Source organism: Sciurus carolinensis, chromosome 4 (assembly GCF_902686445.1).
Source record: "Sciurus carolinensis chromosome 4, mSciCar1.2, whole genome shotgun sequence".
NCBI lineage: Eukaryota > Metazoa > Chordata > Mammalia > Rodentia > Sciuridae > Sciurus > Sciurus carolinensis.
Window position 1 is genome coordinate 118,274,402 of NC_062216.1, and position 72,089 is coordinate 118,346,490.

The 72,089-nt window shown below is 39.0% G+C and overlaps 1 pseudogene; it reads right to left on the bottom strand.

Annotated features, from left to right (window-relative positions):
- Nucleotides 1-890: 890 nt before the first annotated feature.
- On the bottom strand, nt 891-58,832 carry LOC124982926 (AP-3 complex subunit sigma-1-like; annotated as a pseudogene).
- Nucleotides 58,833-72,089: the final 13,257 nt, after the last annotated feature.

Here is a 72,089-nt window from a genome sequence, read left to right on the forward strand (position 1 = left end):
TGAGACAGGGTCTTCTTACTAAGTTGCTTAGGGTCTCACTAAATTGCTAAGGCTGACCTCCAACTTGTGATCCTTCTGCCTCAGTCTCCTGAGAGGGTGCCATGGCAGAAGTAGACTACTTCTTAAAATGGATGGTTTCCATGAATCAGTAATATTTAAACTTTTTCTTCAGTGAGGAATAAGATATGTATGGTAAAAATGCACAGATCTTAAGCTCTGTCACTTTTGACAGATATATGTACCCACCCATTTGGCATTATTCAGATTGAGGTGCAAAACACTTTTTTTAGCCTCAAAAATTTAGTTAAATCCTTCAACCAAAGACAATCACTGTAGGTAAGAATTATATCTATGCGTACATATTTTTTGCCTGTTTTTCAACTTCATTTAAATAAATATGGTATTTACATTTTTTTAGAAGTCCAGTTACCTTGGAATTTATTTAAACTAAGAGAAAAAGGTCATAATGTTTTCATGCAATACACATTTGGTTCTTTAAATAACAATTGTGACAAATAGCAGAAAGAATTAAGGAATGCTGCACTGATGATCCATACAAAACACCAACATCTTAGGTTGTACATAATTAAAGAAATATCTTACTTTTCAAAATACTGTAATAGCCAATACACAGAGGCATGCCTTAGGTGGGCATAGGAATGCAATTTAAAAAAGGAAAAAAAAATCACACTGGAGCTACTTAATTTCGTTAAAAACACTGAGCAAGAAAAGCAACATTGAACTTCCATACTGATTTTACACAATTTCTATACAGTACCTTGACTTAAATTCAAGAGCAAAAGTTAAGACTCTCCTCATTTTTGATAAACAACTGCATGGTAAACTTAGATGACTTTTCCCCCTGGATTTTACCGGGGGAGTGGTCTTTTTAATATTTTATTTAAAAGAGGGCAGGTTTGGCACTTTCATACTGATGTCACCAATGTTAATATTTCTTGGGCTCTCAGGAAGATTCATATTCCTTACAGCTGATACAGCACAGGCTGGAGCTCCTGCTAAGCCAGCCTCAGATTTCTCCAGTTTATTTTGTGCATCAATTTGTGTAACAATCTCATTCATGTTGGTCTCCAATATCATTCCCCTCATCACCATTTCTGCAAGAATGTTGTGAACCTTGTCTACATGGAAAATTAAATCCAGTTCACAGACATTTTCAAAACATTTGTCTAAGGTTTCCACGAATACTTGAATTAGATCTAAAATGCCAAGTTCACTTTCTGAAGAATCCACACAGAAGACAAAAAAAAATATAGGGTTGCAAAATGTCTATAAATCAGTTTGTTGTCAGATTAATTAATAATCCTCCTTCTAGGAAATTAAAAACATTTTCATCTCTCTTAGATACCACATGGACAGTGTCTCTCATGATTTGCTGTTGTTTATCTTCACTACAGGGTTGGTAGAACTTGGAGAACCACGGCTTCCCGTGGTTGTTGAAGATGAGGATCGCTGGTATTTACATTTTATTTATTTATTTATTTATTTTTATTTTTTTATTTTTTAAATTTTTTTATTTTTTATTTTTATTGTATACAAATGGGATACATGTTGTTTCTCTATTTGTACATGGAGTCAAGGCATACCATCTGTGTAATCATACGTTTACATAGGGCAATGATGTTTGATTCATTATTTTTTGTCCCTTGCCCCCCACCCCTCCCACCCCTCTTTCCCTCTATACAGTCCTTTTTTCCTTCATTCTTACCACACTCCCTATCCCTAACTCTAAACCTAACCCTAAACCTAATGCTAACCCCTCCCACCCCGCAATATATGTCCTCATCCACTTATCAGCGAGATCATTCGTCCTTTAGTTTTTTGAGATTGGCTTATCTCACTTAAAATGATATTCTCCAATTTCATCCATTTGCCTGCAAATGCCATAATTTTATCATTCTTCATTGCGGAGTAATATTCCATTGTATATATATGCCAGTTTCTTTATCCATTCATCAATTGAATGGCATCTAGATTGGTTCCACAATCTGGCTATGGTGAATTGAGCAGCTATGAACATTGATGTGGCTGTGTCTCTGTAGTATGCTGATTTTAAGTCCTTTGGGTATAGGCCAAGGAGTGGGATAGCTGGGTCAAATGGTGTTTCCATTCCAAGCTTTCTGAGGAATCTCCATACTGCTTTCCAGAGTGGCTGCACTAATTTGCAGCCACACCAGCAATGTATGAGTGTTCCTTTTTCACCACATCCTTGCCAACACCTATGGTTGCTTGCGTTCTTGATAATCGCCATTCTAATTGGGGTGAGATGAAATCTTAGGGTAGTTTTGATTTGCATTTCCCTTATTACTAGAGATGTTGAACATTTTTTCATATATCTGTTGATTGCTTGTACATCTTCTTCTGTGAAGTGTCTGTTCATTTCCTTAGCCCATTTGTTGATTGGATTATTTGTATTCTTGGTGTAGAGTTTTTTGAGTTCTTTATAGATTCTGGAAATTAGTGCTCTATCTGAAGTATGGTTGGCAAAGATATTCTCCCACTCTGTAGGCTCTCTCTTCACATTGCTGATAGTTTCCTTTGCTGAGAGAAAGCTATTTAGTTTGAATCTATCCCAGTTGTTGATTCTTGCTTTTATTTCTTGTGCTATGGGAGTCCTGTTAAGGAAGTCTGATCCTAAGCCAACAAGTTGAAGATTTGGACCTACTTTTTCTTCTATAAGATGCAGGGTCTCTGGTCTGATTCTGAGGTTCTTGATCCATTTTGAGTTGAGTTTTGTGTAGGGTGAGAGATAGGGGTTTAATTTCATTCTGTTGCATATGGTTTTCCAGTTTTCCCAGCACCATTTGTTGAAGAGGCTATCTTTTCTCCATTGCATATTTTTGGCCCCTTTGTCTAGTATGAGAAAATTGTATGTATTTATTTGGGTTTGTGTCCATGTCCTCTATTCTGTACCATTAATCTACCTGTCTATTTTGGTACCAATACCATGCCGTTTTTGTTACTATTGCTTTGTAGTAGAGTTGAACTTCTGGTCTTGCAATACCCCCTGCTTCGCTCTTGCTACTGAGGATTGCTTTAGCTATTCTAGGTTTTTTATTCTTCCGGATGAATTTCATAATTCCTTGCTCTATTTCTGCAAGGTACATCATTGGGATTTTAATTGGAATTGCATTGAATCTGTATAGCACTTTTGGTAGTATGGCCATTTTGACGATATTAATTCTCCCTATCCAGGAACTTGGGAGATCTTTCCATCTTCTAAGGTTTTCTTTAATTTCTTTCTGTAGTGTTCTGTAGTTCTCATTGTAGAGGTCTTTCACCTCTTTTGTGAGATTGATTCCAAGTATTTTATTTTTTTCGATGCTATTGTGAATGGGGTAGTTTTCCTAATTTCTCTTTCTGAAGCTTCATCACTTATGTACAAAAATGTATTGGATTTATGAGGATTGATCTTGTAACCTGCTACTTTACTGAATTCACTTATGAGTTCTAAATGTTTTCTGGTGGAATTTCCAGGTTCCTCTAAATATATAATCATGTCATCAGCAAACAGGGATAGTTTGAGTTCTTCTTTTCCTATTCGTATCCCTTTAATTTCTTTGGTTTGTCTAATTGCTCTGGCTAGAGTCTCAAGGACGATGTTGAATAGAAGTGGTGAAAGAGGGCATCCCTGCCTTGTTCCAGTTTTTAGGGGGAACGCTTTCAGTTTTTCACCATTTAGAATGATATTGGCCATGGGCTTAGCGTAGATTGCCTTTATAATGTTTAGGAATGTTCCCACTACCCCAATTTTTTCTAGTGTTTTGAGCATGAAGGGGTGCTGTATTTTATCAAATGCTTTTCCTGCATCTATTGAAATAATCATGTGATTCTTAACTTTAAGTCTATTGATATAGTGAATGACATTTATTGATTTCCGAATGTTGAACCAACCTTGCATCCCTGGGATAAAACCCACTTGATCATGGTGCACTATCTTTTTAATATATATTTGTATGCGATTTGCTAAAATTTTGTTGAGAATTTTTGCGTCGATGTTCATTAAGGATATTGGTCTGAAATTTTTTTCCTTGATGTGTCTCTGTCTGGTTTAGGTATCAGGGTGATATTGGCTTCATAGAATGAGTTTGGGAGGGTTCCCTCCTCTTCTATTTCATGGAATACTTTGAGGAGTATTGGAATGAGCTCTTCTTTAAAGGTTTTGTAGAACTCGGCTGAGAACCCATCTGGTCCTGGACTTTTCTTTGTTGGTAGTCTTTTGATGACCTCTTCTATTTCATTGCTTGAAATTGGTTTATTTAAGTTGTGTATGTCCTCCCCGTTCAGTTTAGGTAATTCATATGTCTTTAGAAATTTGTTGATGTCTTCGAGGTTTTCTGTTTTGTTGGAGTATAGATTTTCAAAATAGCTTCTAATTATATTTTGTATTTCACTCATGTCTGTTGTGATGTTTCCTTGTTCATTCCGAATTTTAGTAATTTGAGTTTTCTCCCTCTTTCTCTTTGTTAGTGTGGCTAAGGGTTTATCAATTTTGTTTATTTTTTCAAAGAACCAACTGTTTATTTTGTTAATTTTTCTGATTGTTTCTTTTGTTTCAATTTCGTTGATTTCGGCTCTGATTTTAACTATTTCCTGTCTTCTACTACTTTTGGTGTTGGTCTGCTCTTCTTTTTCTAGGGCTTTGAGCTGTAGTGTTAAGACATTTATTTGTTGATTTCTACTTCTTTTTTTGAATGCATCCCATGAAATAAATCTTCCTCTAAGTGCTGCTTTCATAGTGTCCCAGAGATTTTGATATGATGTGTCTTTGTTCTCGTTTAGTTCTAAGAATTTTTTTATTTCCCTCCTGATGTCTTCTGTTATCCATTCATCATATAATAGTGTATTATTTAATCTCCAGGTATTGGAGAAATTTCCGTTTTGTATTCTGTCATTTATTTCTAATTTCAATCCATTATGATCTGATAGAGTACAAGGTAGTGTCTCTATCTTCTTGTATTTGCCAACAGTAGCTTTGTGGCATAAAATACAGTCTATTTTAGAGAAGGATCCATGTGCTGCTGAGAAGAAAGTGTATTCGTTCTTTGTTGGATGGTATATTCTATATATGTTGGTTAAGTCTAAATTGTTGATTGTGTTATTGAGATCTATGGTTTCTTTATTCAATTTTTGTTTGGAGGATCTATCCAGTGGTGAGAGAGGTGTGTTAAAATCACCTAGTATTATTGTGTTGTGGTCTATTTGATTTCTGGAATTGAGAAGGATTTGTTTGATGTACGTGGATGAGCCAATGTTCGGGGCATAGATATTTATGATTGTTATGTCTTGCTGATTTATGCTTCCCTTAAGCAGCATGTAATGTCCTTCTTTATCCCTTCTGACTAGTTTTGGTTTGAAGTCCACATTATCTGAAATGAGGATGGATACTCCAGCTTTTTTGCTGTATCCGTGTGCATGGTATGTTTTTCCCCATCCTTTCACCTTTAGTCTATGGGTATCTCTTTCTATGAGATGAGTCTCTTACAGGCAGCATATTGTTGGATTTTTCTTTTTAATCCAACCTGCCAGTCTATGACTTTTGATTGATGAGTTCAGGCCATTAACATTCAGGGTTATTATTGTGATATGATTTGTATTCCCAGTTATTTGACTCATATTTGTTTTTTGACATGATTTGGTTTCTCCTTTATTTGGCTATTCCTTTAGGCTAGCGCCTCCTGTTGCTGATTTCCATCGTTGTTTTTCATCTCTTCCTCATGGAATATTTTGCTGAGAATGTTCTGTAATGTTGACTTTCTTTTTGTAAATTCCTTTAGCTTTTGTTTATCATGGAAGGATCTTATTTCATCGTCAAATTTGAAAGTAAGTTTTGCTGGGTATAAGATTCTTGGTTGGCATCCATTTTCTTTCAGGATTTGGTAAATGTTGTTCCAGGCCCTTCTAGCTTTTAGGGTCTGGATTGAAAATCTGCTGATATTCTTATTGGTTTCCCTCTGAATGTAATTTGATTCTTTTCTCTCGCGGCCTTTAAAATTCTGTCTTTATTTTGTATGTTAGGTATCTTCATAATAATGTGCCTTGGTGTGGGTCTGTTGTAATTTTGTATATTTGGAGTTCTATAAGCCTCTTGTACTTGGTTTTCCATTTCATTCTTCAGATTTGGGAAATTTTCTGATATTATTTCATTGAATAGATTGTTCATTCCTTTGGTTTGTTTCTCTAAGCCTTCCTCAATCCCAATAATTCTTAAATTTGGCCTTTTCATGATATCCCATAATTCTTGGAGATTCTGTTCATGATTTCTTACCATCTTCTCTGTTTGGTCAGCTTTGTTTTCGAGATTAAATATTTTGTCTTCAATGTCTGAGGTTCTGTCTTCCAGGTGTTCTATCCTATTGGTTATGCTTTCTATGGAGTTTTTAACTTGGTTTATTGTTTCCTTCATTTCAAGTATTTCAGTTTGTTTTTTTTCTCAGTATCTCTAACTTTTTATTGAAATGATCTCTTGCTTCCTGTATTTGCTCTTTTAACTGTTGTTTGTGCGATCATTTAATGCCTGCATTTGCTCTTTCATCTCCTCCTTCAATGCCTGCATTTGCTCTTTCATCTCCTCGTTTGCTTTCCTGATTGTTTCAATTATGTACATTCTGAACTCCCTTTCTGACATTTCTTCTGCTGTGCTGTCATTGGGTTTTATTGATGTAGTATCTAGGTTTGTTTGGGACATTTTCTTCCCTTGTTTTCTCATATTGGTCAGCTGTCAGTGGGAATCTGAGATACTGCAGATTTCCTCTATTGGCTTATAGTGTCCCAGTAGATTTCCAGTGTATCACCTCCCAGCCTTCAGTAGTCTGAAGTCTTGGAGGAACTTGATAATGCAGTGCTTCCGAAGAAAGCTGCCCCTAACCCCTACTGGTTCCAGGGCTTGGAGCTGGCTCTGTGCGGAAAGGCTCTCACTGGGGGCCTGCACCGTGCAGCTGGCCATATGGGTGGAGCCCACTGCCGGAGTGTGGAAGGCTACCTGGGGAAGACTCTAGCTGCCCTGCCCTGCTTTGATAAGCCACCCCTATCTGTGCCTGCCGCCCAGGCCAAGTTTCACCCAGTGGGGGAGACTCACCCCGTGACTCTATTTTTGTCCAAGTCTCTCAATGCCTCCACTTCTTGAGTCCTGGGTTCTGGAGCGACTGGAGATGCAGTCACCCTCTAGGCTGCCATCTTGGATCGCCCCATGGAAAGAGCCTGTGGCCGGAGTGGGCAGAGCCGCCTGGAGAAGTCTCTGGCTGCCCTGCCCTGATCCCAGAGGCTGCTTGCAGATCAAAGCTCTCTGTTGACTCGAGGACTTGTGGCTGTCTCTATGTAGAAAGTCTCTTACTGTGCGGTCTGTTCCGAGAAGTTAGCCTTGAAAGGTGCCTCCCACTGCAGGGGGCCGGGCTGCTTGGGGAAGTCTCTGGCTACCCTGCCCTGGTCCCTGAAGCCACTTGTGGGCCGGAGCGCGCTGTGCTGGCTCCAGGACTTGGAGCTTGTTCTGATCAGAAAGGCTCTCAGTAGGGGGCCTGCTCCGCGAACCTGGAGAAGCTGGCTGTGTGGGAGGGGCCCAGCGCCAGAGTGCGCAGGGCTGCCTGTGGAAGACTCTAGCTGTCCTGCCCTGCTCCGATAAGCCACCCCTATCTGGGCCTGCCACCCGGGCCGAGCTTTACCCAGTGGGCGGACTCACCCATGGCTCTATTTTGGTCTGAGTCTCTCAATGCTTCCCCTTCTTAACTCCTGGGTTCTGGAGCAACTGGGGATGCAGTCACCCTCTTGTCCGCCATCTTGGTTCGCCCTGGTATTTACATTTTTGACTGGCTTTTTTCAGTCACATACTCTTTTCATGATGTTGCATGTATTTCTAGCTTTTTTTTTCTTTCTTTTTTTTTTCTTTACCAGATAACATTCAATTCTATGTATGAATATACCACATTTTGTTATTCACTTACCTGTTGGTGGATATTTGGGTAGTTTCTGGGTTTTTATTCTCATGAATAAAAAGTACTATGAATATTCACTTACAAATGTTCCTTTCTCTGGGGTAGAAACCCAGAAGTTAAATTGCTGCGTCACAGTGGGGATGTGTTTGACAATTCTCAACTTTTTCATTCTGATCCTACCTATAAAAAAATGACTTTGGGCATCAGTTTGAAAGATTTAAGAAATAATGTCTGAAGAGAGACTCCTCCTTATTTATTTCCTAGGATGAACATTCTACAGCCCGGAACAAAACCAGGGAACCCCAGGCAGGCCAATGAGGTATGAATGGTGCTGACCTGTTCTCCATCTTTACTGATTGCTCCATAAGGGGAAGTGGTTCAAATTACAATAAACAAATAACAACAGTTAGCAGCGTACATGGTCATGTAACCACCTACCCAAGAGTCAGGTCAACCCTGAGCTTACCAATATGTTTGAGTATTTAGAGCAGAACATTTATTTATTCATCAAATATTTTCTGTGATTTTGTTGTATGTCAGGTGTTTTTCTAAAAGCTAGGGAAACAGAAATCAGTACTATTTGATTCTTGCCCTCATACAGCTCTCAGTTTAGTTGGAGACATACATGGGACACATCACATGGTGTTGATTTATTAGAGTCATGTATAGAGAAGCAGCAGATAGAGCACATAATCATCTGAAAGGGTGAGGCAAGGTCACCCAGAGGAGTTGATGCTGAGCCCTTGAGGGTAGGCAGGAGTTCAGTAGGTGGGCTTTTGGGTAAAAAATCTGTGTTTCTTCTCCTGTCCTAGACACATATGTGAGCACTGAGGCTCGGGAAGGAGAGGTGCCTTTAAAGGTGGGGAAAATGGAAGAAGACATCATTTTCCCATTTTACGCTATACCTAATATTAGTCCAGAGAGAATAAGTAGGCTACCTATGTGTGGGCAAGAGTAGCAGATTTGTTTTTTTCAAAGTAAAGGTCATAAGGAGGCAGGATATCTATGGTGCCAACTTCTGGTGAGAAGTTCAGGACCCCTGAGGCCTGAGGAGGCCCTGCCATGTGAGGACCATTGCAGTTGCATGTTGGAGGGTAATTGTATATTGTTGCATGGAATCACTGACTGTTGCTTTGGAAGAGATTTTCTAGCTCTCCAATTTTAAAGTTGAAGGAATTGCATGACTTGCTTAATGTCACACTGATCTGGGATTGGTGTGCATGCCAACTGGACTGGCAGTGATATGATAAAGGGTAAATGATCAGTAATTTGGACTGTGGTTCCTCTGGAGAGTGAGGGAGGGCAGCAAGGGGGCTGGATTCCATCAATACTTAGAAGATGCTAAAATTCTGCAAGGTATACACATGGACATCAGCAACACATTGCTACCAATTTCATTTTCACAGACAGTGCTCAGTGTGAGCAGACTTAGTTCTTTGAGATCTCAACCACTCTTTTTGTTTGGATTATAATATTTTTCTCCAAAGAGCAAACCCATTTCTGGAGCACTTCCCCAACCTGATGAAGCTTATTTTAGCTCTTTCTATATTTTTGCTTGATCACATGCGACTGTGACCTCATGGCCCAAGATGGTGGCCTTGTATTCTAGGTCATAGGAGAAAAGGACAAATAAGAGGCAAAGGGTGCACTCACATGTTTTCTCTTAAGGTTGGTGAATGAAAGCTACCACTTGATTGCCATATACTCATATGCCAACACTTCACTGAAACAAAGTCTGGGAAATGTAGTATTTATCCCAGATAGCCAAGCACATAACTAAAAATCAGGAGCCCTTGGGCTGGAGTTGTGGCTCAGTGGTAGAGCGCTTGCCTAGCATGTGTGACACACTGGGTTCGATTCTCAGCACCACATATAAATAATTAAAATAAAGGTCCATAGGCAACTAAAAACAAAACTTAAAAAAAAATCAGGAGTCCTTTCAGTACTGTCTGCCATGTGTACTCAATCTTACTTGATTTTTAGAGTGACTCAGTCAGATGAGCATTGTTGATCCCTTTTTACAAATAAAGGAGGTAAATATAAAACACACACACACACACACACAGAGGTAATACAACCTTACCCTAGGTTTTCTTATTATTAATACTACATCTGTCCCAATGTGTTACATAGGCCCTTATGGGGTTTAGATATTAGGCAACCCCCAAAAGCTCATGTGTGAGACAATGGAAGAAAGTTACAGATGAAATGATTGGGTTATAAGAGATTTAATATAATCAGTGCATTAATTTCTTGCTAGGGATTAACTTGGTGGTAACTGTAGGTATCTAGGGTGTGGCTGGGGGAGGTGGGTCCCTGGGGTTGTGCCTTTGGGGATATATATTTTGTCCTGGTTGAGTAGAACAATCTCTCTCTGCTTCTTGGTGGCCATGTGCCAAGCTGCTTTCCTCTGTCACACTCTTCCACCATAATGTTCTGCTTCACCTAGGGCCCTGAAGAATGGAATCTGTAATTTATGGACTGAGACCTCATGAAAACATGAACCCTAGAATAAACTTTCCCTCTTAAAATTGTTCTTGGCAGGTCTTTTGGTCATAGCAGCAAAAGAGATAACTAAAACATCCCCTAATACTTAGCAGGTGTTTAATATCTAGTAAATACTTGGTAAATGATAGTTATTTTTATTTCTGTAAACATGCATAGTATAAAATAGAACTCTTATTTCTTTGGATTATCTTAGGGTTCCTTTTTGTTCCTGAGGTCCCCATTTCTTGTCCTGTACATCCTTTCTCATACTGCGGGATGATGTCAGCCCTGTGACAAGACCATTTCTCTCCTGGGTAGAAGAGTCTACTTAACTATTTGGATTGCTTGGATATGCATTGCTGTCCAAAGCAAATTAAGCCAATGGTGTATGAAGGCCAATGGATACATCCGATTCTTAATAATTGGATGGGTTTTCTCATTTTGGCCTTGTTAGTCAATTCAGTGCAGTGCAATTAAATCAGGGGAGAAGGGACATTCAGTTAAATGGCTTCTTTTTCCAGTCCCAGTCCTCTCTTCTGCACTAGAACATTGAGAGATTCTCTTTTTGGGTCTGCCTGAGGTACTCAAATGTGCAGAAGATTAATAGGTTTATCTGAGTTCCAGTTCTGTGGGACCAAAGTTATGAGATGATAATAGGAAAAGGGTTAACATAGGTGGTCAAATTATTGAATTAATTGACTGATTAACTTATGTAAATCTGGCCCTAGAGAAGGCTCACAGCAACTAAGTGCTATGTGAACTATACTATCTTTATCTTACTTTTTAAAAAATCACCTTCTCTTGTGCCCAAGAGTGTACCATGGACACCGAATTAAATATTAATTCTCAGCAATCAAATGCATTGTTTCATACTTGTTAATCTTTCTGTAGTCATCGAGAGATTATCTGACTAGAAGAAAGGACTTGCATTCATATATATTTAAAAAGTCATTTTATATGGTCATCACATTTTCTTCACCATAAAATTTTCTTTCCTCTTTATTTTTCATGTATGTCTTGCTAAAAGAAATATAAGTGCAGAGCATTTTGAACAAAAAAAGAGCATGGGTGTACAAACAGAGTATCTGTTATGGTTAGGTATGAGATGTCCTCCAAACGCTTATGTGTGAGACAATGCAACAAAGTTTAGAAGTGAAATGATTGGGGTACAAGAGCCTTGATGTAATCAGAGCATTATTCCACTTGAATGGATTAGCTAGGTGGTAACTGTAGGCAGGTTGGGTGTGGCAGAGGATGTAGGTTATTGTGGGTGTGCTTTGGGGGTATATATTTTGTACCTGATGAGCAGAGCTCTCTCTCTGCTTCCTGACTCTCATGTTCTGAACTCCTTTCCTCTGTCATGCCCTTTTGCCCTGATGTTCTGCCTCAACTTGGGCCCAGAGTGATGGAGTCCACCATCTGTGGACTGAGACCTCTGAAATCGTGAGCCCAAGTAAACTTTTGCTCTTCTACATTGTTCTTGTTGGGTCTTTTGGTCATAGCAGCAAAAAAAGATAAATAAAACAGTATCTATTTATTGAATTGAGTCATTTACCTCTACCTTCCCAAACACTTTGCAAAGTAGTGTTTTATTTCCAAACCTCAAATAGTGAAGCTGTACTTCAAAAGCTTTGACTTTTGCTTTACGCAATGGGAACTCTAAGCACGAGAACCCAGTCTCTGTGAAAGATGGTGCCAAGTGCTGGTTGAGACCCTGGAGCTGGCCCCAGTTTGTTGGCATTTGAAGCTCAGCTATGTCACTGTAGGCAATTGACTTAATTTCTCAGTCTCAAATTATTATCTTTAAATTAGAGTTGACAACAATAATACCTAACTTGTAGGGCTTTGAGGATTAAAAATAAACACGTGTTACATTTAGACAGTGCCTGACACATAATAAATGCTACATCAAGGGATTGCTATAATTATTTAGTCTTCTTCTCTAAGGCAAGGTTTTTACTTGACATGAACATTCATGAAAGACATATAACCCTTCTCCCCCACTGCCACCCCAAGATGACCTGAAAAATACATAGTCCCCCCTCCAAACAGTCTGATCCAGTTGCTGGCTGAGTCATTATTTTTCTTTTAGAAGGGCTCATGTGAGTGGAGATCATATTGAAATTGCCTTGAGCAAGGGCTTTGAAGTCAAACAGTGCAGGGCTTAAATTTGGCTCAGTCACTTATAAATTGTGTGACCTTGGGTAGATACCCACTCTGAGCCATGGTTTCTTTTTCTAAGGAAGAACCATTGTGGGGATTAAATGTACTGGTTTTGTGGTTAAGTTTTTTTTTTCTAAAAAATATTTACATAAAAATAAATATTATAAAATATATAAATATTATAAAAATAAAACATTAAAAATATTTATCATGAAAAATTAGAAAATATAAACGTATTCATTAACAATTCCCTGAAAAGGACTTTGTTTTATATCTAGGCCACAGTAAGTGTTCAATAAAAGGTAGCTCTTTATTGCTGTGGTTAAACCCTGAAGGGAGATCATGCAATAGCTTGGAGTGAAGAAAGGAGGAATGCTTTTTCCCTTTATGTCTGTAGGTGCATAGTTAAAAAAGCAAAACAAAGAAAAGACCAAAAAAAACAAAAACAAAAACAAAAACAAAAAACCAAAAAAACCTAAGCAAATTCTTTGCTGAATAATGTCTCATAAAGCTACTAATGTTAATTGCACATTAACTAGTCAAACTAATTATTTAGAGTACATGGGAAACCTTTTGACAGATTAGACCAAATTACTGCTAACACATAAGAACATGAACGTTCCAATTCACAGCATGTGCAGAAATTGTACTATAGGACTGTGTCTATGTATACACAATTAAAAAAAAATCTACATTCTTCTAAATCAAGTTTGATGGAATAAATATTACTTTTCAAACTGTTGGTTTTCTACCATGTTACTCACAAACCAAGGTATAAATTAAACTATGCACACATTTAAATGCAAAAATCACTCTTGTTGATAATTTGTCTTGAATTTTGTACAACATACTTATAACTATTGTGAGATGAAAACATAATTACATGTGTAGGGTGCCATAGGCTTTAGCATCGACGGTATTTTGCATAATATACCACATCAACAAATATGCAAAGTAGCATGTGAAACTCACAAAGAAACTTACAGCAATGCCTTAAAATAAATAGGAGGCTTTTAATTTTAACTCAGTTAAAATGATTACCCAATAGTGAAAGTAACTCTCTCTGATAGGATATGATGTGAAAAGAGATGGGGAAAGAACTGAACTCTAACAAAGCTCTAGCACTCTCTTCTGCCCTTTGCTTCCCTGAGTACAAACAAGATCCTGGGGCTCTGTCATTCCTGCCCCTAAAGGAATATTACCTTTGTGATGAAACCACCTGGTTACTCTCCATACACAGCCAGTTCATTTAGGTTGTTCACAAAGTTTAATGATAAGAATAATTTGTTAAAGAATTTCTGGTTTTAGTACTGGTTTTGTGGTTAAGTTTTTTTTTCTAAAAAATATTTACATGAAAGTAAATATTATAAAATATATAAATATTATAAAAATAAAACATTAAAAATATTTATCATGAAAAATTAGAAAATATAAACGTATTCATTAACAATTCCCTGCTGGGGGAGACAATTCTCTGGAGGCAGGTGACTCTGGCCACAGGTGAGGAGGAGGGGGAGGTGTCCTGAAGGTATTAACATTCCACTCTCTTTTAATCAGCTTCCATCTTCCTGATCCGACCAGGTCACCAGTCTACACTGACTGCCTGTCCTTTGTTCTTGATTCAGCAAGGTTTCCAATTCATCACTTCTTGGATTCCAGGATCTGAGCACATGTTTAGGCATGGACATCAGATCCTGTGGCCCAGGCCTTGGCTTTCAAGTGAGTGACTAAAAGATAAAAGGACAGCTAGACCTTATTCTGGGCAGAAGGAAGCAATGTCTTATGTTAATGATGGCAGTATTCTGCCTCAGGGGTGGGAGTATCTGAGCTGACCATATTTGCTCCAAGCTATTGTTCCTCCCCCTTTTGGTTATCTAGACCTTTCTAGGTTACTGTGGCAGAGTCTGTCAGATTCTCTGATATCCTTTTCTCCTTTTTAGAGAGAGATCTTAAACACCCCAAATATTAGCTTGGCATTTAGCTACATAGCTAGACTAAATTTTTCTGTCTTCCTTTGCATCTAGGAGTGAACCTATGACTAGTATTAGTTTTTAACCAATATCACCCAAACTGGTGATGATGTGCTTAACTTTCAGGTCACATCATTAAAAGGAAGGTGTTTCCTTTTTAGTTCCTCTTTCTCCTTCCATGGACTGAAGTCTGGGTGTGGTGCTGGTGATAGATCCATGCACATGAGGGTCTTAGAGAATGGAAATACAGGGAGAAGGAACCCAGGTAAGACATAACAACATTTGGTACTCCCCCTTATCCTCACATGAGAAACAAATCTTCTATCTTGTTTGAATCACTGTCCTTCAGTTTGTTAACAAGGCAGAAATCATATACAAATTAATATGGTATTTATTAATTTTCCAAGTCTAGACCTTAACCTTTTGTTATTTCATGGGCCTTGAGGAACTATCCAACAAATTCCCTTTTTATTTAGAATTGTCAGAAAGCATTTCTGTTGTTTACAATTGTTAATAAGAGTATTTCAAGTAAATACACCAAAAAAAAAAAGTGAAATTGATGAAACTCAGAAAGTTGGATGAACAGCAATAGGATCTCATTATTATTTTTCTTTTAATGTTGCAATGTTCCTTTTATTTATTTATTTATTTTTTAATTATTTTATTGTAAACAAATGGGATACATGTTGCTTCTCTGTACATGGCATAAAGGCATACCATTCGTGTAATCATAAATTTACATAGAGTAATGCTGTTTGATTCATTGTTATTTTTTCCCTTCCCCCCACCCCTCCCACCCCTCTTTTCCCTCTATACAGTCCTTCCTTCCTCCATTCTTGCCCCCCTCCCTAACCCTAACTCTAACCCTAACACTAACTCCTCCCACCCCCCATTATGTGTCATCATCCACTTATTAGTGATATCATTCGTCCTTTGTTTTTTTGAGATTGGCTTATCTCACTTAGCATGGTATTCTCCAATTTCATCCATTTGCCTGCAAATGCCATAATTTTAAGGATCTCATTATTTAGGAAACTTATCTTTTCTTACTGCCAATAGTGGAACAGCTGATGGGACTTTAGGTTTGCTATAGTTTCGTACTTAGATCTTTTGCCTACAAAAGTAGCAACATTATGTAACTTGGTAGAAAAACCTAAAGATGTTGGAGTATTTTGACAAGCTTGAAAGTTCTAGTAAAGTCTTACTAAAGAGGCCTGCTTAGCCTGAAATTGGAAAGAGATAAAGGAAAAAAGAATTCCCACAACTTTGTGAAGAGAGGCTTTTTCTGTAGTAGTCTATTTTCCAAAGTGATTTCAGGTCTAGCCATCTGGAGCCTAGCATGGTTGAATAATATTTTCGCAAGCTAAAGTTAGTGCAAGCAACAGCAAGGAAGAAAACGACTCAGTGTAAGATAAGGGTGGAGTTCAGGGGAGTCTGGTTCTTCCAGACTCCTCTCAGGCACCTCCTACTATGCAGTTCTTGCTGAGAGCAGAAGCAGTAACTTCTCTCATGAAGATGCATCTGAAATGGAACCTTTAGGGAGGAAGTCTGTTAGTGGTGCCTTCCCAGGAAACAGGTCCAAGGTGAAGACCATTGAGTCAAGGGCTATAGAAGATTGCCAGAAGAGAAAATTTCCTAGCCTTTTCACTTAAAGTCTATAACTTGATAAGATCTTTGCCTTGGTTACTAGTCACATTGGTTGGTTTTGGGGATAGGTACAGGATTCACACCAATGAGATGTTTCTGAAATCTTCTGGAAAGGGCGTGTGCCTGATGTTTGTGGGTGGTACCTAGAAATCTGCTCTTTGCCCTAGAGCTTGAACAAAGAAGCCCATTGCTCTGAAAGTTCCTTGTGATGATGAGGGAGCTAGGGCTTTCATAAAGTGGATGTTGGGAAAGGCAAAGAAGAGAGATGAGCAGAAATTGGGTGCTTTGTAAAATAGCTGAACTGAGATACCAAGTCAGTCCTAAAGACCTCTTTGGACTTTCTAGTTAAGGGAGCTAATAAATTTGCTTTGCTACTTAATCCACGTCTCATGAATGTTCTGTTACTTGCAGCAGAAAGTATTTCAAGTCATACATGTTTTTCTCAATCACCTAACTTAGAAGCTTGGCTTTTAACATTTGAGATTCTGCAAGATCTATCCCCATATCACACAAACTGGTTATGACAAATCGCCCATGAGGCATTCTCAAAGTGCTGAATGGTTGTCACTATGTTCAACCTTTTCCTAATAAACCATTATCATCCTAAAGATCTGAGTGGTTCTTATAGATAACTCCAAAATTTCAAGCACCTTCTCTTCTACCTGTAGTCATCTCAGTCAATACTGTCAACCTGATTTTAATTCAGGGTGCTTCCTGGGGCAGAGTACTTCCCAAAGATTTGCCTCCAAACTTTCTACATGCAACCAGAACTTCTGTTTCCATTTGTTCCAGGAGCCCTTAGTAAAGTTGCCATATAAATCACCACATTTAATGTTTCTCTCACTTGTTCTTGGGAAAATTTTGAAGCTAATAAATTATTCTTTTACAAATATCACCAAAACTGTATGCACCTTTCTCAGAGGACAAAGTTTATGTTATTGCCTCAAACATCCTTTGTTATTCTTGCAAAATTACTGTGAAAAAATCTTGTTTCAAATACGGTGCTGGATTTGTCTTTAACATGGTTAGTTGAGTGAGAAGCCTGATTCATTCAGTAGTTGTTGATGGGGACACCGAGTTATGGTGAGTTCATCGTGGCCCACAATTTCTGTCCAAGGAGATTGCAATGGGCATTGTTGGATCAGTTCCTCAAGCAGGTATCTGTCTGAGGGCTAAACTCTCTATGTCTGCTTGCTAGGGTGGGACATCCAAATCTGCTTGTTCATATTTACAAAAGAACCAATTCACAGAGGGTTAAACCAAGAGTGGTAACATCTGAATGTTGTTTAAGTTGTTTTGAGTAGAGAATTATAGAGAGAATGACTTTGGATTCATTTCCAGTTCTTTTGATTATTCCTGAAATTTCTATTTCATTGCTTATTTAAACAATTTTTTTTTGTAGTTGTAGATAGACAGAATGCCTTTATTTTATTTGTTTATTTTTAATGTGGTGCTAAGGATCGAACCCACTGCCTCACACATGCTAGGCATGTGCTCTGCCACTGAGCTACAACCTTAGCCCCCTCGTTGCTTATTTTTAAACAATCTAAAATTAGGTCTACCCTAAAGAGGAACAGCCTAAATTATAGTAAATGTCTATTACAGCAGTGAAGATTCTCTGGCAGTGGAGGTGATGTGTCTTCCTAATCTCTAAGAAATGAAGGATGCACCACCAATGCTGTTTACTCTCCTGTGGAGCTCAACAAAGTTAGTGTTTACCCAGTGATTTTAAAATGACTTGATGAGAATACGCTTTGGAGTGAGTCATCCTGTATGCAGAAAGGAAATGCATTTTGCTTTGACACCTCTTCTTCTGCTCAGAAATTATGATCTGTGCCCTAGGCTATCAAACATCAGTGCACAAAATTATTCACAAAGGGTTTATGGTTCAAGTGGTAAATCTAGGCATTTGCAAAATGTTGACCCAAGTGAGTCAGCACAGAAAGCTTGATCTTTCAGTTTGATGAAAATGTAATTTTATGGATGTCAAGTTGAAGTTCAAAAGTGACATATCGTGTCATACAGATAAATAGTTTTGCCAAAAGCAATGCCATAATTCATAAGCACTTGTCAGGCCAATAGTAACTATCAGGCTGATTAAGCGAAGTGCTTACTAATAAATGCGGTCTTTATCCAATATTACACATTAGTCTTTTCTGAATAATAAAGATGACCCTATTAAGAACTGAAATTAGTACCACAAGCCAATATCCCGCATAAAAATACATATGTGCTTCTTTTGCCCTCATGAAGATTAATTTTAGAACAATACCAAACAGTAAAATATGAATATCTGATATTATTTTCCTCCTTGGATCTCTGCAGACCAAATGGATAACAATTCTTGGAGTAAAAACAAAAATGAATAAATGCAATAATAATAATGATAATAATCATAATAAATAAAATAGCTATTTTTGAAATATATTAATGTTAAGGAAGAAACAGATATGAAAATAAATAAACTTCTTCTCATTCCAGTCAGATTGACTTCTCTGCAGATCTTCTGCAGTCCCCAGAACCCTACAGAGACTTCTCCTGGCTCTCTCTGCTCTTGGGCCTAGGCAGCCAGCTCCAATCCCACAGAACTCCTTGCTGCTCTCTCAAAGCCCAAGATCTTTTCTGCATCAAACTGTGTGGTGGTTCTGCTTCAGTGGCCTTCTCATGCACTCTCCTATGGAACTGCTGTTCCTTTCTCAATGCTAAACTCAGTTTCTGCCTTTTGAAAACAATTCTAACCATCAGGGGAGACCCATTTTTCTTTTGTAACTTGATTACACTGTAACTACCCTCAACATTTTGTTTTTTAAGTTAAAAAATTTTAACTCTTAAGGTATATATTTATGCAATGCCAAATGATATAATTTATGAATACAATGTAAAATAATTAAATCAAGGTAATTAACATATCAATCACTTCAAGTCTTATTTTTTTGTGGTGAGAAAAAGTTTGAAATTTACTGTTAGTGATTTTGAAATGTTCATTATTTTTTACTATGTTCAACATGTAGTGCAATATAACCTCAAAAAAACCAAACTTCTTTCTTCTGTCTGAGGCTTTATCTCCTTTGACCTTCATCTCCCCAATCCCCCACCTCCTAGCTCTGGTAACTACTATTGTACCTTCTGTTTCTATGAGTTTGTTTTAGATTTCACATATATATGAGAACATGCAGTATTTGTTTTACTGTGTCTGGCTTATTTTACTTAACACAATGTTCTCTAGATTAATTTATGTTGTTACAAATGGAAAATTTCTCTTTTTAAAGGCTGAATAGTATTCTGTTGTGTATATGCACACCATGTTTTCTTTGTTCATTCTTCAGTTGATGGATGATTAGGTGCATTCCATTATTTGGCTGTGTGAATAGCGGTGCAATGAACACTGGTATGTAGCTATCTCTTTGTCATACTTATTTCAAATCTTTTAAGTAAATACCCAGAAGTGGGGTTGCTGGATAAGATGGTAACTATTTGGTTAGATTTTTTAAGGAACTTCCATATATTTTTCCATAATGGTCACATAATTTGCATTTCTTCCAAAATGTACAGATGTTCCCTTTTCTTCACATCCTTGATAACACCTGTTGCCATTTGTCTTTTTTATGTAATAACTGTTTTGACAGGTGTGAGGTGATGTCTCATTGCGATTTTACTGTGCGATTCCCTAATAATTAGTGATGTTGACCACTTTTTCATTTGTCTATTGGCTATTTGCATATTTTCTTTTGAGACTTGTCTGTTTCCTTGTCCATTTTTAATTGGATTGTTTTCTTTCTCTGGAGTTGTTTGATTTCCTTATGTATTTTAGATATTAACACCCCCATCAAGTATGGCTTGCCAATATTTGCTGCCAGTTCCAGGTTTTCTCTTTGTTCTGTTGTCTCCTTTTTGTGTAAACTTTGTGGGAAGCTACCCATGACCTGTATGAGAACTAAGCACAGGTGGGCCATTAACCACCATTAATCTGGTCTTGGGAACCAGATTATTAGTTATTAATAAGTAATCGAGACTGCCTGAGCCAAGTGATTATCCTGTCTTAGTACACCACTGAAATTCAGACACAGGCCCTGATGTGGGAGTAATCCGCTAGAGCCAAATGGCTTGCTTAATTTCACCCCTTATCCCGTTTTTCATGGAAGAAGCTCCTACCAGTGCCCTTTTGCTCTGTGTGGCTATAAATAAACCAAATGTGGGCTCCTTCCATTGTTAGAGCCAGTCCCTTGTGGATAGCTCAATGGGTCATGCTCCTGCTTCAAAGATAATTCTGTCTTCTGTTGTTATTTCTGATAAATAAATAAAATTCATTAGCTTTTATTTTGCAGCCAGCCCCTCTCTTCTGCAGGAACCCTTTCCCTTGCCCACACAGGATGCGCAGTGATAAAACTTTATTTATTTTTTCTAATTAGTTATACATGACAGTAGAATGCATTTTGACGCATCAGACATAAATGGAGTATAACTTCTTATTCTTCTGGTTGTACATGATGTAGAATCACAGTGGTCATGTAATCACATATACACATAGGGTAATAAGGTCCAATTCATTCTACTATACTTCCTAACCCTATATTCCCTCCCTTCTCTTCACTCCCCTCTGTCTAATCCAAAGTACCTTTATTCTTCCCTAGCCCCCACCATTGCAAATTAGCATCTGCATATCAGAGAAAACATCCAGCCTTTGTTTTTTTGGGATTGACTTATTTTGCTTAGCATAATATTTTCCAGCTCCATCCACTTAACCTGCAAATGCCATAATTTCTTTAAGGCTGAGTAATATTCCATTGTGTATATATACCACATTTTCTTTATCCATTCATTTGTTGAAGGGCACCTAGGTTGGTTCCACAGTGAATTGAGCTGCTATAAACATTAATGTGGCTGTGTCACTGTAGTATGCTGATTTAAAGACCTTTGGGTATAAACTGAAGGGTGGGATAGCTGGATCAAATGGTGGTTCCATTCCAAGTTTTCTGAGGAATCTCCATACTGCTTTCTATAATGGTAACACCAATTTGCAGTCCCACTCTCATTTCCCTATTTTTACTTTTGTAGGATGGGCTTTTGGGCTCAAATATAAAGAAAAAAAATTATTGCCAGACCAATGTCTTACAGATCAATTCCCTATGTTTCCTCTAATAGTCTTAGAGTTTCAAGTCTTATGTTTAACTTTTTAATACTTTTTGACTTAGCACTTTTTGCTTATGGTGTGAGATAAGGTTTACTTTCATTCTCTAGCGTATGGATATTCAATTTTCCCAATGCTGTTTATTGAGGAGATTGTCCTTTACCCAATGTGTATATCTGACACTTTGGTGAAAATCAACTGACTGTACATGCATGAGTTTATTACTGGAATCTCCATTCTCCAGTTCTCTTTTCCCTCTGTAGAAACTATGGTCCCTGGGGAATCCTCTTTGTGAGGCACTGTGCTGATTTGGGGAGGAAGAGAAGCAGTGTGGTCAGATTGAGACTATTTATAACTCAGGCTTATTTCTATTTGGGTGGGGGGTTTCACCAAGGTGTTATATTCTGTGGATAGTTACTTGTTGAATTTCCAATATGGAGTAGTGAAGCCTGGGCCCACCTATTCCATCATCTTGCTGACGTTACTCCTCTATCTGTATCACTGAATTTAGGAGATGATCTACTTTTCTACATTCTTTGGGGAATAAAATTCAGGTTTTTTTTTTTTTTTTTTTTTTTTTACTGGGGATTAAACTCAGGGGCACTTGACCACTGAACCCACCCCCAGTCCTATTTTGTATTTTCTTTAGAGACAGGGTCTCACTGAGTTGCTTAGCACCTCACTTTTACTGAGGTTGAATTTGAACTCTTGATCTTCCTGCCTCAGCCTCCTGAGCCACTGGGATTACAGGTGTGCACCACTGTGCCTGACCAGAATTCAGGTATTTTACCTTCTGGATTTACAGTGTCCAGCACAGTGACTGGCACATACTAAGTAGTGAAAGAACAATTGAGACTTAAGTAGAGAGACAATTTAGAAAGGTGAGCAGAAGGGCATTATAGAAAAGCAAGGTTCTGATAAGCTACTTCCCTCTGGAGTCAATTTGAAATTTAACTTGTTCAAAAATCTTTCCTAGAACAACAGCCTGTCTGCTCATTAATTCCACAGCAATCATTCCTTTATTTGTCATTCTCCCAGTTGTTAGAGACAATCTTTGTATCAAATGATTTTGCCCTTGTAGACATACTACTTTGCATTTTTAACATCATGTTATTAATAATTTTGCCTTCTTAGGCAAATTCTTAGGACTTCTTTGTAAAAATTTTGCCTCTTCAAGTTGAAGTCTGCATTTAATCTTTTTTCCTCTACCTCTCCTTTCATGTTATATACAGTATCGTGCTCAAAGGAGGATGAGCACATACTTCTTGAAGAGATGAAATTCAAGAGATTGTCAAGTATATTGAAATTGTATTTTTTAATCTTCTGCTCTTATCTGATTGTTTAACTGGAAATAAAATGGTAGTAAGTACATCTTTAATTTAAAAAGTTGACTTACATTAAAAAAGTATGGTCTTTATCTTGAATTTAAGAAAAGCTGATTTTTGAATTTCTGTGAAAAGTAAAGGTCAAACAATAATTAATTAGCTATATTAATATTGGTTCTTCCTGTCAATCATGAGGCAGGATGGAAATGTACATATTTTCTATGGAAAGAGCTTTTGGTCACAAATATTTTTAGACATCCTTAGCAAGAACAGTTTTTTGAAAAATGTACTTTCTGATGTTTTCATTATGGACTTCATTTGTTGTACTTCTTGAAATGATACAGGTAAATTTCTTAATTCCTAAGTGATAGGACCTTTGAAGATATGCATCAGCTGGTTAGTAAAGGAGAGGGCAATTGTAAAGACATCATCAGGGAAATTCTTTGAATTTAGGCAATTCCTTATTATTGTATTTCTCTGACACATTGAAAAGTCATCTCTTGTATACTAATAGATTTGGTGCCAATCTGAGTCTTTCTTACAAACAACATAGAGATACCTCTGCAATACCGGACCCACATGGGAGAGGTGCTCCTCACTGAGAACACAAGGAGAGGCTACCCAGGGACTGCACAGAGTTCCTACTTGCTATTTCCTGTCTGCTAGGTAGACACTGACAGCAGGGTAGGCTTTCCCTCATTGTCGTAATATATCTCTTGGGCAGTTCTTGTCTATCAACAACTTTTTCAACTTTTGGGAACTCATAAAAAAGACTTTTTTTTTTGTCCCAGTAGATTGTGTAGAGGCATTTCCCACTTTATGAGAATATTTCTATTGTTCTGTTTTTACTAATCAGCTCTGTCATCTTCACTACAAAGAATCTACTGGTTCACTAAGCTCCAGGCCATGTTGTCTTGTGAGAACTGTAAAACATCTATAATTCTGGGTCAGATATAATTTTTGCTAGTTTCATTTGTCTTTCACAAAAGTTTCATTGAACACTTTGTTGTGAGTGTGGACATTCTTAGTGGGTCTTTCATTTTCAAGTGTTTTATCTTATCTATAACCTGGTTTTTGCTTTCAGTGAAACACATGTTAAATGTTGGTTGATAGTATTGCTTCTTCTGTTTCTAAAGGATATTATGAAACAATTTTCACTTTTTCTATGCAAAATTTCTCTTAAAATAACCCTCTGCTATTTGAAAATCTTCGCATGTAAGTTTTATCCAGCCTGACACTTGATGATTTGGAGTGTATGTAGCCTGTGACACAAGTGCAATTGAAATAGCTCAATTCATAATGTTTTATTTTGGGTAGTTTTTAAAAAAAGTGGTTTTAATTCTATCTGTGCCAGAATCATTTTCCCTGGCATGTCCTTTCCTTTCTGTGCTTTGTTAAATTGTTGCTTCTCACAAAATATAAAATCACTCTGCTTCATTTCAGTATCACATATTAGATCATTTATATCATCACATTGATTGGAGTATGAATTCAAGGCCCCCTGGGATGAACCAAGGAGCAATACCTTTTGATCAGATGGGATATAGTGCGCTGCTCTGAAGTCATTCTTTCCTCAAGTATAGGTTTCTCTCAATCATGCCTCTAAATTAAGTCAAGCTCAAGGCTTTAATGACCTGCTGAAGACCCTACCAGCAACAAGACTGTCATAAAGCAAACTGACCCTAGAGGGAATAAAATGATTCTACAGGTCACCCAAATCAGTGGTAAACTATCTTTCCCATCATCCTTCTCCTATTTGAAGATAAGCAAGGTAAATGGGAAAAAGGAAATACCTAACAGGCAACAAAAATCAAGTAAAGCTTTCACTTAGAGAAGACACAGGAGAGTAGAGTGAAACAGAGAATATTACCTCATGTACATATATGACTCCATGACTGATGTGATCCTACAATATGTACAATCAGAAAAATGAGAATTATACTCCTTTATGTATGATATATCAAAATGCATAAATGCACTCTGTTATGTATAACTAATTAGAATAAATAAAAAGATAAAAAAATTAAAAATTGAAAAAAATGAAGGCAAAGGTTTGTTTGTTTGTTAAACTTAGTCCTCATCATAAAGAGGTACCCACTTGCATTTGGCACCTTAGAGAGCAAGTTCAAAGAGCATTTATTTTTAAATTTGGGGATTTTTAAACATGTAAATAGACATGTAAACATTTGCCAAAAGGCAGCAGCTTGGGATGCAGCCCAGTGGTTGTTATGGGTTGGATCTGGAGTGTCTGTCTCCTGAAGGCTCGTGTGTTGAAGGTTTGATCTCCAGCGTAGCGGTGTTCAGAGGTGGGAACGTCGGAAAGATGATTGCATTGGGGCTCCAATCTCATCTGGATTAGTCCATTGATGGATTCATAATTTGATGGTGTTATTGGGAAGGGGTGGAAGTTATAGGAGGTGGGATCTAATTAGAGGAATTAGGTCACTGGAGTCTTACCCCAGAAGGGTGTATCTCATTCCGGGACCCCTCTCTCTCTCTCTCTCTTTCTCTCTCTCTCTCTCTCTCTCTCTCTCTCTCTCTCTGCTTCCCAGTCCACTGTGAGCTGAGCAACTTTGCTTTGCCACATTCTGCCATAATTTTCTTTTTTTTTTTTAATTTATTTTTATTGTAAACAAATGGGATACATGTTGTTTCTGTTTGTACGTGGAGTAACAGCATACCATTTGCATATTCATACATTTACATAGAGTAATGATGTTTGATACATTCTGTTATTTTTTTCCTTCCCCCCCACCCCTCCCATCTCTCTTTTCCCTCTATACAGTCCCTCCTTCCTCCATTCTTGCCCCCTCCCACCCCCCATTATGTGTCATCATCCGCTTATCAGTGAGATCATTCGTCTTTTGGGGATTTTTGAGACTGGCTTATCTCACTTAACATGATATTCTCCAATTTCATCCATTTGCCTGCAAATGCCATAATTTCATTATTCTTTATAGCTGAGTAATATTCCATTGTATATATATACCACAGTTTCTTTATCCATTCATCAATTGAAGGGCATCTAGGTTGGTTCCACAGTCTGGCTATTGTGAATTGAGCAGCTATGAATATTGATGTGGCTGTATCTCTGTAGTATGCTGATTTTAAGTCCTTTGGGTGTAGGCTGAGGAATGGGATAGCAGGGTCAAATGGTGGGTCCATTCCAAGTTTTCTAAGGAATCTTCACACTGCTTTCCAGAGTGGCTACACTAATTTGCAGCCCCACCAGCAATGTATGAGTGTACCTTTTCCCCCACATCTTCTCCAACACCTATTGTTGCTTGTATTTTGATAATCGCCATTCTAATTGGGGTGAGATGGAATCTTAGTGTAGTTTTGATTTGCATTTCTCTTATTACTAAAGATGGTGAACATTTTTTCATATGTTTGTTGATTGCTTGTCGATCTTCTTCTGTGAAGTGTCTATTCATTTCCTTAGCCCATTTGTCGATTGAATTATTTGCATTCTTGGTGTAGAGTTTTTTGAGTTCTTTATAGATTCTGGAAATTAGTGCTCTATCTGAAGTATGAGTGGCAAAGATATTCTCCCACTCTGTAGGCTCTTTATTTGCATTGCTGATAGTTTCCTTTGCTGAGAGAAAGCTATTTAGTTTGAATCTATCCCAGTATTGATTCTTGCTTTTATTTCTTGTGCTATGGGAGTCCTGTTAAGGAAATCTGATCCTAAGCCAACAAGGTGAAGATTTGGACCTACTTTTTATTCTATAAGATGCAGGGTCTCTGGTCTGATTTCAAAGTACTTGATCCATTGTGAGTTGGTTTTTGTGCAGGGTGAGAGATAGAGGTTTAGTTTCAATCTGTTGCATATGGATTTCCAGTTTTCCCAGCACCATTTGTTGAAGAGGTTATCTTTTCTCCATTGCATATTTTTGGCCCCTTTGTCTAGTATGAGAAAATTGTATTTATTTGGGTTTGTGTCCGTGTCCTCTATTCTGTACCATTGATCTACCTGTCTATTTTGGTACCAGTACCATGCTGTTTTTGTTACTATTGCTTTGTAGTATAGTTGAAGTTCTGGTATTGCGATACCCCCTGTTTCATTCTTCCTGCTAAGGATTGCTTTAGCTATTCTGGGTTTCTTATTCTTCCAGATGAATTTCATGATTGCTTGCTCTATTTCTGTAAGGTACGTCATTGGGATTTTAATTGGAATTGCATTGAATCTGTATAGCACTTTACGTAGTATGGCCATTTTGACAATATTAATTCTGCCTATCCAAGAACATGGGAGATCTTTCCATCTTCTAAGGTCTTCCTTAATTTCTTTCTTCAATGTTTTGTAGTTTTCATTGTAGAGATCTCTTACCTCTTTGGTTAGATTGATTCCCAAGTATTTTATTTTTTTTGAGACTATTGCAAATGGGGTTGTTTTCCTCATTTCCCTTTCAGCTGTTTCATCACTTGTATATAAAAATGCTTTAGATTTATGCGTGTTAATTTTATAGCCTGCTATTTTGCTGAATTCATTGATGAGGTCTAGAAGTTTTCTGGGGGAGGTTTTTGGATCCTCTAAATATAGAATCATGTCATCCACAAATAGTAACAGCTTAAGTTCCTCTTTTCCTATTCGTATCCCTTTAATTTCTTTGGTCTGCCTAATTACTCTGGCTAGAGTTTCGAGAACAATGTTGAATAGAAGTGGTGAAAGAGGACATCCCTGACTTGTTCCTGTTTTTAAAGGGAATGGTTTCAGTTTTTCTCCATTAAGAATGATGTTGGCCATGGGCTTAGCATAAATAGCCTTTACAATGTTCAGGTATGTTCCTACTATCCCTATTTTTTCTAGTGTTTTGAGCATGAAGGGGTGTTGTATTTTGTGGAAAGCTTTTTCTGCATCAATTGAAATAACCATATGATTCTTATCTTTAAGGCTATTGACATGATGGATTACGTTTATTGATTTACGAATGTTGAACCATCCTTGCATTCCAGGGATGAACCCCACTTGATCGTGGTGCACAATTTTCTTAATATGTTTTTGGATACGGTTTGCCAATATTTTATTAAGGATCTTTGCATCTATATTCATTAAGGATATTGGTCTACAATTTTCTTTCCTTGATGTGTCTTTTCCTGGAGTGGGTATGAAGGTGATATTAGCTTCATAGAATGATTTCGGTAGGGTACCCTCCTTTTCTATTTCCTGGAATACTTTGAGAAGTATTGGAATGAGTTCTTCTTTGAAGGTCTTGTAGAACTTGGCTGAGAATCCTTCTGGTCCTGGGCTTTTCTTGGATGGTAGATTTTTAATGGCTTCTTCTATTTCATTGCTTGATATTGATCTGTTTAAATTGTGTATGTCCTCCTGGTTCAGTTTGGGAGGAGCATATGTCTCTAGAAATTTGTCAGTGTCTTCGGGAGTTTCTATTTTGTTGGAATACAGATTTTCAAAGTAGCTTCTCATTATGTTCTGTATCTCGGTGGTGTCTGTTGTGATATTTCCTTTTGCATCATGTATTTTAGTAATTTGAGTCTTCTCTCTCCTTCTCTTTGTTAGTGTGGCTAAGGGTTTGTCTATTTTGTTTACTTTCTCAAAGAACCAACTTTTTGTTTTGTCAATTTTTTGAATAGTTTCTTTTGTTTCAATTTCATTGATTTCAGCTCTGATTTTAATTATTTCCTGTCTTCTACTACTTTTGCTGTTATTCTTTTTTTTTATTATTATTGTATACAAATGGGATACATGTTGTTTCTCTATTTGTACATGGAGTCAAGGCATACCATTTGTGTAATCATACGTTTACATAGGGCAATGCTGTTCGATTCATTATTTTTTTTCCTTCCCCCCCACCGCTCCCACCCCTCTTTTCCCTCTATACAGTCCTTCTTTCCTTCATTCTTACCACACTCCTTATCCCTAACCCTAAACCTAACCCTAACCCTAATACTAACCCCTTCCACCCCCCATTATATGTCCTCAAACGCATATCAGCGAGATCATTTGTCCTTTAGTTTTTTGAGATTGGCTTATCTCACTTAGCATGATATTCTCCAATTTCATCCATTTGCCTGCAAATGCCATAGTTTTATCATTCTTCATTGCGGAGTAATATTCCATTGTATATATATGCCACAGTTTCTTTATCCATTCATCAACTGAAGGACATCTAGGTTGGTTCCACAATCTGGCTATGGTGAATTGAGCAGCAATGAACATTGATGTGGCTGTATCTCTGTAGTATGCTGATTTTAAGTCCTTTGGGTATAGGCCAAGGAGTGGGATAGCTGGGTCAAATGGTGGTTCCATTCCAAGCTTTCTGAGGAATCTCCATACTGCTTTTCAGAGTGGCTGCACTAATTTGCAACCCCACCAGCAATGTATGAGTGTTCCTTTTCACCACATCCTCGCCAACACCTATTGTTGCTTGTGTTCTTGATAATCGCCATTCTAATTGGGGTGAGATGAAATCTTAGGGTAGTTTTGATTTGCATTTCCCTTATTACTAGAGATGTTGAACATTTTTTCATATATCTGTTGATTGCTTGTACATTTTCTTCTGTGAAGTGTCTGTTCATTTCCTTAGCCCATTTGTTGATTGGATTATTTGTATTCTTGGTGTAGAGTTTTTTGAGTTCTTTATAGATTCTGGAAATTAGCGCTCTATCTGAGGTATGGTTGGCAAAGATATTCTCCCACTCTGCAGGCTCTCTCTTCACATTACTGATAGTTTTCTTTGCTGAGAGAAAACTTTTTAGTTTGAATCTATCCCAGTTGTTGATTCTTGCTTTTATTTCTTGTGCTATGGGAGTTCTGTTAAGGAAGTCTGATCCTAAGCCAACAAGTTGAAGATTTGGACCTACTTTTTCTTCTATAAGATGCAGGGTCTCTGGTCTGATTCTGAGGTTCTTGATCCATTTTGAGTTGAGTTTTGTGTAGGGAGAGAGATAGGGGTTTAATTTCATTCTGTTGCATATGGATTTCCAGTTTTCCCAGCACCATTTGTTGAAGAGGCTATCTTTTCTCCATTGCATATTTTTGGCCCCTTTGTCTAGTATGAGAAAATTTTATTTATTTGGGTTTGTGTCCATGTCCTCTATTCTGTACCATTGATCTACCTGTCTATTTTGGTACCAATACCATGCCGTTTTTGTTACTTTTGCTTTGTAGTAGAGTTGAACTTCTGGTATTGCTATACCCCCTGCTTCGCTCTTGCTACTGAGGATTGCTTTAGCTATTCTAGGTTTTTTATTCTTCCAGATGAATTTCATAATTCCTTGCTCTATTTCTGCAAGGTACATCATTGGGATTTTAATTGGAATTGCATTGAATCTGTATAGCACTTTAGGTAGTATGGCCATTTTGACAATATTAATTCTGCCTATCCAAGAACTTGGGAGATCTTTCCATCTTCTAAAGTTTTCTTTAATTTCTTTCTTTAGTGTTCTGTAGTTCTCATTGTAGAGGTCTTTCACCTCTTTTGTGAGATTGATTCCCAAGTATTTTATTTTTTTCGATGCTATTGTGAATGGGGTAGTTTTCCTAATTTCTCTTTCTGAAGATTCATCACTTATGTATAAAAATGCATTGGATTTATGAGCATTGATCTTGTAACCTGCTACTTTACTGAATTCACTTATGAGTTCTAAAAGTTTTCTGGTGGAATTTCCAGGTTCCTCTGAATATATAATCATGTCATCAGCAAATAGGGATAGTTTGAGTTCTTCTTTTCCAATTCATATCCCTTTAATTTCTTTGGTTTGTCTAATTGCTCTGGCTAGAGTCTCAAGGACGATGTTGAATAGAAGCGGTGAAAGAGGGCATCCCTGCCTTGTTCCAGTTTTTAGGGGGAACGCTTTCAGTTTTTCACCATTTAGAATGATATTGGCCATGGGCTTAGCGTAGATGGCCTTTACAATGTTAAGGAATGTTCCCACTACCCCAATTTTTTCTAGTGTTTTGAGCATGAAGGGATGCTGTGTTTTATTGAATGCTTTTTCTACGTCTATTGAAATAATCATGTGATTCTTAACTTTAAGTCTATTGATATGGTGAATGACATTTATTGATTTCCGAATGTTGAACCAACCTTGCGTCCCTGGGATAAAACCCACTTGATCGTGGTGCAGTATCTTTTTAATATATATTTGTATGCAATTTGCTAAAATTTTGTTTAGAATTTTTGCGTCGATGTTCATTAAGGATATTGGTCTGAAATTTTTTTTCCTCGATGTGTCTCTGTCTGGTTTAGGTATCAGGGTGATATTGGCTTCATAGAACGAGTTTGGGAGGGTTCCCTCCTCTTCTATTTCATGGAATACTTTGAGGACTATTGGAATGAGCTCTTCATTAAAGGTTTTGTAGAACTCGGCTGAGAACCCGTCTGGTCCCGGCCTTTTCTTTGTTGGTAGGCTTTTGATGACCCCTTCTATTTCATTGCTTGAAATTGATTTATTTAAGTTGTGTATGTCCTCCTCGTTCAGTTTAGGTAATTCATATGTCTCTAGAAATTTGTTGATGTCTTCGAGGTTTTCTGTTTTGTTGGAGTATAGATTTTCGAAATAGCTTCTAATTATGTTTTGTATTTCACTCGTGTCAGTTTTGATGTTTTCTTGTTCATTCCGAATTTTAGTTAATTTGAGTTTTCTCCCTCTTTCTCTTTGTTAGTGTGGCTAAGGGTTTATCAATTTTGTTTATTTTTTCAAAGAACCAACTATTTATTTTGTTAATTTTTCCAATTGTTTCTTTTGTTTCAATTTCGTTGATTTCGGCTCTGATTTTAACTATTTCCTGTCTTCTACTACTTTTGGTATTGGTCTGCTCTTCTTTTTCTAGGGCTTTGAGCTGTAGTGTTAAGACATTTATTTGTTGATTTTTACTTCTTTTGTTGAATGCGCCCCATGAAATAAATCTTCCTCTAAGTACTGCTTTCATAGTGTCCCAGAGATTTTTATATGATGTCTTTGTTCTCGTTTACTTCTAAGAATTTTTTTATTTCCCTCCTGATGTCTTCTGTTATCCATAGTGTATTATTTAATCTCCAGGTATTGTAGAAGTTTTTGTTTTTTATTCTGTCATTTATTTCTAATTTCAATCTGATAGAGTACAAGGTAGTATCTCTGTCTTCTTGTATTTGCTAACAGTAGCTTTGTGGCATAAAATACGGTCTATTTTAGAGTAGGATCCATGTGCTGCTGAGAAGAAAGTGTATTCGTTCTTTGTTGGATGGTATATTCTATATATGTTGGTTAAGTCTAAATTGTTGATTGTGTTATTGAGATCTATGGTTTCTTTATTCAATTTTTGTTTGGAGGATCTATCCAGTGGTGAGAGAGGTGTGTTAAAATCACCTAGTATTATTGTGTTGTGGTCTATTTGATTTCTGGAATTGAGAAGGATTTGTTTGATGTACGTGGATGAGCCAATGTTCGGGGCATAGATATTTATGATTGTTATGTCTTGCTGATTTATGCTTCCCTTAAGCAGTATGTAATGTCCTTCTTTATCCCTTCTGACTAGTTTTGGCTTGAGGTCCACATTATCTGAAATGAGGATGAATACTCCAGCTTTTTTGCTGTGTCCATGTGCATGGTATATTTTTTCCCATCTTTTCACCTTTAGTCTATGGGTATCTCTTTCTATGAGATGAGTCTCTTGCAGGCAGCATATTGTTGGACTTTTCTTTTTAATCCAACCTGCCAGTCTATGTCTTTTGATTGATGAGTTCAGGCCATTGACATTCAGGGTTATTATTGTGATATGATTTGTATTCCCAGTTATTTGACTCATATTTGTTTTTTGACATGATTTGGTTTCTCCTTTATTTGGCTATTCCTTTAGGCTAGGGCCTCCTGTTGCTGATTTGCATCATTGTTTTTCATCTCTTCCTCATGGAATATTTTGCTGAGAATGTTCTGTAATGCTGGCTTTCTTTTTGTAAATTCCTTTAGCTTTTGTTTATCATGGAAGGATCTTATTTCATCGTCAAATTTGAAGGCAAGTTTTGCTGGGTATAAGATTCTTGGTTGGCATCCGTTTTCTTTCAGGGCTTGGTAAATGTTGTTCCAGGCCCTTCTAGCTTTTAGGGTCTGGATTGAAAAATCTGCTGATATTTTTATTGGTTTCCCTCTGAATGTAATTTGATTCTTTTCTCTCGCGGCCTTTAAAATTCTGTCTTTATTTTGTATGTTAGGTATCTTCATAATAATGTGCCTTGGTGTGGGTCTGTTGTAATTTTGTATATTTGGAGTCCTATAAGCCTCTTGTACTTGGTTTTCCATTTCATTCTTCAGATTTGGGAAATTTTCTGATATTATTTCTTTGAATAGATTGTTCATTCCTTTGGTTTGTTTCTCTAAGCCTTCCTCAATCCCAATAATTCTTAAATTTGGCCTTTCATGATATCCCATAATTCTTGTAGATTCTGTTCATGATTTCTTACCATCTTCTCTGTTTGGCCAACTTTGTTTTCAAGATTAAATATTTTGTCTTCAATGTGTGAGGTTCTGTCTTCCAGGTATTCTATTCTATTGGTTATGCTGTCTATGGAGTTTTTAACTTGGTTTATTGTTTCCTTCATTTCAAGGATTTCAGTTTGTTTTTTTTTTCAGTATCTCTAACTCTTTATTGAAATGATCTCTTGCTTCCCATATTTGCTGTTTTAACTGTTGTTTGTGCGATCATTTAATGCCTGCATTTGCTCTTTCATCTCCTCCTTCAATGCCTGCATTTGCTCTTTCATCTCCTCATTTGCTTCTCTGATTGTTTTAATTATGTACATTCTGAACTCCCTTTCTGACATTTCTTCTCCTGTGCTGTCATTGGGTTGTATTGATATAGTATCTAGGTTTGTTTGGGACATTTTCTTCCCTTGTTTTCTCATATTGGTCAGCTGTCAGTGGGAATCTGAGATATTGCAGATTTCCTCTATTGGCTTATAGTGTCCCGGTAGATTTCCAGTGCATCACCTCCCAGCCTTCAGTAGCCTGAAGTCTTGGAGGAACTTGATAATGCAGTGCTTCCGAAGAAAGCTGCCCCTAACCCCTACTGGTTCCAGGGCTTGGAGCTGGCTCTGTGCGGAAAGGCTCTCACTGGGGGCCTGCACTGTGCAGCTGGCCGTGTGGGAGGAGCCCACCGCCGGAGTGTGGAAGGCTACCTGGGGAAGACTCTAGCTGCCCTGCCCTGCTTTGATAAGCCACCCCTATCTGTGCCTGCCGCCCAGACCAAGTTTCACCCAGTGGGGGAGACTCACCCCATGACTCTATTTTTGTCCAAGTCTCTCAATGCCTCCCCTTCTTGAGTCCTGGGTTCTGGAGCGACTGGAGATGCAGTCACCCTCTAGGCTGCCATCTTGGATCACCCCATGGAAAGAGCTTGCGGCCGGAGTGATCAGAGCCGCCTGGAGAAGTCTCTGGCTGCCCTGTCCTGATCCCAGAGGCTGCTTGCGGATCGAAGCTCTCCGTTGGCTCGGGGACTTGTGGCTGGCTCTGTGTAGAAAGGCTCTCACTCGGCGGTCTGCTCCGAGAAGCTAGCCTTAAAAGGCGCCTCCCACCGTAGGTGGCTTAGCTTCTTGGGGAAGTCTCTGGCTACCCTGTCCTGGTCCCTGAAGCCACTTGTGGGCCGGAGCACGCTGTGCTGCCTCCGGGACTTGGAGCTTGTTCTGATCAGAAAGGCTCTCAGTAGGGGGCCTGCTCCGGGAACCTGGAGAAGCTGGCTGTGTGGGAGGGGCCCAGCGCCAGAGTGCGCAGGGCTGCCTGTGGAAGACTCTTGCTGCCCTGCCGTGCTCCGATAAGCCACCTCTATCTGGGCCTGCCACCTGGGCCGACCTTTACCCAGTTGGCAGACTCGCCTGTGGCTCTATTTTAGTCTGAGTCTCTCAATGCCTCCCCTTCTTGACTCCTGGGTTCTGGAGCGACTGGGGATGCAGTCACCCTCTAGTGTGCCATCTTGGATCGCCCTTTTGCTGTTATTCTGTCCTTCTTTTTCTAGGGCTTTAAGCTGTAATGTTAGGTCATTTAGTTGTTGACTTTTCATTCTTTTCTGGAATGCGCTCCATGCAATGAATTTTCCTCTTAGTACCACTTTCATAGTGTCCCAGAGATTTTGATATGTTGTATCGTTATTCTCATTGACCTCTAAGAATTATTTGATCTCCTCCCTGATGTTTTTTGTTATCCATGTTTCATTCAATAGCATATTATTTAGTTTCCAGGTTTTGGAGTAATTTCTCTTTTTTATTTTGTCTTTGATTTCTACTCTCAGTCCATTATGATCTGATAGAACACAAGGCAGTATCTCTATTTTTCTGCATTTCCTAAGGGCTGCTTTGTGGCATAACATATGGTCTATTTTCGAGAAGGTTCCATGTGCTGCCGAGAAGAAAGTGAATTCGCTCGTTGATGGATGGAATATTCTATATATGTCTATTAAGTCTAGGTTATTGATTGTGTTTTTGAGTTCTATGGTTTCTTTGGTTGGTTTTTGTTTGGAAGATCTATCTAGTGGTGACAGCGGTGCATTAAAGTCACCCAGAATTATTATGTTCTGTCTATGTGATTCCTGAAATTGAGAAGGATTTGTTTGATGTACAGGATGCACCATTGTTTGGGGCATAAATATTTACTATCGTTATGTCTTCCTTCTGCCATGATTTTCTGTCTTATCTCAGACCCAGAAGCCATGGAACCAGCTGACCATGAAGTGAAACCTCTGACGCTAGGCACCAAAATAAGTCTTTCTTCTCTAAGTTGATTTTCCAAGGTGTTTTGTCAGTGATGAAAAGCTGACTAACACAGTGGTAGAGCACTTGCCTAGCATGTGTGAGGCCCTGGGTTTGATCTTTTAGTGAAGGTTATGAAAAATTAAATAATGAACAATAAAGAAATGAATATTTATATTTATAGGTAATGACTAATGATGGACTAATATCATTAACATAGGAAGCATTAAAAGTGCTGTTAGAATATTTTTTCTTGAGTTTTGTTTTAGAATTATTTATTGACATTCACTGGATTATGATTATAAATTCATCATTCCAACTGTCTTATGGGGCTTACATCTGGCTTTGTACTTGAGATATGCTTATGTAATATATGTCATGTACTTATCACTATTCTGAGCTTGATATAAGTGGTTACTCATTTAATCCTGATAACAATTCTAGAGGTAGGTATAGTTATTATTTCTCTTTCCCTACATAGGGAAACTGAGACACGAAGCAGTTAAATAACTTGCCCTGGTCACTTATCTAGTAAGGGTCAGAACCAAGATTAAGCCCAGACATTCTGGGGCTCAAGAGGTCAATACTTAACCACTGCACTTTTCCTCCCGTGAAAGTTTCAGAAACATTTCTGAAATGCTGATGCATAGCTGATGTGCACAATGTCAATGACATTGTATGTGACTACTACAAAAAAAATCACACTGATCCTGCTCTTTTCCTGTCATTGGAAAAGCTATTTTATACCTATCTCTTTTATACCTATATATAGTTCATAGTTGAATTCAGTTTATTATATGAATTATTTAAGATATTGATAACTTACCATGGTAAATGAAAAGCTGAGAGATAAGAAAAGGCTAGATCATGGACCTTGTGTGTCAAGTCAAGGAGCTTAGACCTTATTCTGACAGTGGCTGGAAATCATTTAAGAGTGATATGTGTTTATGTGTGTGTGTGTGTGTGTGTGTGTGTGTGTGTATTTATGTTTATAAATACATGTGGGGGGACTTCTAAATGTACATGATAGCAAAAGACTATGCATCAGGTTTGATAATATTAAAAAACTGATTTTCAAATTAATATTTGTACATAGATAACTTTCTTTTTATTCTCTGAAACTCATGTCTTCATACAGTTTTCTGCTTTTGGATATTGTTTTCTCTCCCTGGAAATTTTTTCCCACTTTTTTTTTTTCCTGAGCAAATTTGTATCTTAAGGTTCAATTACTTTCTTTGGGAAAAATTCTTTGACTCTACCCTCCTTCTCTGATCCTGTAGAGAATGAATCAGGAACCTTGCCTCTGTGTGTCCTTTTTATTATATCTGTCACATTCTGTGGCAATCGCTGGCTTTCTTGCTTGTCTTTTTCACAGGAATGAGATCTGAAGACAGAGTGAATATTTCAGCCATGTCTCTCTGGTGACTCAAAGTCACCAGATGACTTTAAGGGATGGTCACTCCTTGATACATGTTAGTTGAATAGATGAACCAATGAAATAGGAAGCTTCTATGTATTTTTATAGGCTTTGATTAGATATGAAGATGAACTTTCTCTGACTTTAGTTCAGGAAGTATTGTGGTTTTATGGTAGAAGCTGAAATTCTAGAATGGAGTCAATGGATTGGGGGGGAGGGAAAGAGAGAGAGATTGAGAAAGACTTGGATGTAGCTTACTGGTAAAGCATTCCTGGGCTGAATACTCAGTATCACAGAGAGAGAGAGAGAGAGAGAGAGAGAGAGAGAGAGAGAGAGAGAGAGAGAGAGAGAGAGAGAGAGAGAGAGGCAGAAGGAGATGGAGAGGGAGAGGGGAGTGTGGGGAAGAGAGAGAGAGAGAGAGAAGTGGTGGTAATGGAGTTGAGAACTTTTATGCTTCATAGAATGAATATAATGTAAAAGAAAACTGAGGAGCTGAAGGCACAACTAGCAACTTTTGTTGATTGAAAATTCTTGTTTAGACCAGGTTTGCTGAGGATACTGACCAAGACAAACACATAGTTGTATTCCTTCAGAAGCCCTCGAATGTGAGAAAACAATAATTTTAGGTTGAAGCACAGGAATTTTGGCAGTTTCATCTACTTCAGCCTGTTCAGAGAAGAATAAGAGGATGAGCACAAAAAATGCTTGACCATGAAGGTTCATTCAAGGGGAAATGGATTCTTATTCAGGTGGAGGAACCAGAAAGGTCTTGTGGGAGGCAGCCTTTGAGATGAGGCTAAATGGAGCCCAGGATACCATTGGCAGAGATAGCATTAAGAGGTGCAGCTAGAGCTAGTGCTTCCAAAGAGAGGACCCTCAGGAAATGTCCTAAAAAGAATGATAATCCATGCTGTCTGGATTCTAGTGGAGAGAGGAGTTGTTGATGAAGGCTTTGAGTACCAGACCAATGGTAGGCAGATTGAAGCCCTGAATATTTCTCATTAGAGGAAAGGTTTGAATGGAACTTCCTGTAGTAAGAATCTGCAACACTTAGAATGGATTAGTATGCCCTACTTTATTTCTGATGCCTCTGCTTTCTCCATTTCTCTCAGCTGGGCTCATGAATATGACATATGGTTACTGAGTCTCTGCCACATGGGTACTCTGCTAGGTTGTAAAATATAAAGAACAGAGAGATATAATCCCTGTGTGCAAGGGGCTTATACTGATGCTTACCAAGTCTGCTTCCCAAGCTGGCGGCGTCTTCTGGTTTTCCCCCAATTCATTTAGGTGGGTTTTTATGTGGTAATCTATGGAGGTGTGCTTTGGAGAGTGTATTACTTAGGGTTCTCTTATGGAAACAGAACCAAAAGCAGATGTCTATGTTTATATTTATATCTATATATCTATATTTAGTTAGTTCTATATCACCTGCATTTGTATTTTCTTATTTAAATTTTTATCTATGTACCCAGAAAAAGAGTCATTCTAAGGTGTTGGTTCACATAATTATGGAGGCTAAGAAATCTCATGGCCTGCTGTCTTCAGGCTGAAGACCTGGGAAAGCAGATGGTATAGTTTGAAGACCTGAGAGCTGGAAAGCTGATGGTATAGATTCAAGTCTGAAGGCTTGAGAACCAGGTGCCCTAAGAGCAGAAGATTGGTGTCACAGCTCAAGCATTCAGACAGAGAGCAAATTCAATCTTCCTCCATCGTTTTGTTCTGTTTAAACCCTTGGTGAATTGGGTGATGCCTACCCACATTGGGGAGAGTCATCTGGTTTACTCAGTCCGTGAATTCAAATGTTAATCTTCTTTAGAAACACTCACAGAAACACTCAAATAATCGTTAGCCAGATATCTGGGTATCCTATGACCCAGTCAGGTAGACGTATGAAACTAACCATATTAGGTACTAATATAGTGTCCCCTGGCATTGTGCAATGTACTGCTAAGCTTTGAGAGAGGCAGTCATTACTGGTTCTGAATCCCTCACGTCTGGGTTTGTTTTGACACTGACCTAGATGTAAATGTGATATCATCAAAGAGTCCTACTCTGGGGTTTTGGTAGTTCTCAGCCTGACTTCACCACTTACCAAAACTGTTACTTCGAGTCAGTGCCTTAATGTCTGTGACACCTTCGAATGGGGATAATGCCACAGACTTTGTCTGCCTTGCTGAGCTGTAGTGGGATCAAGTGAAATATGTGTAAGTATTCATGTTTGGACTATTAAAATGCCATATTCTGTTTTATTGGCTCTTGTATATTTACTATCGGAGAAAAACTTACCTGCTCTGTTATTACATAAAGAACACTGCTTAATTTTAAGATTTCAAACATCTCTAGTAAATCACCCAGGAAAGTTTAAATTTGCTTTTAGCGCCAGGCACGCAGATTCAAAACTAGGCTAAAGTTTAGCTCTGTAACTAAGGATAGAAATTTAGTGAGAAGGTCACTATAGCTATTTTTTCTGCACTGAATTTGCTAACAGCAGTTTCCTGTTTTTAACCCAGGTAGACAGTCTTTCCCAGAGGGGTTCATTAGCTTGGTGTTCCACTGCAGTCTTTGTCCTGTTACTTGTTGGTGGCATGAAGACACAACAGCAGATGGGGAGGGCTCAGCCTCACCTTTGTTGTCAACACTTATAATCTTATTAAAGGCTAAAGAAATACATGATCAGCTAACTCCTTGTATTACTAAAAACTGATTTACCAGCATCACATCAAATATTTACCTTGCCCTAAGCTACCAGTAATTATAAGCTGATATTGTTCAGGCTCAAACAAACACAGAGTAATGAATTTCTGCTAATTATTAGGCACTGATGAAAAATGTGATTTGCCCACTCCCAGAGTTATCCTGGGCATCTCATCTTTCTGCATGAGGGAAAACTTCAATTGATATGAATATATTCAGTGCTGCCGGAAAGCACTTCAGTGGTGTCAACCAGAAGTAATTACCAGTGTGTCTGGGAAAGTGATTAAAATGGTTTAAAATTAAGATTTTGGTTTGCCATAGTTATTTCTATGCAAATACACCACATTTTTCAACTGACGTGGGTGTCTTAATTAAAAACAGGCTAAAGTTTTAGAATAACAAGAGATTTTTTAAATCCACCAAACCTCACACAATAAAAAATAATGATTCCAGCCTTAGTTGCAAATGAAAGTAATTTTTCTTCTTGTTGTAGATCTTACTGGGCTTTTTAAAAAGTTACATTGCAGACTGTTATTGAATCATTCATTTCCTGATGGAATATTCTAGCAGATCCAGATACTTTGCTTTAGCTTTGCAGGGCCTCTCTTTGAAGGTAGAGAGGAGAGTGACTGTGAGGTTGGTCTGTCCCTCAGTGAGACGGGGCTGGCGTCTTCTTTTTCCCCTACAGTAGCCATACCAAGGAGTCTCCTGAGATGACTGATGGTTTCGTTCCTAACTTCAAGGGAGGGAGGAAAGGGTTCAGAAACCTACAGTGGACTCAGACCCAAGTTCCGCCTTGAGGCCCTCCTTCTTTCTTTGCAGTAAGTATTTCTGGTTTCTGCTTCCCTTAGTCTTCTAATTTAATCATAGTGGAGTATCCAAAAGACATGTTGGGGAAACTTTTGTACTCTTATAACTCTTTTAGGCCCAACCTGAGTAATAAATTATAAACCAGAGATTTTTAAGGTGGTCACGAACCCAACAGGTAGCACCTGTTTTTCTCATTACCTGTTTGGTGGAAGTTATGTGTTCTATGTCTGTCCTCTCAGGGGGTAGCCTGGCTATGTTAACTTGTGCTCTTAAAGTCTACAGACAATAGGTAGCCCCTGCATTATGTCAGGATACCTCTAGTGACTTAATTCAAGACAGGAGTAAGGTGAGAATTCTAGGAGCTATCGTGAGATCAGTGGGGAAGGATATTTACTGATGAGAACTCCAAATGAAAACAGTTGCATCTCAGTTGTCTTCTCTCCTCCTTCTGTACACTCTCCCTGGGTGCACTCAGTTATTCCCATGACCTCAGTTATTCCATATGTATGTTAATACCTTCCAGAACCACCTTTCCAGTCCAGAACTCTTGTGAGATTCAGAGCCTGTTTATATGCTGGATATTGCCATCTCAATGTCAAAACACATCTAAGATTGCATCTACCCCATCTACCCCCATCTTGGCTCCCGGGAGGCAATTACCAAATTGCTTATCATCTTCATCAATTGGTACCACCATTTGGCCAGTTGCTATAGTGCCAGAAACCAGAGTCCTCTCCCTGAGGACCTTCCTTCTCTCATTCCCTGTTTCTCCAAGTTTTCTGGTTTCATTTCTAACTATTTCTAACTACCTCTCCATTCTTCCCCCATACCTCATCTCTGGTTGTTGTTCATATATATCTATGTTTTACCATGTTTTGCTTGGACTCAGTCTCTTAATTCTGCTACCTGAATTTCACCCTTCCAATTCCTCTAGCACTTGTTTCCCCTTATCCATTGCCTTCTTGTCTGTCACCTAAGATTTTTTCTCATGGTTATTCATTGTCTACATATCAAGTTCAGACTCATAACCATGATGTAGTTGGGCCTTCCTTATACCCAGCCTCCATTGGAGCCATAATAGACCCTGGGGCAAAAGGGAAAACTAGTAATATGGACCCTCTCTTTATTTAAAAACTGAAGTTTTGTTTATCACAACCTTCTTTGCATCAATTTTGATATTTAAAAAATTACACTCAAATAATATTTATTTTGATGACTGAGTTTTTGGATATCCCTTTAAGTTCGGGTCCTGAAGTGGCAAGTGCCCCACTTTCCCTATCCTAGTCCAGACCCTGGATGTGATACTGGAATTGATTCTGGAAAGTAACATGTGGAACCTGAGAGTGAAGGAAACCTAGCAGAAGGCTGAGGAAAACTTGGGCCCTGATGGTATCATTTGAACTGTGAACTTGGGTAGGCCTAAAGTCTACTTCTGGATCTTTCAGTTTCATAAAACAGTAACTTTCTGCCTTTCTACTTAGGTGAGTTTTTTTCATTCACAGCAGGAAAATTCTCGAATGATAAATGGGCTGTATGAGACTTCTTATGATATGAACACTTCTCCAGTCTCATCCTTCATTACTTTATAAGAGCATCCCGTGCCTCTCTCATGTTGTGTAACTTGCTGGTTCTTTAACCTGCTGTGCTTTTTTGTGCTGTATGCCTCTGTGCAGGGGGCTCCCTCTTCTGAGAATGTTCTGGGGATATTCTTTACCTGGTCTATCTGGTGAAAACCCACTCATTTTTTAATATGCAGTTTAGATATCATCTCAGGTGTGACTGAGTCACATCCAAGGTTTTTTTTTGTCATTGTTGTTCTAGGTTTAAATTTTTTTTCACATGTATGAAATAATGTTATATAGCTGCTACACTTGCTGCTTAATCTATTCTCTTTTGCAGAGTTAGACTTTTTACTTCCTAAATAATGTCCCACAAAATTATAATGCAACTTAACTCTGGAAATTAAAAACTTGGAGCACCCTGATGGGAAGTAGTGCCAAATTCTGGATGTCTCTTCGAGAGGCCCTGGGTGCCTTTTCTTTCCATCTTTCTCTTAATATACTCTGGCCCAATAATGGAGAAATCCTTATAAAATAAATATGGTAGTTATACCACAGATGATGGATGCTGGGCATTCTATATTTTAGTCTGTCCTAAAAACCTCATCATTAGAAGAAGATGAACAAGGGAAAGAGTTTAGTAAGCCCCAGACTTCTGAGATTTAAGCACGATTTACCATGGTAATTTTGGTGCATGAATTCACAATTACACACAGATCATAAACTCCATAGAGCAGCATTTTTTTTTTCTGGCTTCTATTTTACACTGCATGACTTTGGAATATGTGCTACCTTGGCTGCTACACGTGGAAAAGAGTCATCCCTTTACAAGGCTATAGCCCCATTTTGCCATCCAGGTATAGTGAATCCAGCGTCCTCCTATAGGTCTAATTTTCTCACTGGGATCTGAAACCTGTAGAAGGGTAGTGAAAACATAAAAAGTCAAAAGCAAGGCTGATACTTCAAGATCTGTCCAGGGTCCCCAGGAATTAAAGTTTGAGCATCAGGATTCCTGCTAAATGATGCATATACTCCATCTTTCATGGCCCCAGTTGCCAGATGTGACCCTGCTGGAGTCCTGGGCCTGTTCTGCAGAGGCTCTCTAGCCATTCTTTCCAAGAGAACTTCTGTCATCACCCCAGGCGATGAATGAGAGGAAAGGCAGATTCCACCAAGATCTAACGGCAGAAGAGGGAGATGTTGCTGCCTGCCACACCTTTTCAGGAGCATGGGGCAGGTACAGCAATCAGTGAGGCCTTTCTCTTCTGCTGGGCTGGGAGTCTGTGTGCACCCTATATCTGGTCCCTTGCTGTGTGTGAACCCAAATGCACACGGAACTCTCAAACCCATTTAAAAAAATTTAATGACATTGGAATTGGTTTCTTAAAAAGGGTAAAAGGGGCAAGGTTTACCTTAGGGAATTTTAAAAGTAGATCCCTTCCAAGATCACTTTCTGTGTCCTTGTCTTTGCCACCAAGGGGTCCCCTTGACCCCACCGTGCTGTCTCCTGCATGTAGAAAGCTCCCCATCCCAGAGCTCCCTCATATCTGCTTTCCTCAGAGGTCCATGCTCCAAAATTACCTCCCCTCCCTTCCGGGGCAGCCATGCCTGAGTCCGAAGGAGGCCTGAGGGATTGTCTTGCCAATTCATTGAAGTTTCCCATTTAGGGAAAACTTTTAGGATTTTGATCTCTTGATCAGATTAATAATGTGGTCTTTGATTACAAGTTTATTAGAGTTTTAAAAAATTTGATTAATGTTAAATTTATCAAATAATTTATTAAGATTGTCATATGTAAAACAAAGTTAGTTAATAAATGTTATATATTCATTTATGGATTTTGTAATATGAAATAATCCTTGCATATAGGAAAAAACTGTAATTTGGTAATGGTATATTAGGGGACGTATTGAATATATTGGCCCATTGTCTTGTGTTCAGCATACTCGTTGAAAAATCAGGTGTTGATATTTCTTGTTCTGTTTTTGCTGATTTTGTCTGTAAGATAGCATTTTCTTTTTTGCTTTTTACTTTCTTAAATTACACTAGGAGTGAGGTTTTGCTTGTAACTTCCATTGGCATCCTAAGGTCTATCTTTTCTTTTTTTGATTTGGGGAAATTTATGTCCACTATTGCCTCAAATATTTTTAATGACCTTTAAAAATTTTCATCTTTGAAATCTCAAACATTGACACTCCCATTTTTAGCCTCTCTCTCTCTCTCTCTCTCTATATATATATATATATATATATATATATATTTTTTTTTTTTTTTTGGTCTTCTATTTTCTATTACTTTTTCTTTTCCTTCTTCCTTCTTGGAGGTTGCTACAACCTGTTCTTCCAGTTCTTCCATTTGTGCTTTGGCTGTTTCTATTCTGCTGCTTATTTCTTCTATTGCATTCTTTATTTCACTGTTATGTATTTTTACCTCATACTTCTTTGTCGTGTGTTTTCTCCTCACCCACAAAACAACTCCCCAGGTGAGAATGTCACTCTTTAACCATGCTGTCCCCACTAAAAGCAGACTTAGGTGGACACTCTCTCTCTCCAGGGTTATTTTACCACCTTTGGGACTAGGTGGAGGCCAGAGTGGAAGAGCAACTGCCCAAGACCAGCCATGCCTCACCTATTATCCTCAGCTCCACCTGTGAGCACAGGGTTTCTATTCTGCCTGGATTTTACTGCAAAGGACATCCAGACTGCGTGTAGAGGAAGCTGTTTGTTAAGGGCAGAGGCAAAGAGGGTGGTGGGGAGAGCAGGGACCCACAGGTCTGTTCCATATTGTCCCTCCACAGTTGTGCTAAAGCCACCAACCCCACACAAGCAGCCCTTTTCTCCTCCATCTCTCATCAAAGGATCCTCAGGAGTTTCCTCTATACCCTTGGGAATTATTGCTGCTTTTGGAGTTTGGGTCCACAGACAGGGATTGAATATAACTTTTTTTCTACCCAAATTTTTCTTTAGTCACTGGTAAACCATAGATCCAGATCAAGACTGTTTCCTGATCTTTCTTTTCCCTCTAGTGAGTTCCTTCTGCTTGAGGGACAGTTATGTGGAGAATGCTTCTTGAAGACTGTGTGTCAGAGCCTTGGGACCAGCACAAATCTAGTGTGATGGGTTATTGTCTGAACCAGGAGGCCAAAGAGGCTCATGCTAGTACCTGAGTTGGCCAGACTCAAGGACTTTCCAGGATTTTCAGTGAATACTGAATCTAGGCCAAGGGTCAAGTTCAGAGTGAGTGTATTTGTGTGTGTATGTGTGCGTGCGTGTGTGTGTGTGTGTGTGTGTGTGTGTGTGTGTGTTGGGTGTAGTGAGTGGTGTGATCCTTTCAAAAGCACATAGGAAGCATCTGAGGAACCCTGTTTCACATCTGACACTGAGCATTTCTTTTTCAGCTACTTAACTTTCATGAGAGTGTTAGGTATTTTTTTTAGATATAGAAATAAAGGGGTCAATGATAATGAAACAGCAGTTTTCTGTGAGAATCAGATTAAACAAATATTAATATGACTGTGAGTCATTGTGTACACTTCTGCATTTCTAAATTATCACCATACCACAGAGTAACAAGCTTTTACAAAGCTTGAAAAAAGCTGGTAAGTTAAAAAAAAAAAAAAAGGCAATTATAAATTCAAGATCTGTACAAACTGCCATTTGTGATTTCTGAAATTTGTGCTCTGCACCATTAAGGAAACTGAGGCTAAGATGTTGTGACAGACCTAAAACTAGTATGCTGGAACCTAGATCCTAAAATATTGGGTTTTTTTCAATAAAAGTTTTTCTATGAGCAAAAAAGAGATCACTCAAAAGAATTATGTTAGAAGGCCGATCCAATTTTCCCAAATCGATGAACGAAGTAGAAACAATTACATATTCTTAAAACTGCTGACTGTGGAAATTGTGTCTTATTTATTTGCTGACCAAAAAAACTCAGGAAATTTTCATGGGGAAAAATGTTTTTCCTTAGCATTTTAATATTTCTAAATATTCCAAGCATGAAAATTTAATGAGCAAACAACTTGTACATAATTTGTTTTATATTCCTGCATTTAAACAGTGATTTTTATACCTGTCCTGAGTATTTGTCTTTATACACAGAATTCTAAAAATCTTCTCAAACCATACACCTATGGCTCCAGAACTTACTCTTCATCTTTATCAAAACCCTTCTTACAGGCTGGGGATATAGTTCAGTTGGTAGAGTGCTTGCCTCACAAGCACTAAGGCCCTGGGTTCAATCCCCAGCACTGCCAAAAAAAGAGAAAAAGAAAACCCTATTAATATTTCTAAAAACAGGCATAGAGGCTGTGGTTTCATTATTCATGCATAGTGGCTGTTTTCTCAGGATTTTAAACAATTTGAGGGAACCAAGTGATCCCATTGTGAAAGAGACACTAGAGATCAAAAGATGAATGTGAGTTCAGAGCCTGTCAAAGGAGACACCTATGAAAATATAACTCAGTGCATTTGTAAACATTTGCAGATGACAGGTAAAGACATTACACAGGTGGAGAGTACTTTTGTGGTGCTGGTCATGGGGACAAGCCCTGCTCCTTTTAATGATGATAGCACTTCACAAACTTTACCACATTTAATCCTCAATCACCCTATATGAAATGAATTATTGTATACATTTTATCAATGTGTAAAATAAGGCTTAGGGAAATTGAAACTTGCATAGAATCTTAGGCCATATGAAAGGTAGAACCGATATTTGAATCCAGATCTATGTGACTTTAAAATCTTGTCATCTTCTGTATTACATTCTACTACCTACCCCTATCATCAATACTGGGAGGTCATCAACTCCCAGTGACTGATTTGGACTAATTGAAATGGATATGGGCTGATTTAGGCACCAAGTGTTCAACTTACTAATTTACAATGAAGAAGAACTTCTCAGGAGTTAGAAGAGCTATATGATTAGGTCCATCTGAGCAGATCCCTGTTCCTTACCAAATTAGAAAGTAGGTCAAAATGAAAGGAATTTTGTTAATCTCAGAAAGCAATATCATTCCCCACCTCTAGAGGCAGTCATGACTTGGGCCAGTATTCTCCCAGTGTGCTGGCCCTGCTCCCTGACACTCTCTCTTCTGCACTTGAGATATTCCACAACTTTTTTTTTTTTTTTCACGTTTTTTTTTTTTTTTTTTTGTAAACAAATGGGATACATGTTGTTTCTCTGTCTGTACATGGCGTAAAGGCATACCATTTGTGTAATCATAAATTTACATAGGGTAATGTTGTTTGATTCATTCTGCCATTTTTTCCCTTCCCCCCCTCCCCTCCCACCCTTCCCCTCCATCTATACAATCCTTCCTTCCTCCATTCCTGCCCCCCTCCCTAAACCCAACTCCAACCCCAACACTAACCCTTCCCACCCCCCATTATGTGTCATCATCCACTTATTAGCGATATCATTCTTCCTTTGGTTTTTTGAGATTGGCTTATCTCACTTAGCATGATATTCTCCAGTTTCATCCATTTGCCTGCAAATGCCATAATTTTATCATTCTTTATGGCTGAGTAATATTCCATTGTATATATATACCACATTTTCTTTATCCATTCATCAATTGAAGGACATCTAGGTTGGTTCCACAATCTGGCTATTGTCAACTGAGCAGCTATGAACATTGATGTGGCTGTATCTCTGTAATATGCTGATTTTAAGTCCTTTGGGTATAGGCCAAGGAGTGGGATAGCTGGGTCAAATGGTGGTTCCACTCCAAGTTTTCTAAGGAGTCTCCACACTGCTTTCCAGAGTGGCTGCACTAAATTGCAGCCCCACCAGCAATGTAAGAGTGTACCTTTCTCCCCATATCCTCGCCAACACCTGTTGTTGCTTGTATTCTTGATAATCACCATTCTAATTGGGGTGAGATGGAATCTTAGGGTGGTTTTGATTTGCATTTCTCTTATTACTAGAGATGTTGAACATTTTTCCATATGTTTGTTGATTGCTTGTATATCTTCTGTGAAGTGTCTATTCATTTCCTTAGCCCATTTGTCAGTTGGATTATTTACATTCTTGGTGTAGAGTTTTTGAGTTCTTTATAGATTCTGGAGATTAGCGCTCTATCTGAAGTATGATTGGCAAAGAGTTTCTCCCACTCTAGTAGGCTCTTTCTTCGCATTGCTGATAGTTTCCTTTGCTGAGAGAAAGCTTTTTAGTTTAAATCTATCCCAGTTATTAATTCTTGCTTTTATTTCTTGTGCTATGGGAGTCCTGTTGAGGAAGTCTGGTCCTAAGCCGACATGTTGAAGCTCTGAACCTACTTTTCTTCTATAAGATGCAAGGTCTCTGGTCTGATTCCGAGATCCTTAATCCATTTTGAGTTTAGTTTCATGCATGGTGAGAGATATGGGTTTAGTTTCATTCTGTTGCATATGGATTTCCAATTCTCCCAGCACCATTTGTTGAAGAGGCTATCTTTTCTCCATTGCATATTTTTGGCCCCTTTGTCTAGTATGAGAAAATTGTATTTATTTGGGTTTGTGTCCGTGTCCTCTATTCTGTACCATTGATCCACCTTTCTATTTTGGTACCAATACCATGCCGTTTTTGTTACTATTGCTTTGTAGTAGAGTTGAAGATCTGGTATTGCGATACCCCCTGCTTCACTCTTTCTGCCAAGGATTGCTTTAGCTATTCTGGGTTTTTTATTCTTCCAGATGAATTTCATAATTGCTTGCTCTATTTCTGTAAGGTACATCATTGGGATTTTAATTGGAATTGCATTGAATCTGTATAGCACTTTGGTAGTATGGCCATTTTGACAATATTAATTCTTCCTATCCAAGAACACGGGAGATCTTTCCATCTTCTAAGGTTTTCTTGAATTTCTTTCTTTAGTGTTCTGTAGTTCTCATTGTAGAGGTCTTTCACCTCTTTTGTGAGATTGATTCCCAAATACTTTATTTTTTTCGAAGCTATTGTGAATGGGGTAGTTTTCCTAATTTCTCTTTCTGAAGATTCATCGCTTATATATAAAAATGCCTTAGATTTATGTGCATTGATCTTATATCCTGCTACTTTACTGAATTCACTTATGAGATCTAAAAGTTTTCTGGTGGAATTTCCTGGTTCCTCTAAGTATACCATCATATCATCAGCAAATAGGGATAGTTTGAGTTCTTCTTTTCCTATTCGTATCCCTTTAATTTCTTTGGTCTGTCTAATTGCTCTGGCTAGAGTTTCAAGGACGATATTGAATAGAAGTGGTGAAAGAGGGTTTTTCACCATTTAGAATGATATTAACCATGGGTTTAGTGTAGATGGCCTTTACAATGTTAAGGAATGTTCCCACTATCCCTATTTTTTCTAGTGTTTTGAGCATGAAGGGGTGCTGTATTTTATCAAATGCTTTTTCTGCATCTATCGAAATAATCATGTGATTCTTGACTTTAAGTCTATTGATATGGTGAATGACATTTATTGATTTCCTGATGTTGAACCAACCTTGCATCCCTGGGATGAAACCCACTTGATCATGGTGCACTATCTTTTTAATATGTTTTTGTATGCGATTTGCTAAAATTTTGTTGAGAATTTTTGCGTCGATGTTCATTAAGGATATTGGTCTGAAATTTTCTTTCCTCGATGTGTCTCTGTCTGGTTTAGGAATCAGGGTAATATTGGCTTCATAGAATGAGTTTGGGAGAGTTCCCTCCTCTTCTATTTTCTGGAATACTTTGAGAAGTATTGGAATGAGTTCTTCTTTAAAAGTTTTGTAGAACTCGGCTGAGAACCCATCTGGTCCTGGACTTTTCTTTGTTGGAAGGCTTTTGATGACTTCTTCTATTTCATTACTTGAAATTGGTCTATTTAAATTGTGTATGTCCTCCTCGTTCAGTTTAGGCAATTCATATGTCTCTAGAAACCTGTTGATGTCTTTGAAATTTTCTATTTTGTTGGAGTATAGATTTTCAAAATAGCTTCTAATTATGTTTTTATTTCAGTCGTGTCTGTTGTGATATTTCCTTGTTCATTCCGAATTTTAGTGATTTGGGTTTTCTCTCGTCTTCTCTTTGTTAGTGTGGCTAAAGGTTTATCAATTTTGTTTATTTTTTCGAAGAACCAACTATTTATTTTGTCAATTTTTTGTATTGTTTCTTTCGTTTCAATTTCGTTGATTTCAGCTCTCAGTTTAACTATTTCCTGTCTTCTACTTTTGGTGTTGGTCTGTTCTTCTTTTTCTAGGGCTTTGAGTTGTAGTGTTAGGTCATTTATTTTTTGAGTTTTACTTCTTTTATTAAATGCGCTCCATGAAATAAATCTTCCTCTAAGTACTGCTTTCATAGTGTCCCAGAGATTTTGATAAGATGTTTCTTTGTTCTCGTTTACCTCTAAGAATTTTTTAATTTCCTTCCTAATATCTTCTGTTATCCATTCATCATATAGTAGCATATTGTTTAATCTCCAGGTGTTGGAGTAGTTTCTGTTTTTTACTCTTTCATTAATTTGTAACTTCAATCCATTATGATCTGATAGAATACAAGGTAGTGTCTCTATCTTCTTGTATTTGCTGACATTAGCTTTGTGGCATAATATATGGTCTATTTTAGAGAAGGATCCATGTGCTGCTGAGAAGAAAGTGTATTCGCTCTTGGTTGGATGGTATATTCTATAAATGTCTGTTAAGTCTAAATTATTGATTGTGTTATTGAGATCTATGGTTTCTTTGTTCAATTTTTGTTTGGAAGATCTGTCCAGTGGTGAAAGAGGCGTGTTAAAATCACCTAGTATTATTGTGTTATGGTCTATTTGGTTTCTAAAATTGAGAAGGATTTGTTTAACATATATGGATGAGCCACTGTTTGGGGCATAGATGTTTATGATTGTTATATCTTGCTGATTTATGCTTCCCTTAAGCAGTATGAAATGTCCTTCTTTATCCCTTCTAACTAACATTGGCTTGAAGTCCACTTTATCTGAAATGAGGATGGATACTCCAGCTTTTTTGCTGAGTCCATGTGCATGGTATGTTTTTCCCCATCCTTTCACCTTTAGTCTATGGGTATCTCTTTCTATGAGGTGAGTCTCTTGCAGGCAACATATTGTTGGATCTTTCTTTTAATCCAATCTGCCAGTCTATGTCTTTTGATTGATGAATTCAGGCCATTAACATTCAGGGTTATTATTGAGATATGATTTGTATTCCCAGTCATTTGGTTCATATTTAAAATTTTTGACACATCTTGGTTCCTCCTTTATTTGACAGTTCCTTTAGGATAATTCCTCCCTTTGCTGATTTGCTTCTTTGTTTTTTATCTCTTCCTCATGAATATTTTGCTGAGAATGTTCTGTAATGCTGGCTTTCTTTTTGTAAATTCTTTTAGCTTTTGTTTATCATGGAATGATCTTATTTCATCGTCAAATTTGAAGGTAAGTTTTGCTGGGTATAAGATTCTTGGTTGGCATCCATTTTCTTTCAGAGCTTGAAAAATGTTGTTCCAGGCCCTTCTAGCTTTTAGGGTCTGGATTGAAAAATCTGCTGATATTCCGTATTGGCTTCCCCCTGAATGTAATTTTGTTCTTTTCTCTCACAGCCTTTAAAATTCTGTCTTTATTTTGTATGTTAGGTATCTTCATTATAATGTGCCTTGGTGTGGGTCTGTTGTAATTTTGTGTATTTGGAGTCCTATAAGCCTCTTGGACTTGATTTTCCATTTCATTCTTCAGATTTGGGAAATTTTCTGATATTATTTCTTCAAATAGATTGTTCATTCCTTTGGTTTGTTTCTCTAAGCCTTCCTCAATCCCAATAATTCTCAAATTTGGCCTTTTCATGATATCCCATAGTTCTTGGAGATTCTGTTCATGATTTCTCACCATCTTCTCTGTTTGTTCAACTTTGTTTTCGAGATCAAATATTTTGTCTTCAATATCTGAAGTTTTGTCTTCCAGCTGTTCTATCCTATTGGTTATGCTTTCTATGGAGTTCTTGATTTGGTTTATTGTTTCCTTCATTTCAAGGATTTCTGTTTGGTTTTTTTTCAATATCTCTAACTCTTTATTGAAATGATCTTTTGCTTCCTGAATTTGCTGTGTTAACTGTCGATTGGTGCGATCGTTCAATGCCTGCATTTGCTCTTTCATCTCATCGTTTGCTTCCCTAATCATTTTAATTATGTACATTCTGAACTCCCTTTCTGACATTTCTTCTGCCATGCTGTCGTTGGATTTTATTGATGTAACATCTAGATTTGTTTGGGGCATTTTCTTCCCTTGTTTTCTCATATTGTTCAGGGATCAGTGGGTCATTAAGATATTGCAGATTTCCTCTATCAACTTATAATGTCCCTGAAGATTGCTAGTATATCCCCTCTTATCCTTCAGTAGCCTGAAGTCTTGGAGGAGGTTGATAATGCAGAGCTCCACGAAGAAGCTGCCTCTCTAGGTGTGGTAACCCTCAGGTGGCGTATATTCCCTGCTAGTGGGCAGAGGTGCCTCCACTTGTTGACCAATGGTCATCCAATGGGGAAGTAGACTGCGGGCTGAGGCAAGGCCTGTTTGTGCCTATGTCTCTGGCTTTACCGTCCCTGTGGGAAAACCTCCCCCGGCCGGGAAGAGTCACTCGGTGGGGACGTCTCGCTAGTCAGTTGCCCTCCTATAGGTTCCCCTCAATCTACAACTACCACCTGGGCTGGGCTGTCTTCTTCTGCAACGATCCCAGGGGCCCGGACCTATGTCCTGGGCCTGGGAGCCTCACCCTTCGCAGGCGAGTCTCCTTAGGCTGCCTCTCCCAGAGAATCTGCCCGCCGCCCTGGAAACTTCGCTCTGCCCCTAGGCGTGTCTCTGTGCGGCTCTTCCAGCAAGAAGCCACCTAGCTCCTGGGACCCTGCTCTGCACCAATCGCCTGTCTATGCAGCCCCTCCTCTGAGCCACCACCTGGAGCCCCGTACAATAGCTCCGAGACCCAGAGACCCGCCACACACCTCCTCCTCTAGACAGCCGCCCGGTTTCCGACGCAGTCACTAGGAGTCCAAACAACTCACTTCGGGTCTCCTCCTCCCGCCAACCACCCGTAGCCCTAGGCAGTCACTCCAAGTCCAAGTGACCCGCCCTGTTCCTCCTCCTCCTCCTTGGGGTAGCCCCCCGGGTGTTCAGGAGCGGTGGCTCCGAGACCAGGTGACTCACCATTCTCCTCCTCCAGGCAGGCCACCGGTGTTCAGGAGCGGTCGCTTTTAGTCCAATCAACTCACCACTCGCCTCCTCCTCTGGCAACCGCCTGTGGTTCTGATGCAGTCACTCCCAGACTAAGCGTCCCACCGCTCTCCTCCTCCAGGCAGGCCACCAGTGTTCTGGAGCAGCTGCTCTGAGTTCAAACAGCTCGTCACGCAGCTCCTCCTCCGGCAACCGCCCGCAGCTCTGATGCAGTCACTCCCAGGTCAAGCAACACGCTGCGCTCCTCCTCCTCCTCCGGGCAACCTCCCGGCACTCAGGAGCGCTCACTCTGAGTTCAAACAGTTCACCACGCAGCTCCTCCTCTGGCAACCGCCTGTGGCTCCGATGCAGTCACTCCCAGACCAAGCGTCCCGCCGTGCTCCCCCAATTCCCCCGGGCAGTCCCCCGGCGCTCAGGAGCGCCCACTCTGAGTTCAAACAGCTCACCACACAGCTCCTCCTCTGGCAACCGCCCGTGGCTCTGATGCAGTCACTCCTAGACCAAGCGTCCCGCCGCGCTCCTCCTCTTCCTCCGGGCAACCCCCCGGTGTTCAGAAGCGGTTGTTCTGGGTCCAAACAGCTCGCCACGCAGCTCCTCCCCAGGCAGCCGCCCGGAGCCCCAGCTGCTGCTCTAGTCCAAGCACTATGCTGAGCCGCCTCCTCTACGATGATCCCAGTTGTCCGTGTTTACCGCTCCAGTGGGGGGAGGGGCGTCTCGCCGAGCAACTCCACTTCACAAATTCCCTGCGTTCCGGGGCTACCGCCCCATCCGGGACACCTCCCCAACAGGAGAGACTCACCCGGCAGCTTTGAGTTGGTCCCAAGTCTCTCACTATCTCCTCTTTTGAATCTTGCGTCCTGGAGCAGCGTGAAATGCAGCTGCCCTCTAGTCCGCCATCTTGTCCTGCCATTCCACAACTTTAACATAATAATTAACTTTGCTTTGAGTTACCTCCAGTTACTTTTTTTGAGAAAGTCCTTTAGTTAAAATGGCAGATATCTTCTCCCAGTAAAAGTTGATTTCATAGTGTGAACCTCAGAGGGAGATCTTATTTATCTTTTTTCCAAATTCTTGGAAGATAGTTTTCTATAGTCTTCCAGTATCAGTGATTTTAATGAAAAAGACATAAATACAATTAAATAGTTTAATTTAAAAACCATGTATCTATAATAATGATGTCCCATAAATACTAATTCGACTTTGACAAATTGTATGTGATCAAACTCTTAAGTGAATAAACACTAAATCAATCACTGTTTTTTGAAGAAAAAAATTACGAACTTTTATCGAACTTTTTTTAGCAATAATAATTAAGCCATCATGCTCTGGTGTAGTCCTATAAAAGGTTTATAGCTGGTGTTTGTTCTGATTGTCAGGTGATCATGTTCTACTGATGATGACATTTCAATACCACTCTTGACTTCCACCAGGTTCTGGGCAATGTTGTAAATGTGTTCACATAAGTTAGTCCACTGAATCTTGAAGAGTTAAATTATAATTTTTTCTTGCAGTTCTGATGGCTAAAGTTCTGACATCTATACAAAATCTATCATATTTTGAAGATTAAAAGTCAGACATTGTGATGGTTAATCTTAACTGTCAGCTTGGATGGGCTAAGGGCTGCCCATATAGCTGGTAAAGCATTATTTCTGTACATGTCTGTGAGAGTGTTTCTAGAAGGAATAGCATTTCAATTAATGGACCCAGTAAAGTAGATGGTCCTCCTCAGGGTGGGTGGACACCTTACAAACTGTTGAGGGCCCAAAAAAGTCAGAGGAAGTGTGAATTAACTCTCTGGCCAAGTTGAGACACCCATCATCTTCCAGCCTTGGATGGCAATATTCCTGGTTCTTGGACTTGTGGACTCGGATCAGGATTTATATCTTCAGTATCTGCTGGGCTCCCCCAGTTCTCAGGTCTTCAGATTTGGGGCTGAATCATGCCATTGGTTTCTTTGTTCTCTAGTCTGCAGACAGCACAATGTGGGACTTCTTGGCCTACATAACTGTGTGAGCTAAATCCTATAATAAATCTCCTCTGTATATATCTCTCTATAGTCAATTGATTCTGTTTCTCTGTAGAACCCTGACTAATACAGAGATAAACATGTTTATTCATGTATGATATGCATGTGTGTGTATGTATGTTTATGGGAGCACAAAATTCATGATATATTTACATGAAGCCTAAAGCTTGAGGGAACCTCAAGGGAGATCCATGTTACTTGAGTATACCAAGAAAATGTTTGATACATTTTATTTTATGTGGTGATCTACCTCCGGTTCTGAATACTTGACACCCCACTTGGAGACCCATTAAGAAGCATTTCTTCACTTGTAGACCAACCTCTTTTACTGAACTCTTTTATTCAAAGTGCATTCAAAATATATAGTAGAATTTACATTTTGGGCTCTGAGCTCTGGAAACAAGATTGACATTTGGTTGCAAAAGAATTTTTCCCATCAATTTACAATGCAAAACCTGTCATCTGACTTAAATATAGTATTCAAAACAAAAAATCAGACTTTTAGAAATGGTAGGGATGGGCTATTACAGTGTATTGGAATTGCTGACAGCCTCCCAATTTTCTCTGGAGACAAAACAGCCTTTCTACCAGTAAGTAAGTTCCAGTGGGGATGGTAATAGCCCTGGCTGTATTTCAAATTATAGTTGATAGAGTAATTTTTCTCAAACTGAATCGAGGGGTATACATTTGTTGATTTAAATGATCCTCCTCCCAATATTATTTGAATTAAATGATTAGATTTTCAAAACATGAGGGACAGTTATAGTTTAGGAAGCCAAAATAAGAAATCACAATATGAAGAAAAACAATGCTATTTGAACCATGTAAGTTGTTGGTTTTGGATACCTCTTCTTGAACACAATTTGCTGAGTTGAAGTGGATAGCTAGGGGAAATGATTCCTAGTGTTTTTATCAATATTTTAAATAATTTTTATAATAATTTATAAAGAGAGTACATGAACACTATAGAAAATTAAAACTTGAAGTGAGCATAAAGGAAAAGAAAAAGTGATCACGGCTTCATTTTTATTCCTTTCCTAGTGAAGGTAATCACTATTAAGTTTGATGTATACCACTCCAGTTCAATTTCTATGAACTTAGAAATATATAAGTGTGTTTATGATTATGTGTATGCATGCATATTTTGTACAAAATGAAAATATTATATAAAATGGGTTTGGTACAGACTTATTTATATTAAATATGTTAAAACATATGCAGGATGATTTTTAAGACACTGGACATCAAACAGCAAAGATCAGAGATCTCAGAGAGACAGGAATGTTGGATTTCTAATTGCTCTAGCTTCTTGCCTTTGGTGCCTGTTAAAATCTTTAACTCACCTGCTGTATGACAGATATACATGTAAATATGAAAAGATGCTAGCAGGAAGTATAGGATAACAATTTAAAAACATGGAATAGAGAAGACCTTTCTTAGCATATCACGAAAAGCAGAAAAATTGATTTAAATTTTTATAGAGTACAATTTTTCAAAATGAAAGGAAAAGGATTTCAAGACAACACTTACAAAAGCTATTAGAAATATGAGAAGAGTCATATTGGAATACTTTAATAAATCTCTTTTGGAAATTTGTGGATTAAGTAAATTAAAAAGAAGTGAGCTATAAAAGATTAGGATGACCCTATAATTAACTTTCATAAATTGATATATGTATCCAATAAGTAAAGAAGAAATAGTCTTCTCAATATTCATGAATTTTTGATGTTGTCCATGAAATAATAGTAATAATGACAATAATAATTAAGAGAGAGAGAGAGAGAGAGAGAGAGAGAGAGAGCTGATTGTGGCCAGGTACCGGGTCAAGGCAATTACATGTATTGCCTATTCCTCATAAGTTGAAGTAAATATTGTTATTATTCCTATTTTACAGATAAGGAAAACAAGGATTAAAGGGATTAAGTAACTCCCGAAGTTCCCATAGCATCACAATTTTGTTTTCTGTGAATAAAGCATCAATTAAAGAAAATGCTCCATTTTCATTTTCTTTCACAGGAACTCTATGAAAATCTGGCGTGTGAATGTCTTCCACATTCTTAAGCCAGTGATCATTTCCTTATTGACTACTGCTTTATAGCTCATCCCAGGATTCTGTTCTCAAATTCCTTGATTAGCTTTGGACAGCTGAGATTTTGTTTCTCTTAACTGTTGGCTCCAGTATTTCTTAGCTGATGCCATTCAGTAAATAATCACTATATAGTAGAGGAGATTCACTATCTTCAGGCCTCTGTGGCTCACTTCTAAATGCTTCAGGGCTCAGATCTTCGACCTCTTCTTCTCTTGGTTCCCCAGCCTCTGGTCAGGGTAAGGTTCTTTCATTTTCCAAGTCTCAGCTCAAGCTTTACCTCTTCAGGTGGCTGGCTCTTCCCTGACCATCCTATTTAACATAGGATTATCATTCTCAATTATTCACCTTCAAATCATTTTATTTCCTTTTAACATTTACCCCAATTTGAACTTTTTATGTCTTTTTTTGTTGTTCACTTGATTTTTAAACATAAATTTTAGCAAATATGTATGCATAGTTTATAAAACCAATAGCAGTACAAATTCTTAAAACAAAAACAGTTGTTTCTTTCTCCACTCTTCCTTCTACCTTTCCCCACAGGAAAATCTCCAGATATTTTTCTTGTATTATCTTTCAGAATTCTAAATTATATATCCTGTTACCCTTCTTTGATTTTTTTTTTGATTTTGTTTTAGACATTCTTTATGTTATGGGGTACAACTTAAGAACAGACCAATCACCACTGAGAAGTCCAAATTTGAGAGTCTTTATTAAGCCAGCCACTGACTGTCTCACACAATTCCTCAAAAAATGGCTACTGGGAGAACAACCCCGACCATAGGGTTGCAGGCGTTCTTATAACAGAAATCACATCAATCATAAGTGTGTGTTGTTATGATTCAAAATTACAAACTAACATCGTGAAATCATGAGCAGAGGGGGAAGTGGGTCAAGATGACCCTTTCCTAGGTACACACTAAAGAATGATTACTAACATCCACACAATCATTATTGACATCTCCATTCACATGGTGCATTGTTTAGGAATCAAAAGAGAATAATTTTTCATTACGTAAGAATTTTCATTTTGTATTGCTAAACATGTCATGCTAAGTAACCAATGATGGGTACAGAGGTGGGGTGTTCCCATGGGAGAAGCTAAACAATTGGTGGTTACAGAGGCGGGGCGTTCCTGGGGAAAAGCATTACCTACATAACATGGAGTCTGAGAGCAAAACGGAGTCTGTTTAGTCATTGCCCATATAGCTGACCTATATATAACATTTCCATGGAAACAAATGTCAACCCGTCATACTTATTGTTTTCCTCTTTAAGGAAGATAAAGGATCAGCTTTATTACACTCTGCCTTTATATCTTCTTGGTCTGTATCCTGACAATGTAGTTATAAAAAATTTTGTGTTACTGTTTAAGTCAGTACTCCATATTTACATGACTATGTTGTAAATATTTTTCACAACTGGTCTTTGAAATGTGAAGACTAGACTTCCTTTCTTATGCAACCATGCTCTTTGCTTTTTTCATTTGCTTTGTTTCCAAATTCATTCTACAAATTTCTGAAAGAATTGTAGCTCTCCTTTCAGAATAGGCAGACACATCATTAATGTCTTAACTCTCTCTTTTTTTAAGGTTATAGTTTTCCATTCTGGAGTCTTGTCAATGGTTCTGGGACTCCTTTTCCTGTCATTCTGGAAATTTCACTTACACTTTTCCTGTGCCAGAGTTCTTGTTTTCCAAATTCCATCAACATCTTCCATTTTGGCTATGTACATCTTTTCATATCTTCTCAAAGTCAGTGCATGAAAGGCACTATTTACTTGTTTATTCATTTTGGACATTGCATGTCTAAAAATGCCTATGAACTACACTTGTCCTTGACATGTTAGTTAGGTATAAAATGGAATTCCAGCATTGCTGTTGAAATTCTACTGTTATAGGCATGGTGGTGCATGCCTATAGTTCTAATGATTTGGGAGGCTAAGGCAGGAGGATTGTAAAGTTTGAACTCAGCAACTAAGTGAGGCCCTGATCAATTTAGCAAGAACCTGTCTCAAAATAAAAAAATAAAAAGGACTGGGGATGTGACTCAGTGGTTAAGTGCCACTGGATTCGAAAAAGATATTCTACTATTTGGTTTTCTAACTTTGTAACTCTTCCCTAATGTTTTGAAACTTCATCATAATATACCTCAATGCTGGTCTTTTTAGCTAATTGTGCAGAACATTTGATGAGTCTTTTCAATATGGTAATTTATGTTGCTTAGTTCTTGAAACATTTTTTCATGTAACTTAATTCTCAGATTATTTCCTTTCTGGCATTTTCTGTTTGTTCTGTCTAGAACTGCTACGAGTCCTGGTGTGATGGGCTGACAGATCTGGCTACATGAGAATGTTATAGGCCATACTGTAAGGGAAATTACTGGACAGACTCCATTTTGCTCTGAGACTCCATGTTATGTAGGAAATAAGCTTCTCCCATGGGAACAATCCACTTCTGTGCCCATCATCGGTTGCTTAGCATGACATAGGTAGCAATACAAAATGACAATTCTTATGTAATGAAAAATTGCTCTCTTTGATTCCTATTTCTCCTAAACAATGTACCATGTGAACAGTGATTGTGAGGATGTTAGTTACCATTCTTTAGTTTGTACCTAGATAAGGGTCATTTTGACCCACTTCTCCCTCTGTTGATGATCTCATGATGTTAGTTTGTAATTAAGAATCATAGCAACAGACACTTATGATTGATGTGATTTTTGGTATAAGAACCCCTACAACCCTATGTTCAGGGCTATTCTCCCAATAGCCATTTTTTGGGGCATTGTGTGAGATAGTCAGCTGGCCAGCTTAATAAAGACTCTCAAATTGGGACTTCTCAGTGGTGATCGGTCTGTTCTTTTTTTTTTTTTTTTCTTTTTGGAGTCAAGTCATACCATTTGTATAATCATAAATTTACATAGGGTAATGTTGTTTGATTCATTGTTATTTTTTTTCCTTCCCCCCACCCCTCCCACCCCTCTTTTCCCTCTACACAGTCCTTCCTCCATTCTTGCCACCCTCCTTAACCCTAACCCTAAACCTAATCCTAACCCTAACGCTAACCCGCTCCCACTCCCCATTATATGTCATCATCCGCTTATCAGCGAAATCATTCATCCTTTAGTTTTTTGAGATTGGCTTATCTCACTTAGCATGATATTCTCCAATTTCATCCATTTGCCTGCAAATGCCATAATTTTATCATTCTTTATGGTGGAGTAATATTCCATTGTATATATATGCCACAGTTTCTTTATCCATTCATCAATTGAAGGACATCTAGGTTGGTTCCACAATCTGGCTATGGTGAATTGAGCAGCAATGAACATTGATGTGGCTGTATCTCTGTAGTATGCTGATTTTAAGTCGTTTGGGTATAGGCCAAGGAGTGGGATAGCTGGGTCAAATGGTGGTTCCATTCCAAACTTTCTGAGGAATCTCCACACTGCTTTCCAGAGTGGCTGCACTAATTTGCAGCCCCACCAGCAATGTATGAGTGTACCTATCTCCCCACATCCTCGCCAACACCTATTGTTGTTGTGTTCTTGATAATCGCCGTTCTAATTGGGGTGAGATGAAATCTTAGGGTAGTTTTGATTTGCATTTCTCTTATTACTAGAGATGTTGAACATTTTTCCATATATCTGTTGATGGCTTGTAGATCTTCTTCCTTAGCCCATTTGTTGATTGGATTATTTGTATTCTTGGTGTAGAGTTTTTTGAGTTCTTTATAGATTCTGGAAATTAGTGCTCTATCTGAAGGTATGGTTGGCAAAGATATTCTCCCACTCTGTAGGCTCTCTCTTCACATTGCTGATAGTTTCCTTTGCTGAGAGAAAGCTATTTAGTTTGAATCTATCCCAGTTGTTGATTCTTGCTTTTATTTCCTGTGCTATGGGAGTCTTGTTAAGGAAGTCTGATCCTAAGCCAACATGTTGAAGTTTTGGATCTACTTTTTCTTCTATAAGACGTAGGGTCTCTGGTCTGATTCCGAGGTCCTTGATCCATTTTGAGTTGATTTTTGTGCAGGGCGAGAGATAGGGGTTTATTTCATTCTGTTGCATATGGATTTCCAGTTTTCCCAGCACCATTTGTTGAAGAGGCTATCTTTTCTCCATTGCATATTGTTGGAACCTTTGTCTAGTATGAGAAAATTGTATTTATTTGGGTTTGTGTCCTTGTCCTCTATTCTGTACCATTGATCTACCTGTCTATTTTGGTACCAATACCATGCTGTTTTTGTTACTATTGCTTTGTAGTAGAGTTGAAGATCTGGTATTGCGATACCCCCTGCTTTGCTCCTTCTACTGAGGATTGCTTTAGCTATTCTGGGTTTCTTATTCTTCCAGATGAATTTCATAATTGCTCGCTCTATTTCTGTAAGGTATGTCATTGGGATTTTAATTGTAATTGCATTGAATCTGTATAGCACTTCAGGTAGTATGGCCATTTTGACAATATTAATTCTGCCTATCCAAGAACATGGGAGATCTTTCCATCTTCTAAGGTTTTCTTTAATTTCTTTCTTTAGTGTTCTGTAGTTCTCATTGTAGAGGTCTTTCACCTCTTTTGTGAGATTGATTCCCAAGTATTTTATTTTTTTCGAGACTATTGCGAATGGGGTAGTTTTCCTAACTTCTCTTTCTGAAGAGTCATCACTTATGTATAAAAATGCATTGGATTTATGAGCATTGATCTTGTAACCTGCTACTTTACTGAATTCGCTTATGAGTTCTAAAAGTTTTCTGGTGGAATTTCCACGTTCCTCTAAATATATAATTATGTCATCAGTGAACAGGGATAGTTTGAGTTCTTCTTTTCCTATTCGTATCCCTTTAATTTCTTTGGTTTGTCTAATTGCTCTGGCTAGAGTTTCAAGGACAATGTTGAATAGAAGTGGTGAAAGAGGGCATCCCTGCCTTGTTCCAGTTTTTAGGGGGAGTGCTTTTCGTTTTTCACCATTTAGAATGATATTGGCCATAGGCTTAGCGTAGATGGCCTTTACAATGTTAAGGAATGTTCCCACTATCCCAATTTTTTCTTGTGTTTTGAGCATGAAGGGATGCTGTATTTTATCGAATGCTTTTTCTGCATCTATTGAAATAATCATGTGATTCTTCACTTTAAGTCTATTGATATGGTGAAGGACATTTATTGATTTCTGGATGTTGAACCAACCTTGCATCCCTGGGATAAAACCCATTTGATCGTGGTGCACATTTCAGGATTTCTGTTTGGTTTTTGGTTAATTCTCTAACTTTTATTGAAAATGATCTTTGCTTCCTGATTTGCGCGTTAACTGTTGATGGGTGCGATAGTTCAAGACTGCATTGCTCTTATTCACGTTTGTTCCTAATCATTAAATATGTAATTTAACTCCTTTTGAAGTTTTCTGCCTGCTGTCGTTGGTTGTTATTGATGTACATCAGATTGTTTGGGAATTTTTCCCTTGTTTTCTCATATTGTTCAGGGATCAGGGGTCATTAAGATATTGCAGATTTCATCTATCAACTTAAATGTCCCTGAGATTGCTAGTATAATCCCCTCTATCCTTTCAGAGCCTGAAGTATGAGGAGGGTGATAATGCAGAGCCAATGAAGAAGCTGCCTCTCTAGGTTGTGTACAATAGGTGGCGTAATTCCTGTAGTGGGCAGAGGGGCCCACTTTGACCAATGGTAACCAATGGGGGAAGTAGAATTTGGGCTTGAGGCAAGGCCTGTTTGGTATGTTCTGGCTTACGTACCTGTGGGAAAACCTCCCCCGGCCGGGAGAGACGCGGTGGGGAGTTCGCTAGTGTTGCCTCCTATAGGTTCCCCAAATCTACAACTACCACCGGGTGGGCTGTCTTTTGCAACGCTCCCAGGGGCCCGGACATGTCTGTGCGTGGAGCCTCACCCTTCGCAGGCGAGTTACTTAGGCGCCCTCCAGAGAATCTGCCCGCCGCATGGAAACTGCGCCGCCCTAGGCGTGTCTCTGTGGGCTCTTCCAGCAAGAAGCCACTAGATCCTGGGACCCGGCTCTGCCCAATGCAGGCTATGCAGCCCTCCCCTGAGCACCACCTGGAGCATGTCAATAGCTCTGAGACCCAGAGAACCGAAACACACTCTCCTCCGGACAGCCGCCCGGTTTACGACGCAGTCATAGGAACCAAACAACAATTCGGTTCCTCCTCCCGCCAACACCCGTAGCCATAGGCCCGTCACTCACGTCAAGTGACCCGCCCTGTTCCTCTCCTAATTGGGGTGACCCCAGGTGTTCAGGAACGGTGGCTCCGAGAACAGGTGACTCACCAGCTCTCCTCAGAGAAGGCACCGGGGTCAGGACCGGTTTGCCTTTTATCAGTCAGCTCCCAATCGCCCTCTCTTGGCAACCGCCCTGTGATTCTGATGCAGTCTCCCCGACTAGGCCCAAGCTCTCTCCTCAGGCAGGGCACCGTGTTTGAGCAGTGCTCCGAGTTCAAACAGCGCGTCACGCAGCTCCTCCTCCGCAACCGCCCACTTTGCAGTAACTCCCAGGTCAAGCAACGCCACGCTCCTCCTCCTCTCGGGCAACCTCCCGGCACCAGGAGCGCGCGCTGGGTTCAAACAGTTACCACCAGATCTCTGCTGGCAACCGCATGGGTTCTGATGCAGTCACTACAGACCAAGCGTACCGCCGCGCTCCTCCTCTTCCTCCGGGCTCCCCCGGCGCTCAGGAGACACTCTGAGTTCAAACCAGCACCACGCAGCTCCTCCTCTGGCAAACCCCGGGCTCTGATGCAGTCACTCATAGACAAGCGTCCGCCGTGCTCTCTCTTCCTAGGGCAACCCCGGGTAAGAAAGCGGTTGTCTGGGTCCAAAAAGCTCGCCATGCGCTCCCCAGGCAGCAGCCGGGCCCCAGCGGCTGCTCGAGTCAAGCGCATGCGAGTCCCTCCTCTACGATGATCCCAGTTGTCGTGTTCACCGCTCAGGGGGGGGAGGGGCGTCTCGCGAGCAAATCACTTAACAAATTCCCTGCGTTCCGGGGCCAAGCCCATCGGGAGCATTCCCCACAGGAGAGATCACCGGCAGCTTGAGTTGGTCCAATTTCATATCTCTCTAATCGTGGTCTGGAGAGGTGAAATGCAGCCGCCCTCTAGTCCGCCATCTTGGCCCGGCTCTTAATTTTTTTTTTTTTTTAATTAATTAATTTTTTTGGTGCTGGGGATCAAACCCATGGCCTTGGGCTTGTAAGGCAAGCACTCTACTGACTGAGCTATCTCCCTAGCCCTAGAGATTTTTTAAAAACTTTTTTTCTGTTCCCTGAATTATTTCAACTTTTTCCAACTGCCCACATTGCTCTGTTTTCCCATTTTATGATGGAAGATTTTCTTAAATATTTTGTAATTTTTGGCTTTTGATGTCCAAGATTTCTATATTATTACCTTAAGGGTAAGGTACTTAAAAATCTAACTGACAGACTTCTTTGGGCAATTTACCAGCTGGTAGGTAATTGGAATTCTAGATTATTTTATTATAGGATTCTTTTCCTGGTCTTTTCCATTGGTGGATCATTTTCTCTGGAAAACAAATCATCCATCCTTTGCCTGGGGTATTTGATCCCAGCGTCAGAGGTTCTGGGGGCTGTTGAGAGGAATGGCAGTAGGAATCTCAGGTTCACTTTGCTGGTGCCTCCACCTGGCATGCTAGTCTGCCCCTGAGTTCAGACCCTTTCTGTTCAACCTCTGCTCAGTGTCAATCCCCTATTTCTGGAAAGAAAGAAGAGAGGTAGTAGAAGATTGGGAAGTGAAATGTCCTTAACCCCCAAAAGCACCACTCATTTTCATCCTTCCCTGAAGCCTAGCCTGCAGAGATGCCCTGTGTCTCCCTCCTATGCCTTTCTGGGGCTTTGCACTTTCTTCTTACTGGCTTTTGTATTGTTAGCAGTTGGTTTTTTCGATTTCATTTGTTCATTTGCTTTTCATGTTCAGAATTTTCTCTTGTTCCCTTGTCTGGGTTACTTTCTGTTCTCTCCTCTTTGTTTCTGCTTTTTATTCCCTTCCAGTATTGTGCAGTTAGCTCACTTGGATTTGGGAGAGGATGGTATACACATAAATTTCTGTATTTAATCCAGAGTGTTTATCCAGTCCCTTGATTGTTTGCTTATTGTTTGTCTCCCAGTCCCTCTGAAATATAAGGGACAGGGAATTTGGGTCATACGTTATTACTTATCAGGCCTCCAATGGTACCTAGCACAGAGTGAGGGCTTAGTAAATGTTCACCAAATTAAGGGATAAGGGAATTTCATAGGCATGATAACCTTGTGACTTTAAAAAGCTTATTGAAATATAATTTGCATACCATATAAGTTACCCATTGAAAGAGTAGAGTTTAATGGTTTTTGGTAAATTCACAGTCATGCAGTCATCACTGTGATCAAGTTCAGAACAGTTCCGTCACCCACAAAAGAAACCCTGTACCCATTAGTGGTTACTCTTCATTTCTCCAATCCCCTAGCACTAGGAAACCACTACTCTATTTTTTGTTTCTATGGATTTTCTTATTCTGACTATTTCACATCAATAGAATCATACCACATGTGGTCTTTGTATCTTCCTTCTTTCGCCTAACCTAATATTTTCAAGGTTTAAGTTGTAGAATGAATTAGTACTTCATTTTTTGGTGTGCATTGTGTTAGGGATTGAAATACAGGACTTCTTGCATGCAGGGCAAGTACTCTATCACTGAACTACATCCTCAGTCAGGTACTTAGTTTTTTTTTTTTTTTTGATAGCCTAAAATTACTCTATTCTATGATTATACCACATTTTATTTATCCATTCATTAATTGATGAGCGTTTGGGTTCTGTCCACTTTGGGGCTATTATGAGTATTATGAATAATGCTATTATGAACAAGGATGTACATGTTTGTGTGTGGATATATCTTTATTTCTCTTGGGTATATATCTAGGAGTAGAAATACTAGATCATCCTGCAACTCTAAGGTTAACATTTTTAGGAGCTGCCAGGTCATTTTCCAAAGCAGTTGCACCATTTTATATCCCCACCAGTAATGTATGAGGGTCCCAGTTTCTCCATACCCTCTTACTCTCATACTTGTAATTATCTGTGCTTTTGGTTATAGTCATCTGTTTTAGTCAACTTTTTCACTGCTGTGACCAAAAGACCTGACAAAAGCAATTGTAGAGGAAGAAAAGTTCATTTGACATTCATGGTTTCAGAGGTCTCAGTCCATAAATGGCTGGCTCCATTGCTCTGGCTGGGCCAGAGGTGAGGCAGAACATCATGGCGGAACAGTGGAGGAGGAAAGCAGTTCAGGACATGGTGATTGGGAAGGAGAAAGAGAGCTCTATTCACCAGGGATGAAATATATATCCTAAAAGCATGCCCTTAGTGACCCACCTCCCCAGTCATGTCCTACCTGCCTGTAATTACCAGCCAGTTAATCCATTAAAGTGGATTAATGCACTGATAAGGTTAAGGCTCTTCTAACCCAATCATTTCATCTCTAAACTTTCTTGCATTGTCTCACACATGAACTTTTGGGGGACACCTCATATTGAAGCCAAAATTATAGGTGATCAGGTGGAATCAAGGAAATGGAGGCCATTTTGGATCCAGGAATTGGAGAACACCCCTGGGAGATTGGAATGTCTGTCTCCAGAGTCCTTCAATCACCAAGGTTACCTGCCTATACTACCCCACCCAAAAGGCTGCAGGCAGGGAATTGCTAATTAATGCCCCCTGGGTGCATACCTGCCTGAATCACTCCGTTTGGTCCTTCCCCCTGTCCATCTGTTTCTCACCTTTTTTCCATCTCAGGAGCATCTCCTGGGCCTAGTCATGTAGGCAGGAAGGAGAGAGATAAGAGGGCAGAGAGCAGGAGAACAAAGGACACCTTAGTCTATCAAAGGGGCAGGGCGCTGTCTCTCCTTGGGATACCAGAACACCAGCCATGGTTCCTTTCTCCTTCCAGGGACAAGTCTGTGTTACTACTTTTAAATAAAACTTGCTCTATATGCTTGCCTTGGCATGCTTCTCTAATGTTCAAACTTCAACATTTGAGGAAGCAGAAGGAATATCTACACTATAACATCATCCTGTGGGTATGGAGTAGAAACTTGTGACTTTTAATCCAAATACACTTTTGTTGGATAGTTAAAATATGCTATACTCTATGACTGGAAGACTAAAAAAATAAATGAATGAAGAACCCATCTTTCTATAGGGATGGCAAACATGGGATTTGAGCTAGATCCGCCTGTCTTTTTAGTTCCTGATCAGTTACCTTTTTGTCTTTTGCTCCTTTTTTTGGTTTCAGACATTGCTAAGTACAACTTTTGTTGTGACTGAGGAGCATGAGCAGTGCTAGGGAAATATCTGTATTGAGTAAAAACAGAAGCTCCACATCGTTAAGTGAAATGAGAAATAATTAGTCCCTGAGAGTGCTTGAATTCTCATCAGAGTCACAACATGTTTCTGTAAGGGATCCCATGGAAACCACGCCGGACACGGGAAATCACATAAGGGAGTTTATTAAGCAAATAGAATGTCTCCCTGCAGGGTGAGAGAGAAAATGAGAGGAAAAGAAAGGGAAAGAGAAAGGGCACATGCTAGAGAGAGTGTGAAAGCCAGGAGGATAGAGAGAGTGAGGAGGAGAGACAGAAGAATGAGAAAAGATGGTGGGGTAGCTACAGTAAACAGTTGAATTCTGCTGGGCTAACAGGGGACCAATATCGGAGAAAGATACTTGCAAGCTGACTGATGAACCAATAGCTGGCTAGGATGTTCACAGACTCAAGTGGTTGGGAGGCGGGGAAAATGGCTGCAAACAGAAAGAGCAGCTTTATACATTACAGTTTCTGCTTCCTGGAATGACATTCCTTACTGGACTAGAAGTCACTCCACGTCTGTAGAGTTGAAAGCCTATCTCTAGTCTTCTCATTCTCTTTGTTGCTTGTCCCTCACTGTCCCCCAGTTTCTGTAGTTTCTCACTGGAAGGCTCTCAACCTGGTGGAATCCAGAATGTTCTTGCCGAATGAACATTTACTAAAATTGCTTCTCTTAAAGAATCAACATTCAAGAAAACCAAATGCTAAAACTTTACTTTGGAATGGATAACTTTCCTATTTTGTCTGAATTGTTAATTATAAGAATTGCAAAAGAATTGCTCTTTACTCTATTTTCCATCATACCTACGGTACTGCAGTTTCATCATAATTTAAATATGATTTTTATGAGTTGTCTTAGCATCAACCCACCTTTCTATTTGTCCCACAGGAAAAACAGAGTTCGTTGATTTTCAAAGATTTTGAATACAAGTTGGTTGTAAATGCAGAGACCCTTAGCAGCTAACCCAGGAAAGGCCGTCAGTACCTGGGGTCCGCTAGCACCAATGGTGAAGGGGGTGAAAGGCGCACTGGGAATGACATTTTACTTAGCAAATATTAGTCTGAAGTCCCTGTTGTGTAGTAAAAAGAGCATTCCTAGGGAGAGCAGTGACCTTGGGCAAGTCATTGATACTTTTTGGGTTCCATCTTCCTCATTTGTAAAATGAAAGAACCGGATGAGATGATTTCACAAGACTTTTTTTTTTTTTTAAGGTTTAACAGGTTTCAGTATATTAAAACCAAAGTCACTATGTTAAGTTGTGATTTTTTTCATTTCAGGTTTAAGATCTTTGTTTTTAATAATTGATTCTTCATTCCTCAAACAGACTCATAAAAGCAGTACTGCAGGTAAAATCTGACTGCAGCTGAATTGAGGTCATAGCCCAGTACAGTGAGTCAAAGCTTTTGGAGGTTTTCCATTTATCCATGATAGGTGCCTCTTCCAGTTTTATCCTTGAAGTCTCTGGTCTGTTAACCAAAGTCAGCAAGCCCAAGTATATGAGGCACCCACGCTGCTTTTTCACAATAAAAATACTGTAAAAATCAATTGTTCTTTCCCATGGTTGGACTTCATTGATGCATTTGCCTCATTCAGAAAAGGGGATGTTAGAGATATGAAATTAGTCTTTTGTGAGTTTGTAGCTGCAGAGTAGGGTTCTGAGGAAATGCAAAGCTGCTGTGTGTTGAAGGGGTGTGGGCTGTCAGCCTTCGTTTAATACTGCAGGCATTTCCAGGACCATGAGAAAGCTTCTCTTTAAAGGTGTGACCTCAATACCAGGGGCCGTGGGGATGTTTTTAGCTGTATTTTTCCTCTGTTGCAAGGCTAAGAGGATTAGAATGAAGGTGGTTTTCTGTGCTGCAGCTGTTTTGTTAAGCTGCTAATTGTACTCAACTTCTTCCCTGAGGAAGTTCTTGGACTTTGGCTTGGCCGATGACAGTAAATTTGTCAAAATGTTTGGGTGCTTCATGTAAACAGGACTAAAGCTCTGTCTGTACACAGATAAATTTTCTTGAGAAAGGTGGTCATCTGTCAAATACCAGGCTCTTTGGAAAAATACTTTTTAGTGACCATTTGTATTTTGGTTCTTTGACTAGGTGAAACTATTTCTGTAGAATAGCTGGAAGCAGTATTATTGAATTTTCATAGTCATTATTGGGTCATTTTAATTTTCTTGAGTGCTGGGCACTTTCAAAAAAGTCAAGGTACAGTGGGAATCTTACTCTAGGTACTGAGTACCTTATGTCATGGTCAGGGTTTTTGGACCTGTGTGTCAAATATGCCCATCCAAATCCCCCTTGGGACTCCAACTACAGGTACAGGCTCAAGTTACACAGTTTTTGTTTGTTCTAAATAGAGTTATCATCCTCAGTGCTCAAGGTGAATTGTCCCCCTCCTCCTATGCAGTCTAGGCATCACATCAACCCAACACCTGTCACTGATGGTGTAAGAACCCAGAAACCACTCCAGACACGGAACTCACATAAGGGAGTTTATTAAGCAAGCAGATTGTCTCCCTGAGGGTAAGAGAGAAAATGAGAGGAAAAGAGAGAGAGAGAGAGAGAGAGAGAGAGAGAACAAGAGAGAGAGTGAAATGGAAGAGAGAGCATGAAAGTGAGGAGGAGAGAGAGAGCATGAAAAAAATGGCGGGGGAGAGAGATATCCTTAAGCAGTTGAATTCTGCCGGGCTAACAGGGGACCAATACTTGCAAGCTGACTGATGAACCAATAGCTAGACTGACAAGAAGTTGGGAGGTGGGGAAATGACTGCAGCATAAAGGGTGGGGGGAGCAGCTTTATATTATATTATATTCCCCCATTTCTGTTTTTATAAGAAGATCTTTTGCTCTCCAGTTCTTTCCCTGCTTATCTCTCCTTCCTGCCTACATGAGGTTTTCTATTTATCCATGATAGGAGCCTCTTCCAGTTTTATCCTTGAAGTCTCTGGTCTAGGCCTGGTTTTGCAGGTGAGATGTAAAAAGTTCATTCTCCCAGGGGCAGTCTTCAACTTCCAGACTTCCAGAGGCAGATGGCTTTCATGGACTTTATTTCCTTGATTTGACTGATCCCTTATTTCTACAATAACTGCCTATCCCCAATTCTGGCTTCAAATGGTGCTCTCTGTGCTTTCTTCCATGGATTGTTGGTGTGCCCCAGTCCACTCTGTGCGTTCCTGGGTCTCAGACCCGGGGCATCTTCTGAATGTTCTCTCTAGCCTCTGTGTGTGGTGTGTGTGTGTGTGTGTGTATGGAAGTGTATGACCAGAGTGCATCTTTTCTGGTGCAGATTTGTTTTTCATGTCTTGAGAATCTTACTTCAGTCAATTTGGCTTTTTCTAGTCCTGTGCTTTGGAGGTCAAACCTCCACAAAATAAATTCATATTTCTTTCTGCTCTCTCCTTCCCTAGTAAATAATCAATGACTTGATTCCAAATTCTTCCCAGGATAGAGTTAAGGTACTCTTGTTTCTGAGGAGTGTTCTTTTTTATAAGGAAACAACAAATAATTTGAGAGTGAAAAATTTCTATTTATTTCCTCTCTCTCTTTCTCTCACTTTGGGAATGGGAAGTGCTGTGGTTTGGATATGGTTTGTCCCCTAAAGTTTCATGTGCTGGAAGCTAGGTCCCCAGTGTGGTGGTATTAAGAGGTGGTAGAACCTTTAAGAGTAGGAGGTGGTTAGGTCATTTGTCAATGTTGGAAAGAATTAATGGGACCAGAGTTAGTTCCTGAGAGAGTGAGTTGTTATGAAAAGAGTAACACTGGCTCCATAATCTCTCTATCTTTTTGTCTTGCTGTGTGATCACTCTTGAAATTGTTCTTGTCATTGTGGCACAGAATCTGTCATGAAGACTTACCACAGTTGAGCACGTGCTGGTGCCTTGCTCTTTCACCTTTCAAACTGTGAGCTAAATAAACCTCTTTTCTTTAAAAACCATCTGCCATCTGGTATTTTGTTATAGCAACAGAAAATGGACACATACAGGAGGGGTTGTCTTTCATTCTCTGAATGCAGTAGAGGATTGGAAAGTTGACCTTTATTTTTACCTAAAGCTCTAGGTGAAAACAGAAGTCCTTTACAGGGCTCACTGGGCTAAGTTCTTATCTTGCATAATCTCATTTCTTCTCTCCAATTTACCTGTAAGGTAGGTGCCATGAGTAGTCCCATCTTACAGGAAAGAAAAGTGAGAACTAGAGAGGTTGTGACTTGCTTGGGTTCATACAACCAGTGAGTGTACTCACCTGGCATCTGACTCAAATTAATGTGCTTAACTATTGTGTTCACTGCCTGGGAATCCATTGAATCCCAAGAAGGAGCCTTCTTTAGACTCTCTGGTTGACCCTCACTTTCTGTAGGGGATTATAAATGGTGGGGGCAGGGAACTGGCTGGGTGAACAGATTTCTTCCCAACTTCAGTGTCAATTGGTCTCTTCCCTTGGCCAATCTCCTACTACTGACACTGTCTTTTTATTTTATTTTATTTTATTTTTTTTATTTTGGTGATACTGTGGATTGAACCCAGGGCCTTGCATATGCTAGCCAAGAGCACTACTACCAAGCTACATCCCTCGCACTTTTTAACTTTAAGACAGGGTTTTTCTCAATTG